The following is a 72,089-nucleotide window of genomic DNA, read 5'->3' as shown; positions in this document are numbered from 1 at the left end:
TTACTCTGTATGAGACAGGGAAGAAATGACTAGGCTGGAATTTCTTACAAAGAAAGAAACAAGCAATTAGTAGGTGCCACCATGTGCCAGAACAGGCAACGAATGTCTCCCTAGTATTAGTGGAAACTTATGAGTCTGGGAGGTCCTACTGATTTCCACTTTCTAATGGGGAAACTGAGGCAGTTGCTTTGTCCAAGCTCAGACTTCAGTTGAGTGACTTGGAAATTCAGGAATGCTGATGATAGAACTCGAAGAAAGATGAGTCTGTGACTTATGTGAACCAATGCTAAATAAAATGAGCAGAACCAGGAAATCACTCTACACAGCAACAGTGAGACTGAGGATCAATTCTGATGGACGTGGCTCTCCCCAACAATGAGATCTCAACCAGTTCCAATTCTTCAACAATGGAGAGAGAACCAGCTACGCCCAGAGAATACTGGGAAAGGTGTGGACCACAACATAGCATTTCCACTCTTACTTGTTTGCCTGCATTTGTTTTCCTTCTTGGATTTTTTTACCTTCTTTCTAGATCTGATTTGTCTTTTGCAGCAAGACAACTATAAAAATATGTATACATATATGGGATTTAACATATACTTTAAGATATTTAACACGTATCGGATGCCTGCATCTAAAGGAGAGGGTGGGGGAAGAAGGGGACAGGTTGGAACAGAAGCTTTTGCAAGGATTCATGTTGAAAAATTACCCATGCATACGTTTTGTAAATAAAAAGCTGCAATAGTAAAATATTTACATATATATATGTATATATACATATATGTGTGTGTATATTTTACTATCAAAATGAGTCTGTGGATCACTGCATCTGAGGCAAAAAGTTCGATATTGAATCAGGGTTGCAGATGTTACTCGATTTAGCCAAGGTTGTATTCAGTTAAACTTGCTATTTCCCCATATTTGAAAATGGAGGATAAATAGCGCCATTTTTCAGGTTTGTGAGTATCAAATAACATAAACATTCTGCTTTTCCGACCTTAAAGCACCACATAAATTATTATTGTTACAGTTAATATGATCGCTGTTTTGTCCTGACTGGATAATATGTGAAAAGTCTTCGGTGCCACATTCTAGTAGTGGCAGTGAATAGCCTTCCCAGAAAAGGGTAACTGGGAAAATGGGATTAGTCTGGGCTACATAAGAAGCCAAAAAGACTGGAATGCTTAGAAAAGATCTAAGTGAGGGGAGGAGTGACACATGGCTTTTAGTTAGAAGTCTTACGAGGAGGAGAGATTCAAGCTAATCTACTTGGGCCCCAGAGCTGAATTAAGACCAATGTCTTGGAACTAGTACATTCATCCTCAATGTGAGGGAAAAATTTCTCTTTTGGAGACTTTTCAGAAGTGGAAAAAGACTTGCTTGGATGATAAAAGTGGGTTTGCTTGAAGTTTAACTTTTTTATAAAGAAAAGGCTTAAATGACCTCTTGTTAAAGAAGGCTTAAGTAAAAAGATATTTCTGTTAAGGACCTGGAGTGAGGAAGACCTGGGTTCAAATGTGACCAAACACTAGCTGTGTGACCCTGGTCATGTTTCTGCCTCTGTTTCCTCATCTGTAAAAGAAGCTGGAGAAGGAAAGGGAAACAAATGGTATTTCTTCCAAAGAGTCAGACATGACTAAACAGAAATTCCTTAAGCACTTAGCTCTGGAAAGAACAGATACTACCTGGCCTAAGTATTTATAGACATGCAAAGATCTAAAAAAGTAGTATGTGTTACAAACATTCTCATCAAGTCTGAAAACCATGATCTGAACACAGGTCTGCCAACTCTTGACCAGCCATGTTTCTACAAAACTATGCTCCCTGTCACTAAGATTCTGTGTTCTGGTGAACAAAGGAGGCTCACTTTATCCCTCAATGCTTGGAAGGAAAATGGGCTTTCTATTAAGTCTGTAGAAGTCATTTGAGATACTTACACATCTCCCAATCCAATTATAGGAGACAGCCATTGACGAAAAGAGAATGTTATGTAAGAGCCAAGAGTAAACCATCTTTTCTCAGCAGGATGAGATGAGATGGAGATAACCAGACTTTTCATGTCCAGTGTCTGAATCCAGGAAGAATGTCTGGAGTTTTCAGCCAAGTTTCTTTGCTGTCTATTTCTTCTGCTGTTGTAAGGCTTTCAATGTTTTCAACTTGGACACAGTGTAGCTTATGACCTCTCCACTTAACAAATGCTTGAATCTGTCTTCTCCTGAATTCCTGAGGAGGCACAGAGGAGAAGTCTGGCTGAGAATTTGCAGATAGAAATGTTTAATTCTGTCCAATCGAGTCACAGTAAAGCGAATGCTTTATCTTAAGAACATCCAGAGTTAGAAAATGGCTTCCCCCTCATTCTAGCCTGTCTCCAAGGCTGGTTGTCATTATTCAGTTGGCTATGACTGCGTGCTTTGCAGCCTTATGAGTTATGGAAATATTACCTAAAGGATTAATGTTCAGATGTACTAAAAGTCCAAAAGCTAAGTCCAAATAGCTGATGTTGCAATTTCCATTCTTGTCCACATGTTTTATCGCCCATCCATCCTTCTGCTCACTGATTGAAAGGAGAAATAGACAGGTTAACTCTACCTTAGAGGCCATTGGTGGCAATCTGTCAGTTCAATGCTCTGGCATAAAGGCATAAAAAAAGCCTTTGGAGAGCCCCAAATATTCATCAAAATAAGTTATAAAGTCATGATGTGACCAAGGAAGCAATTATTAAATAATTCAGATGAGTGGTTCAGCTGTTTCATGGGCTGAGTGACCTCATCTGGGGTTTTATTAGCAGCTCTTGTGTAGCTCCTTTTACAGTTAAGGAAACTGAGGCAAATGGGGTTGTCATTTGCCCAGGAAGTGTCGGGAATTGATTTTAAAGCTTGGGTCTTCCTGATTCTGGGCTCAGTGGTCCTAGCAGCTGTCATCTGGCTACACAGTTCAAATGAACTAAACTTATCAGCATATAAGGTGATGGTGTTACACTTTTGCACTCCAAAGTTTGATAGAGGAAAACTCCAATTGCTTTGTCTTAGCCTTGTTTGGATATGTTTGTCATGCAAATAGGAACCTTTAGATAAAACCAGATTCCCTTGAATGCTTAAGTTGTTCCAATGTAGCCATGAGCTCTCTGGATATATAGATCATGTTTAAACACTGTCCCCTTGGCCACTATCAATCTGATTTCTCAATCCCAAGGGTTTGAGGTCCATGAGGGCTCTCCCTCTCCTAAAATCTTGCTTCTAATTACATGATCCTTACTCTTCTCACTTAGACTTTTCTATGTTAGAAAGTTGAGAATTCACTTATCATACTATAATGGAAATGTAGAGTATTATTAAGCTTAAGCATGCTTAAATATAATTTTTTTTTTCCTGGGGAAAGAGGTGTTGACCAGAATTCTGGGAGGAAATCTGTCTTAGTCAAGGCATTATAAAGATCAAGGCTGTCAGTAGCTTAAAGTTGCTTTTATTTTTCTAGAGTTAATATTAAGTGCCACTATTTCTGGAAAGATTTTGCTTTTTTTTTTTTTTTTTAATCTTTTAGTGTTAGGGCTTTTCCTCATATCTCTTGCTACTTTAGGTTGAATTGTAAAGAAGCCTTTTTCTCGTTCCAAGCAAAATGTATTTGTCTTGATCTTCTATCCTGCATTTCTTGGAGTTACAAGGTACCTTAGATCTTAACTAACCTACATTTAATCTCTGGCATCCTAATAGTGGCTAACTACTCCATCCTTAATGGATTATTGGATGATGGAATATAAAGCATCCTTCCTTTGCTTTAATCCTAAAAATAATTTCAACAAATGTTTTCCCCCCCCCCACTTGATTTATGCCAAAATGACTGATTCCCCACCTTAAATTATTTACATACTCAGACATAATATAAAAAGGGGCTATGTGAAATTCAATAAAAGCTCTTTGCTGCCACTGGAGAAAATGACTGTCTCTTAAGGATAAAGAATTTCATGGAAATAGTGACTATTGGATGAAGAAGCTATTAAAAAAAAAAAAAAAAAAAAAAAAGTTAAAGCTTTAACTCAAGGAGTAGGATCCAAAATACTGGAGACTTTAATCACTGGCTGATCAAGACTAGGAGAGGATATTTCCCTCACTAGTCTTGCTTTCAGTTAGAGTTGGCCCAGAAAATAATTGAAAAGGCCAAGAGTTCATTTAAATGTATTCCAGTAAAATAAAATATAAATGACTGGATAAGAATCCGAAGAGATTATGCTAACACTTAAAAGACTTTTTTTTTTTTTTTTTTTTTTTTAAATGAGATGGAGTTTCCTGTAATTTCTACAGGTCCCACCTCAACGGCTTCAGAATATGTGGTCTTCAGAAATTGTTTTGGCAGAACTTGTCAGTCTTACTCCCAATTTGGAGATTCAGCATAGAAAAGTGAGCTCTATATTATAAAAATAAAGGTAGGTGGGACTTGGAGATCCATTATGTCCTTAGTCTGATTACTTTGGACACATGTGGCTAATTATAGATCTAGTCAGAGCAACTGGAGAAGAGAGCCAATCTTGAGTTCTGGAACCTGTAGGTTCCATCTACATTCCATCCAGATCTCCATATCAGTACGAGGAGTCTTTTTGAGCAGAAGGATCACTAGGCTGCCAAAAAAAAAAAAAAAAAAAGGACAAAATGGAGCAAGTCAGATCTTCCACATCAATTGATAGCAGTAGCCTCTATTTCTGGGTAAAATAGGAAGGTGCTGGTTTAAAAAAAAAAAAAAAAATCAGTCACAGATGAGAGGATCTGGCACAGGAGATAGTTAATAAATATTCCTCCCTTTGTGGGAGTTGAGCTGAGATTGAGAACTGAATCCTGACAAATTCTCTTTTGAATCTACACATGACCATGCGCCTTGTTCTCCCATTATACCCCGTCCTCGGCTATGAGTAATGGTTTCAGTTTACTTTATTAATCTTTCTTTATGAAAGACCTCAGAACTAAATTACATCTCCGATGTATTGCATCCAAGGAAGAAGTGAAGATGGAAGGCTCACTTTTTCCAGGCCTTATCCCACACGGAAGCTAGATAGAATCTGGACCCTTGTTCTCTGCTTTTTATGGAAGGAAATGAGATCAGGGGCTCTTGGCACAGCTGATTAAAACGAAACCTACCCCTTGTCATGTGAGCTTGGACAATCATTCTAACCTCTCTGTTTCTATTCCTTCCAAAAAGAGGAGCAATTGGATGATGTCTAGGAGTTTTTTTTTTTAACCAAATAATTGAAAAATTGCCATCTGTGGGGAACGGCTCTTAGGCAGAAGATGCTTTTGTTTCAGAGTTGAATTAGTGAGGCTGATTGGGACAGCATCTGCTCATACAGGTTGTTAAAGCAAAGCGAGGGAGAGAGAGAAAAGCCTAGAGGACTTGTGTCTCAAAGTAATATCAGAACCCTCTATTATAATCCATAAAATGGAAACATTGCTATTATGGACAAGTTCAATCACTGGATCATGGATTACTGGTCCTCATATGTCTTGTTCAGTGTCTGACACAAAATAGGGGCTTAAAAATGCTTTCTGATTGACAAAATCACATACCTCCAGCTTTGCTTAACCTTTGAAATTTAGAAAAACATTTTTAAAATGTATCCCTCAATCTCTGCAAATCTGAGAAGACAAAATAGATGCTTTCTCCCTCACAGATCAGGAAATAAGCTCTAAACTTTAAAAACAACTTTAGACACAAATAACTGGTAGGTAGCTGAGCTGAGATGCTGGGCGTTGAGATCTTGGCTAGACGTGAAGGTTGAGAGGGAGAAAATAAGAAATTTACACTTGATTAAGACTACTTAAACAGTAAAATTATAATACAATACAATGAAATGGAATATCCATTTTGATTTGGAAAATGGAAGGATTTCCTGGCTGTTATAGGGAGAATCACATGTTTTTAGGTTTATTGTATGATATCCTTAAGGGTGTAGACAATTAGTTTAAAAAGAAAATTGTAACTGATATAAGACCTAGCAGGTAATCATTTAATAAGCATTTTAAAAGGTGCCACTTGAACCAGACTTGGAAGGATTAAGACATGCAGACGTTCAAAGTCCTTCTCAACTGACCTCTTTGATTTTTAACTGATCTTTTTCATGTCTGGAGTCAGTACCTTGTGCCCTAACTTATTTTTAGAGAGTGTCGAACACCTGATATGCCTTTTTTTAAGGAGGTAGTAACTCAAGCTGAGCCTTGAAAGAATATAAGGATTCTGAGAATGTAGACAACGGACAGTGGAAGACTTATGAAAATGCAAAGAAATCTTATGAAAAATTCTCTAGCCTATTAACCCTTCCTCTTGGAGGAGGGACAATTATTCCTTGTGATGTGCTATGTAGCAGATCACTTATAAATGTCAGAAAAGCCAATCCATATCGACAAAGGAACTGTTACTGATAATTATAAGTAGTCAGACATTTATAAGTTCCTATGACTTGTAGCTTTCCATCAGCCTTTGGGCTGACATCCTGAGTGATTGGCTGAGGATCACTTAGCCGGTTTGGGGCAGTGGGCAAGATTTGAACTCTGGTCTTCCTGACTTGGTCAGCTCTATGCTGTTATTTCATAATTATTTAATAGTATGGAGAGGTATCTGAGTGTTTGTAGGGTAACTTTTGAAAGTGGTAGGGCAGGTAAAGTGATGCTAAAGTCTGAGGGGAAAGTGGAATAAAAAGTAGAATAAATAAAATAGAATAGAAAATAGAAGTCACCAAGCTCTTCAAGTGTCTGCTTTGTATTCCTAGCACTTAACAGAGCAAAGTCATGATCATTGTGATGGAAAATGCTAACCATATTAGGAGGGAGCTATGGAATCTGCAGATTGAAGCAGACTCTTTACTTTTTTTTTTTTTTTTTCTTTCTGCTCTTGGCTTTCCCCTTTTCTGACTTTTTTTTCCATGTGACTAATGTAAATATTTAATGTGATTTTTATATGTGTAACCTTTATCTGCTTGCTATCTTGAGGAGGAAGGGGGAAAATTTAACTCAAAACCATGCAAAGATGAATGTTAAACTCTTTACATGTAACTGAAGTTTGGGACATCAGCCAATTGGAACTTGTCTAAATGAATGATTCTAAAATATCAGAAAATGGGGAACTACACTGGAGTTTAGCCTGGAGAAGAAAAAAGCATATAAGTGTCCCCTGGAACAGATGAGATTTATCTTTCCTCTAAAGAGGACAAGGACTCAGTATCACCTTTGGAAATCCTGGGCAAGAAAATTTTCTTCAGACCCATCATCTGACTTATTACTGTGGACTAAGTCGACAGAGCTGATCTTGAAGGCAGGAAGACTTGGTTAAACTAGAATTACTTAGTTCTTTGGAACTCTGCATGTGGCAGAAACAAGAGTCAACTAAGTGACAGAGCATAGAGCCTGGATCCAGGAAGACCCAAATTCAAATTTGGCAGCAGATACTTCCTAGCTGTAAATGACCTTGGGCAAGTCACTTTACCGTTGTTTCCGGTAAAAATGAGCTGGAGAAAGAAACCAGTCTAGCTTTCTTTGCCAAGAAAATTCCAAATGGGATCACAAGTTGTATGACTGAAATGCCTGAATAAAAGAATTGTGCTAAGCTCTGAGAGAGACTTGAAAAATTAGAAAAATTAAAAATTGACAAAGGTTTCCTTAGTTTCCTTTGGGATGTTTTCAAGCAGAAACTAGTTAGTAACCCATCAGGGTTCACTGCTCGTAATGAACAAGGACTTTTGTGGGGAAAATATAGGTCAAAACCATTCTGATGCTTTCTTGATAGATGGCTTCTAGGACTCTGTTTTGATATTTAGGCTTTCATTAACAATGCTTTGAATTGAACATCTTGCATCATAAACTTCATATAAAACTCCCAGGGCTCGGGATCTGCATGTTGAGCATGTCTAGAAATGAACATTTTAGAATTTCTTTTCTAAAGATTAGAAAAAATCTTAGCACTCCCATAGTCTAAAATGCTGAATTAATAAAACTTGTCAAACACTGCTATCAGTGGATTTGGGTCTCTTCCAGCTCGATCAATGGCACCAGATGACCATGGACGTGGTGTTCTATATTAAGGCACATTCTCCTTCCACCCCACCTAATGTTGAAGATGGGTGTGTGCCAGGCCATGTCTTTGAGAGCATGTGTGCATATCTAAGGAGTGAAAAGTATTTTCTTTCTCCACCCTGCTGCCATGAACAGCTGCATGGCAGGAAAGACTAATACTTGGGGCATCTTTTTTTTTTTTTTCCTTTCTTCTCAATAAGGCATATAGATAATGTGTTCAAAAGTATTCCGTACCCCTGAATGCCTTCCCTGTAGAGGGAACTGGAATTTCAAAATTCACCTCAAATGCTTCCTATTCCAAAAAATCAATTCCTCCTATTCTGGAATAATATCTATTATGAATTGATACTCTTCTTTCCTTGCTATTAGTACTTCCCATTCCCTTGAAGTCTTTTGTATATTGTTTATCCTTATACGTGTTGTACAATTTTTCTCACTTAATTGAAAGCTTCCTGAGTGTAGTCACTATTAAACCTTGAAAATGGTTTAAAAATTAACACTTAAAAATAATACATTTAAAAACATTTACAAAGTCTTACTTTGAATAATTACCAAAATAGTCACTAACTATCCCAAAACCTTCATCTAGTCAAGGGCTATCTTCTCTAAAATGTTTTTTTTTTTTTTTTTTTTTTTTTTTTTTTTCCCAACAGTCATGACAATAGTATAAGGGTAAGATGTAACTAGCATTAGTCTTGCTTGGGCCCTCTATGGCCCAAGAACAAGAGTTAAAATAGGAAGAGAAGATAGCATCTTTAGTGGTATGTTTCAGTGGTATCCTAGGGATGTCCTATGAGTCCTGGGTTCAAACTCTAGCTCATACTACTGTTGGAAAAGTCACTTAATCTCAGCTTCTTTTTCCCCTCTATAAAATGAGGAAATTTGTTTGTCCAATTTCTAAAGAGCTTTTATTATGGTTTGTAAAGCTCAGCCCATTATACAAATGAAATCACTTAAGACATTGAGAGACTGGTTGACTAAATGCTTGACTTATCCCTGATTTGGGGGGATTGCTTCCCGTCAGGCAGATTGCAGCCCTTTCAAACCCATCCTTGGTGACTCTTGTCTGTATCTTCTTGAACCCTGGGCTCTGTACAGACCTTCTCTGGCCAAAGTTCTGGAGCCCTTGCTTGCTTTCTATTAACTTAAGGGAACCAATGGAGCACTCTGGCTGAACTATTTTTTTATTGTTGCCCTTTGAAAGAATCTCTAATTCATGTTCTTCGTAAGTTCCTCCAAGCTTACATCCTGATCACCATCTTTCAATTGCTCTTTAGAGTCTTTTTGCTTCTTGCAGTATAGTTATGTTGCAAAATCAGTCGGGTAATTACAAGGATAATTATTACAATTTTAAAACTAATCTTATTTATAGTCTACCACACCAGGCTCTGTCCTAAGTACTTTACAAATGTTTTCATTTGATTATTATAAATCTTGAGGGAGATGCTGTGATCATTATTTCAGTTGAAAACTGAAGCAGACAGAAATGGTGACTGGACCAAAGTCACAAGCTAGTAAGTGTTTACAGTTGGATTTGTCCCCTCAATGAGGAAGGATCAGAAGTCAGGTCCTTCACATGCCTGACCATTTGTCAGGTCGTAGCCGGGATTTCTCTAAGGTGACTGGATAAACTGACACAATGCTTGTGGTTGAATACAACTGGGCAAGATCAGTGAAGATATGGAGAATGACTTAGTCTCAGTCCCTTCTGTCCAGTCCAGCTTCTTTACCTCTCAGATGAGTTAACTGAGACCCAGAGAAGGGAAGAAACTTGACCTGGCACGTCAGGGTCCCCAGCTGAATCACGAATCCCCTCGAGTGTCTGCTTCCATCTGACCTTCAGGGAACACTTGTTCACTCCATGTAGCCAGTATGTCACCCCTGGGCTGCAGTAACCAAAAGCAGTCATGATCTTATTAACTCAAGCTAACTTAGCAGGGTCACAGCCCTGCTTGACCATAGCAAGAGTTGGGTTTGACTCTGAGCACTCCGGATTTTGAAGGTCTTTGAGTGTACTGTGCAACCAGACAGACCATTTGAAGGAGGAATTGGGTGGTGTTTGACCCTAGGAATCTAATACTCAGAATTCACAGCTCTGTCCATTGGAAGAGGCCTCCTGTTTAAGAAGAGCTGAAAGTTTTCTCTCTGGTCACCCCTTGTTCCCAAGGCAGAATCTGAAGCTACTGGATGGCCCCTGAAGTCCCTCCTCATTTACTCAAGTAAATGTCATCAGATTCTTGGTTTAACATGGAAAATAAACTGCAAGCTTTGAATACTGAGGACTCCTGCCTTTTTGAGATTGTTTCCTCCATTTTAATATCCATGGTGAAAGGAAAAGAATTCAGCTTTCAGAAAGTGTATCTCCCTTCCCCAGAAAAGAAAGGTCTGGGACTTGGTGGATAGAGCATGGCCTTGGAGTTGGGAGAACCAGAGTTAAAACCTGGCCTAGTTAGAAGTATTAAGTGTCTGGGACGCTATGCAAATCCCATGGCCCCAATTGCCTCCCAGAAAACAAAGGAAAATCTGAGTCACTGCTCAGGAGCAGCTTGTGCCCACCCATCTCCATCATAGACTTATGTAAGGTAGCCCCATTGGACCAAGAGGAGGAGGAGGAATCCCACCATCTAATTTTCTCATCTTGTCAGAGTGGATGTGGACAGATGCAGTCCAGGAAGCCAGCAGGGTCTGCCCTGACATCATACCCCCCAAACACTTATTTTATCATCTCCCTTAATGAAGAAGGAAGTTGCCCTGCCCTGGCCCTCTAATTATCTGTGGCTGGGAACCTCAGATAATGTCAGAATCAAAGGAAGCTGCTGAATGGAAGGCAGACCTTGGAGGATGGAACTGGGGGCAGTATTTAGTGAGAGGAGAAAAAAGCTAACTGAGAAATGAGGTGCTGCTGCTGCTGAAGAAACAAGTGATTATGAGAAGTTTCAGGAGACCCTAGAAATATCTTTCCTGGAAGACTTCTGTGCAGGATAAAAACTAAATAAGTGGAGAACAGAAAAATCCAGGTCAGATGAGAACTTGTTTTTTTCTGCCTTCTGGATAACTGAGGGATAGACTTGGAGAACTGCCAACCTGCAAGGAAGTTTAAACCCCCCCTCTTCTTATAGGCAAGGATGCTTTTAAGTGAGGGAACTTGGACCGAGGGGAGGGAAATGACCCTGCATTAGCCTGAGCAGAGGTCCTGGGTGTGAATTCCAGTCCATGAATAACTTTGAGAAGCAGAATAGACTAGGGGAGAGAACCAGTCTTTTCACAGCTATATAAAATAGAGCTATTCTTGCTGCATCTACTTATCGGAGTAAGTGCTTAATTAAATGCTCATTAAATTAGTTATCCATTCACCATGAAGCCAGTTGCCCTTAAGAGGAATCAGATAAAGCTTTGAGTGTTTAATATTTTCATATAAACAAGGAACTAGAATTGGATCTAGAGACACTGAATGAAAATAGATTTGGAGCAACTGGGAACTAGCTTTGTTAGAATATTGTGCTGAAAATGGAGATTTGTTTCAACAAGATTGAAGAACAATTTGAGTGTAAGAAGTGTCTAAATGAGATTCCATCAAGAAAGTCATATCCAAATGAATCTCACTGCCTACTAATATCCACCAGTTATCTCAGTCTTGGTGTTAAGCAATCATTGGGCAGGATAATGCCCACTTGACAAACTCTTGAACTGTCTTGACAAAGATCTGGTATTTGCTTATCAAAGTGCCATATTTATTGCATATCTTCTGGGGCAGTAGAAAACTGGGCAGTCCACAATCCTCCTTGGTTCTACCTCCAGGCTACCTAGAGTTGTGGCCCTCAAGGCTCGGCTCTCTCCATAGCCATCCAAGTTGCTAGTCTGTGATGCAGAATTACAAGGCCAGTTGGGAACCCCAACATAACCACTATTATAGCATCAATGCTTTTTTAACTGTTTAAAATGTAAACCTATGCTGCTAGTTTGGATTTAACTCTTCTGCGAGTCACTAAAGTTCTCGAATTTTGTGCCCCTACATCCAATTTCCCCCATATACCTCTTTACTGTACTTTTTCCCCCATAGTGGGATATTTAATTACACAGCTTGAATTCTGCAGTCTCAGATCAGCTATAATGACCAAAGTCACCCGATGGTCCCACAACCTGTTCATTACACCATGTGGTATTAATGTTTCATGGCATGAACAGGGGAAAGTGGAATGGGCTGCCTTGGGAGATGGGACACCTCTGTCTAATTCCCAGTGATAACCATCTCTAAACAAATGTTGGTTAAAGACTCATTGGTGGATTAAAAGATGGATCATGTCTACAAAAGACAGCTCCATTTGTTTGGTATCAGGAGGAAAGGATCGATGGGATTTGTTCTGGAATTCTTACATCAAGCCTAAAAATGGACCCATTCCAGAGTACGCAAAATGGGAATGGTTTCTCCAAATCGATATTCTAAAGTTTCTTTTGATCTAACATTTTATAGCTCACCTTCTAATATAATGTGTGTTCCCTGTTCTAACATGGGTGTTAATGCCAACATTGTAAGTTGTAAAGTTCTGACTTATTATTCCAAGGACCCTCCCAACATTAGAATGTTAAATTTCTAATATTATAAGGCAGGTTTTCTGTGCAGCAGGAAGTCTCTAGACTCCCATTTGGGAATTGCCTAGTATAGGTATTAGGTTGGCAAGGACCAGTCCCATCCATTTGTCAGTATGAGTTTAGAATGTGTCAGCCAAAACTGTCATGGCTGGTATTTCATACTCCCATCCCAGAAACACCCCGTGACATAGTGAATTATTGATGAAGCTGCCTGAAAGGAATTTGGCCTTAGGTGGAAGTTTGCCTTTAACTGTATTAGCTTGAGGGCATTATGCTTTAATAATTGGAAAGTTCTGTCAATATGTCTGGAGGGAGGGAAACCATCCCTTTTAAAGACCCCTTTTGATGTCACTTGAAAGCTGGAGTGCAATTAATCATTAATAACGTTTAATATACTTTTACCTTTTAGAGACTTGGGTAATCTAACCAAGGTGCTGAAGGTGAAAATTGGCTAATGGTCTATTTAGATATTAGATGGAACCACCTTCAGAACATCCTTTTCTTGCTCTCAAATAACGATCACAGATCACGTTTATTCCTTGCTGATTATTTAGATTGGTGAAGTTGTGCTTCAACCTCAGTCTCTGGAAACTTAGAACCATGATACAGAGAAAATAGTGACTTTGCCATGTTTCTATGGGGTAGAACAATTTCTCTACTCCGGAGGGGTCGGCATGATCAGCTCTTAGAGATGTCCTTGAGGGTCAGTCAAAAAGCCCTTCACTGAGGGGGTCGTTAAATGTATAGGGACAGCGGAGGGGCATATGATAGCTACTGTTTATGTACATCCTGTTAAAGCTTATAAAGCAATTTATATGCTGTCAAATAACTATTTTTGTATGTATCAAGGACTTGCATCTTTGGAATTGTACCCTGAAACCTAGATGCCCTAGACAATTATATAAAACATTTTCCTATATCAACTTAAACACATACCCCAAATCTTTTTTGAGGGGTGAGCTAGCTTGAGGTTATGGATACATTGATGAAGGGTCTTGTAGAAGCTGTATTTCTAGGATACTGACTTAGAAGGGAGGGTCTATGACCCCAGACTTGTAGGGAGAAGAACATGAATGAGTCCATTCTGGTTACTTCCTTTTAACTAATGATTCTTCTTAATTAGATGCTAAACTCAGTGACTTATTTCCTGCTGCTTGTTAGAGATATTAATACCAGGGGCAAAGGTTCAGTTTCCTTGCCCTGGTTATAATCTCCCCCCCACCTTATATTTTATTTTAAATTAAGTCTTCTTTATTGAAGATCTGTTTTGAGCACTTGCAAAAGTAATAGATGATCGAGGTTAGATTTGTACTCAAGCCTTTGACCCCAGGTCCAGGCCTTCATTTATGTAGATAGTTACCAACTTCAGTGACTGTGGGGACAATTCACTTAATCTGTCTGTATCAGTTTTCTCACCTGCAAAATGGGAATACCATTTATCTGAAAGTTACTTTGAAGATAAAATGAGAATATGTAGAATACTTACTTATTACTATTTGTTACTATTGCCTCTAACAAAGGAAATAGTTAAGAAACTAGTGAATAGAGCAATGACATATGTCATCAGCCAGAGCAATTTGTATTTATAGTTGTACCTGTTCTGCCTTCTAATTACCCCGAGGGAATGGAAGATGACGTATTTCCTTATGTTTCCTTCATGGCCAAAATTTTTCATTAACTTGACTTAAAATTCAGTAGTTTTACCTTTAAGTGGGTATCATGATAATAGCTGTAGATAATTTTTGCTGGTTGTTTGCTTCTATCCTTCCTATGTTGATACAAGTCTTTGTGCTTTCCTGAATTTCTCATTCATCATCTTAATATACAAATATTCATCTTTCTTTTCTACTATGACTTGCTTTACCTTCCCCCTCCCCTCATCTCTATAAATGAGAACAGATTAAAATGATTTTTGTCCTGGGCATTGAGGAAGCAAATTTGAAAGGTTGGGATACTGACTCGTGGTCTAGCAATCTGGCATGCCGCAACTCTGCAGCAAAATAAAGAACAACTAATTTGTGGTCCTAGAGTAATGGAATAATGCAAGGGTTTTACTTTGGAGTAGGTGAGTGATTTCAACAAGAGAAGGATCCTTACTTATGTTCTAAAAAATCTTGTAATATTCCATAAGAGACATGGGAAGCAGAGTTCTGTCGATTAGTGTTGCAAGTTCATATCATCAAAAGTCACGAGTAATTGTTAGCTGTATTTTAGAGAGAAATAGTCAACTTGGAAATCAAGGGATTTGCTCTCTACTTCTAGACTGTAACCTTCCACTTGCCATGAACTATGATCATGAATTTCTTAATAGAAAATGTAATTGGATTTGCCTTGCTACATCTTGTCCCTATTACTTACTCCCCTTTGTCACAAGGAACCCCCCATCTCTTGTCCATTCTCCTCTGGTTTTTAATCGCCAAACAGCATCTTTCTTAAAACCTATTTATTTTATAACTTATCCCTAGCTGCCAACTTCAGGCGTGTCCTCCATGGACAAGACCTTACTGTCCAGTTGTTGGAAGGTCTAATGTTGATGCCTTGGGTTTCATTACTTCCTAGGGAATGGATCAAAGAGCCATCTGAGCCTTGAAGAGAAGCATGCTTCTCAGACCACATCAGAGCTTATGTTCTGGCCCTAAAGTTGCCCTGCTCTCAGATATCAGGAAAGTGGAAGGGGGGGGGGGGAGGGAGAACTAGAGATAAAAAAATACTAGGAGAAACAGGACTACTTGTGTCCATTTATTTGTTTCTTTTGGTCTAGGTAATGACAAGTAGTTAACTCCTTTTGGCTTTAAATACTATGTGGTTAAAGGGAAAATCCTTTAAGATTTGAGTATAGTCTTTTTTTTTCCCTTTAAAATGTGCTGATATTTGAATGTGGAGAGAAAGGGAGGAGACTGTCCTCCAGAGGTGGGAAGGAGAGAATTGTAGAATAATCTCATTTCCTTTGTCCTTGAGGAGAACATGACATCTAAGAAGTGCAACTAGTAAGTGTTAAGTGGCTCATTTCAAAGTGGGACACCATGGATTCATCCTAGATAACAGGAGATAGGAGATAGAGATTATGGGTGGCTGGATTTAAAAGGGGCCATCTTTATTTGAGTAGCTTGTCTTTGGGGTATACTTCCATGGCTTCCTGTTGCCTATCCAATGATAATTAAAGTCCTTTGTCTAGTGTTCAGAGACATCTAGTTATGTTCTTTCCAAAGTGTACTTGGTCTCTAGTACATTGACCCAAATAAGCTGTGCTGCACTCTTGCCTTTAAGCTCCAATTTTCTGACACTTTTCCCCTCTTGCTCTCTATCCCCTTCTATTATGTAACCTGTCTTCCCAAATGTCCCTGAATTCTTTCACTTTCCTAGCAATATTCCCTTGTGCTTACACACCACATCCAGCCATTCCCCAAACGATGGCTTACTACTTTTGTTTTTCTGAGCTGTTTGAAAAATTGTTGCATTGTACGTATGGGATTTCGCTATGTTCAGCCTCTTCGGGTCATTTGCTCAGTAGTGATGTTAATAAGCCAAATGGTTTTGATGAGGGTACCGATATATAGGTTAGGCAGGAATTGGGGGGGGGGTCCATTCTCTAAGGTGAGGGTTCAGGGGGAAGGAATTCTCTAAACTATGGTAAAAAAAGCTTCATTGTTAAAGAAACACCAAAAAGGATTCTCTTGGCAGGCATATCATTCTCAAGGGAAGTGATTCTGCAAAAAGTCCTTTTCTAAAGACCCATTTTATGCATGAGTCTAAGGGAAGTCTCCAGTAAATATGGAATCTTGCCTGAAGTTGTGACTTCCCCCAAGAAAGCTTATCTTCCTCCAAGAGAGGATGCGAGACCATTTGGGTTTGTAGATCAGACATTTTTTGATGATTTCACATAATTTTGCAGGGCTCACTCAGATCATGTGGAGTTTAACTCATCAGTTTGGGCAATTTAATGGTGTTTTTAGTCTAGTATAGGATAGTGTTCCTGATTTTTTTTTTTTTTTTTTTTTTTTTTTTTTTAAACCAAGACAAAGGTTTGTTCAGAATACTATCTACCATATCCTTGAGGAATTGATTGTTTGCCTCCAGAAGGAGGGTACTCTCAGGCCATTAGTTTTTGGTTGGTCTAATTGTTCCAATGATTGCTATAGATCTAGCAATGATTAGTTATATTCATTGCTTTAATTATGAGATTTGAAGGAGGGAAAAGAGGAGGGAGACCTTTCAATAACAAAGAAAGTTACTGAATTCATTTACACATCTTATCTACTGTCTCTGCTTAGATAGAATCTAAATATTGAAAGTGACTTTTTTGTTAATAGGAAATACCATTACTTTTGTTCAATACTGTTGACATGTCAGATACTTGAGTTAAAAAGCATTGACTAGAGAGACTAACTTTGTATGATCAAGTTACTTCTTTCTTGAGTATCCTGTGGTGGGCCCCATATTTGGAACTGACTTTGTGTTTTCCCCTCTCCCACAGAAACAGCTCAGAAGACGGCAACTCTTAAGATACCTCTCTCCAGCACAGAAGCCCTGTAAACTTCATGATTTCAGGACTTGGAGGCTTAAATTGATGATGAGAAAAGAGCTCTTACCTTTGGCTTCATTGGTCTACCCCCCAAAACAGAAGTCATTTACTTTTATTTAAAGCCTGATTCAAATACTGGGCTTAGGGGACAAGGAAGAAAGGAAATAAACATTTAATACATACATTTGTCAGGAACACTGGGCTAAGTACTTCTCAATTATCTTATTTGATCTTCATAACCCTGAGAAATGGCAGGTGTTCAACACTTCTCAGTTTCTTCAACTTAAAAGTAAGAACAAGTGACATGTCCATTCAATTCGAATCCACTACTAGTGTACATCTGGGCAAGGGCTTTGTTTCATCTGCAGCATCAGGGGAGGCTGGTAGATACCATCTGATGATACGTTCAACATTCTTTAGCAACAATGGTTGCTTCCAAAAACTAGAACCTCTGCTTTTCAGGTTTTTCCACTGTTTTCTTAATTAAAAGATCTATTTTAATGTGAGCTCCTGAGAGTCTCCATTGCTTGAATCATCTATCCTCTCATCCCTAGGAGGGCTCCCATGAGTCAATCCTCTACCAGGAAGCGTAGAGGGTCTTTCTTGGGGTCTGGGTCTCAGTCTCCAAGGACGGGACTGATTAATCTTCTCGAACAAGCTATTTACTTATAATGATCTTGGGAAGCAGGTGATGCTGGCCAAGAGCAGATGGAAAGACTGTCCAACTTTATTTTTGACAATTCCAGTAAAACTTGGCTCTTTGAGGAAGATGGCAGTCTATTCAAACCAGCATCTGAGTTGGGCCACCATTTTGGGGTGGAAACAACTGACCGTAGTTCTCCAGACACGGACTCGTCTGCACTAGTTCTGAATCTACACGTCTGTTAGTAGAGCTTCAGATCAGAACTTATGGTAACCACAACAGCTAACTAAAGGAGCTTGCTGTTTTCCAATCTTTTAACATGAACTTTTTGTCTTGTGTTCTCCAGCCTATGCTTAAGCAATTGTGACTTGGTTTCCTGTAGTTACAGGCCTTGGAATATTATTATATCTGACATAAGTGAAAGAAACTATAGTAATGTGGATCCTAATCTGTGAATGTTCTGTTGTCTCTAAATCGTAATTGTTCTCTTGGGGGCAGTTTTCTTGTGGAGCTTGAGGGAGGCAGCTTTCACTTTAGTTTCAGTTCAATAATCCCACATCGCAGTCAGGAGTTAAAGTCCAGATCCTTTATTGTGTCCTTCAAAGTCTTGAATCTTTTCCTGTCAGAATGTCTCCAGCCAGCTTCAGTCTTTAGCTCCCTCTGAATCCAAGCCTCCAGCCAGCATGAAGGTAGATGTGGGAATGAAATCTTGACTCTGAATCTCCTAGAGTGTGAGAATCAGATTCTGCCTCCAAGTGTGGGATTGTGGGTTTTCCAGAATTCAACCCTAGAAGTGAATCTCCCAGAAGTCCATGAGCAGGCTTTTCCTTTACACTTGTGAATCTGCTGGACTTGCGAATCCACTGAACCCTTGCTCTGAATCTCCTCTAGCTTCCAAAGTTCTCCTGGGAAGTCCTCTCCAGACTGACTTCTTCACTCATTGGCTCCTTATATTCTCCCAGAGAATGGGCTTGCAGGAACTCCTTACAGAACCAATGAGCAAACTCCTTTAAAGGTGGAGAATCCTTTAAAGGTTTGAACTCCTCTAAAGGTGCAAACTCTGAACCAGAGAGTTGCCAAGCACCAGACAACCGACTCGGCACCCCGCAACGATCTTAACATCGGTTTTTAGGCTGGCTATCCAACTGGCTGGCGGGCTAGCTCCCTAGCTGAATCTGAAGCCTTGGGGATTCGGCAAGATCCTAGGAGATCTGGGATTCCCAGAGACTGAGTATTGTATTTCTTAGTCTGTCTTAAATTCCACTTGTGGAAACTCAGGGAGGGCAGAGGTTCTTGGGCACTAACTTTAAAGCTTCCAGCCAGAGAAAAACCCAAGTATTCTGCTGTAGTTTGCATTTCCATTAATTTAGCCTTCTAATCCTCTAACCCCGAGGGCAAATGGTACCTTAACAATCAAATTAGAGAAAGATAATCAAATAACAGACATCACCTTAATAAAAGTCTTTTATACAAGACATTGATATAAAAAGACAAGTTTCTTCAATTCATTTCACAGAAGTCACTCAACAAAACCACCACAGGTCTTTGTAACATGAGCAGAAATGTGTCTGCGTCCTTCCAATACAAGTTATACATCAATTTTTACAGAGGTCTTGGTCTTCATCTCAGTAGAAACAAATAATGATTATAATTACAAAAGTGTAATATCTCTATCTCAATCACTGATAGGTTTTTTGTGTCACATATTAATGAGCCAAATGAGAATCAAAGGCAGTCCACAGTCAGGATGTGAGGAAGGTAAAGTTATTTCCCAGGTCAATTTTCATCCTTCTTCCTATTTTAAGTATAACCATTGGGATGATGCACAAAACACAAGCAGCTACTAATTTCTGATTTACACCTCAATGGAAGTAGAGAGGCACAAGAAATTCCACTTCTCCCAAGGTTGGGGAGCATCAGAGCTGCAATGCACACTATCCAGGAAAACAGTCAAACGAGGTCCTGATGAGGCAGTCCTGTTTTCATTATCCTTGGGGGTGTCCCTTGGGAATCCATTCCTCCATGCCCAGCTCTGCATAGTTGTTTCTATGGCCACACTGCAGTGGGCATCAGAAGTGGGGCTTGAACCCAGATCTTCCTGGCTCCAAGGTTGGCTTTCAACTTTCTCGAATGGATAAATGAATTCCTGTTTGACAGAGCATCTGCTCTAAAAACTTTTTTCCTCCACTTCCTTTCGTTGTTCTTTGGCAGATGGGAGAAGGGTAGCAATAATCTCTTTCCAGACTAAAGCCTTTGTCTTTGCTCAGAAACTTGGAGATGGAATTTGTCTATTACATCATAGTAGCAATGATGAGGTAATAGGGAACCTCAAAATGATGAGGAAACTTGAACCAAATCATGAGATAAATACCTAATAATGAGGTATATACCTCAACAGGATTAAGTGAGGTCTAGTGGCAGGATTCGGGGTACAGGGAGTCACATGGAGCTCCCCTGCAACTCCCTTAGCATTCGGCGCAAGAATACAAAGTTAAATCGGGTCTAGTGGCGGCGAGTCCCCTGTAAATGAATTTACAGGCCGAAAACCTCGATGGGTAAAAGTTGTTTATTGCAAGGTTTGGAAGCAAGGTTAAGGTCTGGTTGGTAAAAGGCATTAGATAGAAGAAGATAAATGCTGAAAGCGGAATCTCTGATGCAAGTATCTTGGCTGGCATCTTTCAAATCTCTGAACCAAAGATGGTTCTAGCTTTGCTCTTTTTATCTGCTTGAAGAAGTAATGGGCTCAGGTTAATTCCTAGAAGGCCAGATTTTTGGCGGGCTTTATCCAAGCCAGCTCAGATCCAGTGGGGGGCTGGGTACAAGCCCAGACTAGTTTGATCTACAACTTCCTTTGGGACAAGATCTGGTCAAACAAGGAACATCAAGGAAGGCAAGCTGGACAGCTTTTTGCTATGCTCCTAGCTTCTTCTCTTGTTATTTCAAATTGTAAACATGTAAAGCTCGGGCAGCCTGATATTTAGAATGAGATTCTTGTGCTTCTTGAAATAAAGGAGTACTGGCTAACTAGTTAAAAGGCTATCTGCCTTTGAATTTCCATCAAAAATAGGACCTGGAAGTCCACTTTGTGAGTGGACATGCAAGATATAAATCTTGCCTGGATGCTTTCACATTTGCTCTTGAAGTTCCTTAAAGAGCTGACAAATATTAGAAGCTGCAAATTTTAGTTGGGTTGTGGCAATTCTTTGTAGCACACCTACTGAATAGGCTGAATCAATAATTATAATTCTCATGGATAATAAGTAATAGCTAGCATGATAATTTGCTAGTATGCAAATTCATTCTGCTGAGTGGACTGAAAGAGTTCTGACTACTCTCTTTATGGTTAAATCATGAGTATATAGCTCAAATTTTTCTTTGGAGGCATCTATAAAGATAGCTGGTCCTTTAAGAGGAAGCTCAGAAACCTTTTCTTCAAGAATCCATTACCAATTATGTAGTAGCCGGGTTATCTTTAAAGGAGACCCATGTGCAAAATTTGGAGCCATGGCCAATAAAATTTGCCACTCTTGAATGGTCTCACAGCATACATTAACTTGTGTGTTAGTATAGAATATGTATATTTTGTCAGGTCTTATCCCAGATAATTGTACTGCTTGCTTAATGGCCTTTAATAAAATTCTAGCCACAAGCACTGGGTAAGGAGTAAGGCTTTGTTCTGGTTGTGCTGGGAGGTTCACCCACTCTATCACACTGTCTCCTTGATGGACTGCTGTGGAGTCCTCTTTTGTAGCAAAAACTGATATTTCCAAGGGTTTTTGAGTGACTCTTTCAATCACATTGGATAAAGCCAGTTCAACTTCTCTCAAAGCCTCTTGCTCTCTTTTTATAAGCTGGCCTGTTGAGTTTAAAGCAGTGTCTCTCCTTAAAATATCATATAGAGGTTGTAGTTTGTGAAGTTCTGTTGTCTCTAAATTGCAATTGTTCTCTGGGAGGAGATCTCTTGGCGAGCTTCTTGGGAAGAAGCCTTAGTTTTAGTTCCCCAAAATGCAGCGGGGAATTAAGTGCAGATCTATATTGTGTCCTTCAAAGTCTTGGAATTTTTTCCTGACGGAATGTCTCCAGTCAGCTTCAGTCACTACCTTCGTGCAGACTGGAGGCTTTGGATTCAGAGGGAGCTAGACGTGGAATGAAATCTTGACTCTGAATCTCCTAGAATGTGGGATTGTGGGTGTCCCAGATCCGGAGCAGGCTTTTCCTTTAGATTTGTGAATCTGTTGGACTTGTGAATCCACTGAATCCTGGCCCTAAATCTCCTCGAGCTTCCCTGAACTTTTCCTGGGAATTTCTCTCTTAATCCATCCAGACTCTCTCTCCCCACTGAATCTTGGCTCTTTATATCCTCCCAGAGAATGGGCTTGTGGGTACTCCTTACAGAACCAATGAGGGGAAACTCCTCTAAAGGTGCAAACTCTGAATGGGAACTGCCAAGCACTAGACAACCAACTCAAGCACTGGTCAATAATCGTGACATAGGGTTTTGGGCTGGCCATCCAACTGGCTGGTGGGTTAGCTCCCTAGCTGAACTGGAAGCCTTGGGGATTCGGCAAGATCCTAGGAGATCTGAGATTCCCAGAGACTGAGTGTTGTATTTCTTAGTCTTAGTCTTAAATTCCACTTGTGGAAACTCAGGGAGGGCAGAGGTTCTTGGGCACTAACTTTAAAGCTTCCAGCCAGAGAAAAACCCAAGTATTCTGCTGTAGTTTGCATTTCAATTAATTTAGCCTTCTAATCCTCTAACCCCGAGGGCAAATGGTACCTTAACAATCAAATTAGAGAAAGATAATCAAATAACAGACATCACCTTAATAAAAGTCTTTTATACAAGACATTGATATAAAAAGACAAGTTTCTTCAATTCATTTCACAGAAGTCACTCAACAAAACCACCACAGGTCTTTGTAACATGAGCAGAAATGTGTCTGCATCCTTCCAATACAAGTTATACATCAATTTTTACAGATAGGTCTTGATTTTTATCTCAATAGAAACAAAGATTGAGAGAGAGATATTACACTTTTTAAATTATATTCAATCACTGATAGGTTTTGTGTCACATATTAATGAGCCAAATGAGAATAGAAGGCAGTCCACAGTCAGGATGTAAGGAAGGTAGTTATTTCCCAGGTTGATTTTCATCCTTCTTCATATTTTAAGTATAACCATTGGGATGAGACTCAAAACATAAGCAGCTACTAATTTCTGATTTCTACCTCAATGGAAGTAGAGAGGCACAAGAAATTCCACTTCTCCCAAGGTGGGGAGCATCACACTATCTAGGAAAACAGTCCATAAACTAGGTCCTGATGAGGCAGTCCTGTTCTCATTATCCTTGGGGGTGTCCCTTGGGAATCCATCCCTCCATGCCCAGCTCTGCATAGTTGTTGCTATGGCCACACTGCAGTGGGCATCAGAAGTGGGGCTTGAACCCAGATCTTCCTGGCTCCAAGGTTGGCTTTCAACTTTCTCAAATGGATAAATGGATGGGGACCCATGAATTCCTGTTTGACAGAGCATCTGCTCTAAAAAGACACTTTCTGTTAAGTGTTCCTTTATCCTTTTTTTCCTCCACTTCCTTTCGTTGTTCTTTGGCAGATGGGAGAAGGGTAGCAATAATCTCCTTCCAGACTAAAGCCTTTCTTTGTCTTTGCTCAGAAACTTGGAGACGGAATTTGTCTATTACGTCATAGTGGCAGGACCGAACATCTCTGTGACCAACAATATCCACACAGCATTGAGGCTTCACTGCCCCGGCAGCATCAAGGACAACATACTTTTTGGGAGTAGTGCATAAAACGTTGAACTTTAGAGCAAATTCGTAGGGATTATACAGGGTCAACACCTGCTTGTGTCTTGACAGGTCATCTGCATAAAATATCAGCTCTGTAGGAAATAAAAAAAGGGAAGACTTCCTTCCACTAATTCCACTAATTTCTCACTTGCTCTTGAAGTTCCTTAAAGAGCTTATAAATATTAGAGGCTGCAATTTTTATTTGGGCTGTGGCAATTCTTTGTACCACACCTACTCAATAGTCTGAATCAATAATTAAATTTGTCTCCCGAGGTAATAAGTATGATTGCAAATAATTCATTCTGCTGAGTGGACTGAAAGAGTTCTGACTACTCTCTTTATGGTTAAATCATGAGTTTACAGCACAAATATTTTCTTTGGAGGCATCTATAAAGATAGTTGGTCCTTTAAGAGGAACTTTAGAAACCTTTTCAAGAATCCATCGCCAATTATGTAGTAGCTGGGTTATCTCTAATGGAGACCCATGTGCAAAATTTGGAGCCATGGCCAATAAAATTTGCCAATCTGGAATGGTCTCACAGTATGCATTAACTTGCATGTTAGTATAGAATATGTATATTTTGTCAGGTCTTATCCCAGATAATTGTACTGCTTGCTTAATGGCCTTTAATAAAATTCTAGCCACAAGCACTGGGTAAGGAGTAAGGCTTTGTTCTGGTTGTGCTGGGAGGTTCACCCACTTTATCACACTGTCTCCTTGATGAAGGACTGCTGTGGGGGCCTCTTTTATAGCAAAAACTGATATTTGTAAGGGTTTTTGAGGGACTCTTTCAATCACATTGGATAAAGCCAGTTCAACTTCTCTCAAAGCCTCTTGCTCTCTTTTTATAAGCTGGCCTGTTGAGTTTAAAGCACTGTCTCCCCTTAAAATGTCATATGGAGGTTGTAGTTTGTGAGGTTCTGTTGTCTCTAAATTGTGACAATTCTCTGGGAGATTTCTTGGGAGGCAGCCTTAGTTTTAGTTCCAGTTCAATAATCCCCAAATGCAGCGAGGAGTTAGTCCAGATCTATATTGTGTCCTTCAAAGTCTTGAATCTTTTCCTGTCAGAATGTCTCCAGCTTAAAGCTCCCTCTGAATCCCAAGCCTCCGCCAGCATGAAGGTGGACTTGGGAATGAAACCTTGACTCTGAATCTAGAGTGTGGGAATCGGACTCTGCCTCTGAGAATGTGGGATTGTGGGTTTCCCAGAATTCAATCCTAGTCTGGAAGTCCATGAGCAGGCTTTTCCTTTAGACTTGCGAATGCTCTGAATCTTCTAGAGCTTCCTGAAGTTCTCCTAGGAAGTCTTGACTTAATCCAGACTGACTTCCCCCTTCAATGTTGGCTCCTTATATCCTCCCAGAGAATGGGCTTGTGGACACTCCATGGACTTTTGGGAACTCCTGAGAGAACCAATGAGGAAACTCCTTTAAAGTACTCAGACGAAGCTTTATTGTACATATTTGTTTTGAGTTTTTTCAAAGAGGAATGAAAGGTAGATGGGAATAAATAGTTAAATTTAGACTTTAAAAATAAGTCTCTAGAATTTATTAAATATAGTACTAATATGGAATATGGTCCATTCTGAATTTTAGTTCCCTTTATTCTAGTTAGCCTGTTGGCTCCTTCTCTCGGGCACTGGGTACCCTTCATACTTTGTGCCATTTCTTGTGTCCATTATTAAGTCACAGACTTGAGCTGAGATGGACCATGAAAGTCACTTAGCCTCCTTACTTTATCAGGTTTTAACAAAGGCAGTGGAACAGTGTTTGGTTTCTATTGTCTAGCTCCACCCAATATTTCCCTCTTGCCTAAAATTAATTTGGTTGAGTTTTTCAGGAAGAAATTGGGACATAAGTGAATCTTATAGTTGTCTGAAATATAGTTAGGGACTACAGAGTATTTTCCAGGAGTAAAATTCTGTGATGGCTAGCACTGTGACTTGCACAGACCTCTCTTCACCTTCCTGCTAGATGGAGCAGGAACCAAGGGTGCTTTTTCACATCTTTTCAGTGAACTGGGAAATTGTCTTTGGATACAATACCTTGCATGCACAGGAGAGCCTTTAGAAATATCCAAGTTGAAATTAACTTTAATTTCTTAGCCCTTAATCTGCCCATTGTGTAGATGTGATTGCTAGGAGATACTCCTTTCATCCATATCTAGGGGACTCGCCCTTTATGTACTTATTATCTTAGTAACTTTCCATGTCATTATACAGAGCTTGCATAAAGTCAACCTGTGTAGGGGGGAAAAAATCACTCACTGACCATTTATGTGCCAGGCAAAGGAAAAATAAGATAAAAGCATTAGTCTGTGTCCACAAGCACTGGTTTAAGGAGTAAGGCTTTGTTCTGGTTGTGCTGGGAGGTTCACCCACTCTATCACCCTGTCTCCTTGATGAAGGACTGCTGTGGGGGCCTCTTTTGTAGCAAAAACAGATATTTCCAAGGGTTTTTGAGGGACTCTTTCAATTACATTGGATAAAGCCAGTTCAACTTTCTCAAAGCCTCTTGTGCTTTTTTTGTAAGCTGGCGTAGTGAATTTAAAGCACTGTCTCCCCTTAAAATGTCATATGGAGGTTGTAGTTTGTGAGGTTCTGTTGTCTCTAAATTGTGATTGTTCTCTGGGAGATTTCTTGGGAGGCAGCCTTAGTTTTAGTTCCAGTTCAATAATCCCCAAATGCAGCGAAGAGTTAAGTCCAGATCTATATTGTGTCCTTCAAAGTCTTGAATCTTTTCCTGTCAGAATGTCTCCAGCTTAAAGCGCCCTCTGAATCCAAAGTCTCAGCCAGCATGAAGGTAGACTTGGGAATGAAATGTGTGCATATTAATTCCCATATTATAGTGTTTCCCATAGTATATAGTTATATATGTATGGTATAGTATTATGGCATTTCCCACATTATATTTCCATACATGGATTTGAATATATTTATCAGAATTCACTTGGAATTAAATATTTTGTTGAAATATTTGCAATCTTAGTACTCTTACATTAATTTTTTTCTGGAAAACCCAGACATCAAAAAATCATGTGGAAAGAAATTCTTTTTTTTTTTTTTTTTTCCTCTCTTGCTTCTTCCTCTTTGGCCAAGTAGAACGTGTCAACTAGCTTATTACGTAGTCTTTCTGAGATGGAGACATGGACGTATGAACCAGAGAGCACACTAAAGGCTCGAACTTTCAAGTCTTGATGACATTGCAAGCACCAGAGCTTGGGTTATAACCAAAAACATCCAGCTCTCTGATTGCGGCTAGATGTTGGGCTCTGAGTGGCAGAATGCTGTGGCTTCCAAAGGCAAGCCCCTTGGTTGGAAGTGTCAAGGTATTGACTTCAGTAGTCGAGTATCTGTCAGCTGGTGATGGCAAACACAAGCACCCACTATGCACAGTCTTCTGGCTTTTGTTTTTTTAGCCACATCAAAATGACAAAGATGTGATTGTACTAAATGCGATTTTTAGAGTAATCACTAGTTAGACTAAGGTTCAGGCACTGAATGTTGGGGTTCAGCCATGTGAAGAGTTTAAAGGCCATTCTCTTTGGTAAAAGGTTACTAGACAAAATAACAAATCAAAGAAATTCAATAGACACCTGAAGTGCTTAACATGAAATAGATTTGGGAGAGCATATAGTTAGCAAGGAAAGGTGTTTTTAACAGTTAATGGATGGAATACTGGAATTATGTTAATGGAAAAGCCAAGTTCCTACTAGAGGTGGGGAGCATGCCCTTAGCTGGCAAGCTAAATCCATAGAGGAGCTTGGTACCCCCAAATTTTGCTCTGAGGAAAGCAACCATAGGCCATAAGTGGAGGCTGGGAGAGGAAATGCCACATGGCAAAAGTGCTTTCGTGGATTAGAACCCCCAGGAAGAGTTCAGCAAAGACATGGGCCACAGATTTTCTAGGGGAAAGTTAACCTTAATTTTGACATAACTTGGATTTCTTGACTGGACACAGCAAGGTTGGAACCATAAGGTTAAAACGGATCCTTTCACCATTGACAATGCCCAAGCACTGGAGAGACAAGGTCAAGAAAGGCCATCTTGGCCATGATGGAGAGTAGTGGGGCTAGCGTAAGGAACAATCAAGACATGGATGGTTTACAAGCAATGATGTGGCGGACCTCCATATGTTACTCTTGTCAAAGCATAATGGATTATAGATTGGAAATGGTCAATAGGGGAAGCAGACCTGGGAAAAGGTTGCCTGTTTATACCAGAGTAGAGGTGAGATGTGAAGGGGATGAGTGAGATATTTATTTCCCACTTCCTCAGTTCCTGAACAATATTTTTCACATACAGTATAACCTTAATCAATACTTGGTACATTGGATGTCAAAGAACTTGGCAACTAATTCATTTCTCTCTTGTGTCCATAGCTAATTCTAAACTTTAGTATTTAACTGGGCTATACTATGACCAGGAATTGATATTGGAAAGACTATAAACAATAGTGCTAAGTTTATATATATACTATAAGTATATATATATACATAGTATATATATATATATATATAGTGAATCTTTTTCCCACCCCCCCCCCTCCATTTCGGAGTTTTAATGACTCCTTTACGCTTCAGTGCCCTTTGGAACAAGAAAGGTAAAAAGGGCTGGTTGGAGCGCCAGCCTGCCAGGATCATGACCAACCCCACCCCGAAATCACCACAGCAACAGAGTTCAAGACAGAAAGCCAAAGCCCACCACTAGTCCCCCTCCCCACATCCAGCTGCTGGCAGCTCTCCAGCTAGGTCATTTCCATCTGGATTTGGACAACCTCAGATCTGGGGGCCAAGCCTGGAGAGCTTTGCAGCCCGCCCAGAAAAGTGCCCTCTGGAAGGAAGAGCCCAGAGAGAGGAGCTTGCTGAGAAGGCCAGTTCACGGGCAGAGGAGACTGGGCCCATCGGGTAGGATGGCTCTAGAGGGACGCCACGGCCCCCCCCCCCCCCGGGGCTGGCCCATAAGCAGAGCCGGCTTGAGGTGCTGGGGAGGGGCCACAAGCGGCCACACTTGTCTGTGGCCCCATGGGGGCCCCGGCGGGTAGTGGAGGGGGGTCGGAGGGCCATCTGGTAAAGAGGGAACCAGCCTTCGGGACCCTGGTCACTCCATCCTGAGCAGTGTCTGGGGGGATTGTTCACAAGGTCTATGTGAAACGAAGAGGAGAGCCCTGAAGCCTTGCAGTCCCATGGCGGGGCAGCCTCGGGCCATGTGGGGAGGACACAAGGACCATCTGGGGCCTCTTTGCTTTCAGTCTCTGGTTCTGGAACCAAGTTTTAACCTGTTCATAGCTAAGTGCCAACAGCTGGACCAAGTGGCGTCCCCTCTGTGGGGTGATACATCTGGACACAGCAAAGATGCTCCGGAGCAAGTTCAGCCGTTCCAGCGTGAACGTCGTCTGGGCCTTGTGCTTCTTGGCCCTGCTCCGGTCCGCCTTGTTCTCCCAGACCATGGGGCTGCCCGAGTGCTGAACAAATGCATTCAGGGGCCGGGGAGAAGGGGCAAAGGCTGGAGAGGCCCAGAGTTGGGTCAGCACCCCATCTGCCCAGACTCTCCAGCAGAGTGGCTGCGGTGGAGTCCGTTGGCAGGGGCGCAGCCCAGGGCTCAGACTGCCGTCAGTGGGAGGACCTGCAGCCAGCTCGGTGCCCAAGGCGGGGAAGGATCCATGGCTTCGGTCTGCAGTGGCCCACGGCACCACATATACCAAATCTGAGATGTTGTTAATCAGTTAAATTTGGATCCGCTTTGGGTCTTGAAGAGGTTACATAGGAAAGACAAGGGGAGTAAATAGAAGTGGGATGGCCCAGAAAGGCTTCCTTAAAGATACTAGGCTAAGGGGGGAAGTAGTCGTTGGGAAACAAAATTCTATAAAACTTCTTCTCTATGACAAGAGAAACCTCCTGTTTTTATGCCCATCGGAATTTTTTTTTTCTATAAACCACGGATCAGAATACTTGTGGTGGTTGTACAAATTTGTATAATTATGGTTATATACCAAACTTTCAGATCCAGGAAGTCAGGAGTACGCCAGCTAAACTTCAAATCTGCAAACAGTGCTTAATAACTGCGTTAAGACGCCCAACAGAGCGGTGGCAGTCCTGAAGAGCTGCTGCAGGTTGACTTGGCTGGGGCTGATGTTGTCCACTTGTATTTGGTGGAGAAAGCCCCCCTCAGCCACACTTAGACATGTCGTAATCACCATTCCTGGAAGCCTCTTCAGGGACTTCTATGTGATCTATGCAGTTGTCCGAATGTTCCCTGGAATGAGATCACAGGAAAAGCTCCGAGCATGGAGCACCTTGGCAGGAAATGAGTGGCTACAATTTCAGAACCTGTTTCCTATCCTGTTTTCCCAGGGCCCATCAAGGCAGGGAAGTGATGGCCCCAGGCTGAGTCCAGTATCAATGCCTGAGTGGGTGGGGTGAGCTCCTTGCCCAAGGTGGGGGGTCCTGGTGCCGTGCTGACCTGGTTCTGTGCCTCCCCATTCACCAGTCCAACATCCCGGGTCTTTCTCAAAGCCAGATGTGCACAGATGGAAAGAAGGAAAAGATTCTGCTTTCTGCTACCAGGAGAAAGGAGCCTGAGGAGAACAGGGCTGGACTGCAAAGGACGGAAAGTGTTTGTTCCGTGGTCCTAGGGGAAGAGTGCATACAAAAGTAATGGATTATTTTTCTATAAAAAAAGTTGACTTTTAGAAAGACCTGGAAAGAGCTACAAGAAGATGCTGAAAGTAGAACCAGAAACGCACTGATCATTGCACAATCTTGCTGTTACTGTGTACGACTAGGAGACTCCGTAGTTCTTAGCAGTTCAGTGACCCAAGGCAATCTGCATCCAGAGAGAACTGTGAAAACTGAACATGCCATTCGCTTTTTTCCTTTTCTTCTATATTTTCCCCTCTTGGTTTTCCCCTTTTGGTCTGATTTTTGATAGGACTTATGAAGAAATGTTTATAAAATGAATGCACATGTATAACCAAAAACTTAAAGTAAAATGGAGAGTTGAAATAGGTCACCCCTCTGGTCCCTCACTAGAATCCTATGGCCTTGGGCATTTCCCTTGGGTGCCATCTTAAATTCTGTAGACATCCTGCCCATAACCTTACCCCATTCTCAAGTGCCACTTCTAGAAGGATCTTCCCATCTTAATTAAGTACATTTAAAAAGTTTCAATAGAAGTTTCACAGGGACAAGATCATTGCCAACTATTTGAGAGTAGAGTAACAAGTAAAGTAGTTACAATATCAGGCCTTGAACTAGAGCTTCTCCTTCTTCTCTTTTTTTTTTTTTTTTTTTTTTTTTTTTTTTTTTTTTTTTTTTTTTTTTTTTTTTTGCTAAGTTCCTGGAGGGAATGAGTTTTCTTTTCTTTTCTCTCAAGAAATGCCCATTTTTCATCCATAACGGTGGGTTCACTGCATCAGGACCTGTCAACCAGAGCATCCTCGGCAGCCACACTCAATGATCTGCCCCACTTCTAATTTGCTTTTTGGAACCCTACATATACAGTTGGTTCCAAAATTGGTATCCCGAGTCTGGATGCAAAAACAGGGTGAGAAGCCACATGATATAGTTCTTATCTCGCCTCATGCACTTCTTTTTAGAATGAAAATTCTAAACTAAAACTAAACTTAGTTCTCAAAACATAGATTCCGATGGAATTGCCTTCTAAAATTCATGAAACTTGCGTTAAAAGCCCATTGTTGGAAGAGAAGCTAAATTGAGTCCTGCCTCAAACATATGAGGTACGACTAAAAGTCACTTGGACTTCCTGGGGAGATTCTGAGAAGATGGCTTAGCGTAGAAAATTCAAACTGCTTCAGATTTCCCTTATAAACCAGACACAACTTCACATCAGGTGAACAAACAAGATTTGGGGCAGATGAGTGGTCAAAGTAAATACTCAGAACAAGAGAGAACCTACAAAGAAAGAAGCAAACACAAGTTGGACATTCTGAATAATTTTCTTGAGATGGAAATTGTTACATATTTTGAATTCTTATGTTCTGTGAACATGAGTGTTTCCTTTTTATTTTGTATTTAAGTTTTAAATACATTTTGAAAAGGCTTCCCAGAACACTGGAGGGTTAAGTTGCAGAATAGTTGCCAATGTGACTGTTAGACTTTACAATTGTGTAACTCCTAACTGGACAAATATGTCCTTCTACAATGCTGACCAATGGGCAAACAGTTTCTGAAGATCTCTAAGGAGGAACCCTCTTTACACAGTAGTCTATATTTCTTGGGGTTCACTCTTTACTAGAAGTCTCTCTGTTCCTGCCAATTGTGACTTGAGCCCTAAGTGGGCAAAACCAATCCCAGAAGGACTTGCCAATTTGGGCCAGTCTCTTCCTTTCTTCTGTTTGTTACGGATTTTGTCACTGATTTATGTTGGGCTCACACTGACAATGGCCAGTAAGTCTTTCATCTCGGTCTGGAAGTGAGTCCCTGGGCTTATAGGACTGACCAGGGCACTGGATGCTTTCTCTATCAGCTCCCAGGCCCTCTTATCTGACACGGGGATTTTTGTGTCCCTAATCATTACCAACATGAAAGCAGGAATGTAACTTATCTCTGGCCATGACCTAGATGAACTTGTCCTGCGAGATGGCAGCCTTTCAAAGCACAATTCTTAATGCTTTAAAATCTTTCCAAGAAAAATCTGACAGTCGCCACTCAACTGGATGTTTGTGGCTCTCTCCAGTGGATTCCCTGAGTGCTTGGGGTGGTGGAAGGAAAACAAAGGGAGTCTTCTCACTCGGCCATTCCCTAATCTCCCCAGGCTTCCATTTCTATTAAGTTGATGACTTCCATGAGTGCTTCCATGGGTATGATTTTTCTGATGAAGTTGGGGGCAAGAGAATCCTGACCTAGAAATGAGGGCTCCATTTTGGGCTCAACGGCTTACTAGCCAAGTCTGTCACTTCCCCTTCTACCTGAGCCTCACCTTGTGGAGCAGGGACAATGGTACTTCCTATCCCCTGGGAGAACTTTGGGATAAACGGTTGTGATAAAGGCTGATTAGAAATGAGCACAGTGGCCTGAAGCTGGGCTTGGTCTAAAATAGGCTTTAAAGTCTTGTTGCTTCTGAGAGTGCCCTAGATAAAGGGAACAATCTCAAAACACTTGAGTTCTTTGTAATTAAGCAAAGAAGGATGTTAGTGTTACTTAGGGAGGAAAAAAATTTATTTCCTTAATTCTAAAACTAATAGAATCAATGTTTCCTTTGGCCAATGGGACTCCTCTGCCTTTCCAGAATGATTGATGTCCTTGTCTCCACTTAATCTGGCATCATTCCTGGAGTTCCTTCTGACATTGTGTGGATGTCAATGGAGCAACAGAAACACTTGGGGAATTCTTTAAAAAAACAACCAAAATAATCTGCCAGACAAATTTCTTGTTGGTGCATACATTCTTTAATTTTCTTTTAAATGTATGGAATAAACATAAATATAATAAACATAACATAGTACGATAAATATATATATATATATATATATATATATATATATATATATATATATATATATATATATAATATATATAAATATAAATCTACTGTGCATAACTGATTTTTTCAAACATACAACATAATTGTCATATTTTCCCTTGCCCCAGAGATGTTGTGACAAGTGTGTGTGCATATATACATCCATGTACACATATGTATGCACATGTGTATATATCTATATAAAATTTGATACATCTTTGTTTTTTCTTTGGAAGAAGAATCTTATGTCTTTTATAGTTATTTTGTCCATTATGAATACCCAAATTATTTGCTCAAAGTTCTTAATACAATATTGTTATTGTATACAATGTTCTCCAGGTTCTGCTCATTTTACTGTTATTTTGCTTAAATCTTAACCTGTTTTTCTAAAGTCATTGAGTCTGTCATTTTTCATAGCCTAGTCATATTCATCTCGATTATATATCACAACTTCTTCAGTTATTCCCCAATTGATGGAAATCCCTCAAACTTCCAGTTTTCTGCTACTACAAAGATCTGCTATAAACATTGTAGAACATATAACTTTTTCTTTCTCTCCCCATCCCCCAATCATATTTGGAAAGAGACCAAATTGCTGGGTTAAAGGATATAGGTAGTTTAGTAACTCTTTGGGCATAATTCCAGATTACTTTCTAAATAGTTGGATCATTTTACAATTCCACAAATGATGAATTAGTGTCCCAATTTTCCCCAGATCCTCTCTAACCTTTGTCATTTTCCCTTTCTATCCTTTTGGCCAATTTGGTAGCTGTAAAATGATATCTGAGGGTTGTTCTAATCTATTTTTCTAATCAATAATGATTTAGAGAATTTTTATGACTAAAAATTGTTTTGATTTCTTCATTGGCAAATAGCCTGTTCATATCCTTTCCCCATTTATCAATTGGGGAATGACTTCTTATACACTTGACAAAGTTCTAATTACTATTTGTAAATTTCCCTCCATCTTATTTTTACTTTTCCCTTTATACTCTTTATTCTGTCATCCCTCCAAAATTCTCTTATCTTTTCCCCTAATCTTATTCTATATATCCTTTTAAAAGTCACCTCCAAAAAATCATAAAACTTCTAAACCTTTTCTAAAATATACTTTATTTATTTCTTTTTCAACTTGGATGAAAGTAAAATCCCAACATTTCCAGTCTTCCACTTATTTCCTCTATTTTGCACCTCCTTTTTATGGAATAATTAATTCCTCATTTTCCTATAGTTTTTTTATATTTTGGAATCACTCCATCATACAACTTGGCCACAACTTTTCAGATTACTTTAGTAATGATATCAGTTAAAACTTCTGACAATATTTTCATATCATAAATAATAAACCTTTTCAGTTCCTCAATCAGTATTTAATAATAATTTCCTTATTTTTCTTATGGATTTTCTATTCTATTTGTTTTTGAACTGAAGAACTTTTAGGTATTTGTAACAAACATTCTTTTTCCCCCATTCACTACTATATTCAACTTTGTTGGATAAATTATTCTTAGATGCAACCTCAGCTCCTTTGCTTTTTTGAAATGTAGAGTAAAAGCAGCTATATGTAATGAAATCTTGAATGTTTTCCCCCAGCATTTATTTTTTTTTTTATTCTGGGCTTGCAATATTTCCTCTTTAACCTGGGAATTTTGAAACTTGGCCCTGACATTCCTTTAAGTTTTCTTCCTGCAATCTTTCAGGTGGTGATCAGTGGAGTCTTTTACTTTCTATTTCTTATTCTAGAATTCTTCAGGGCAATTTTCCCTAATGATGCATATATATTTCAAGATATTTAAGAAAATAGCTTTTTATTTTCCAAAGAGCAAAGACGGCTCAACTTTCACCTTTGCAAAATCTTGTGCTTCAGATTTTTCTCTCCCTGCCCAAATCACCCTTTTCTTAGTCAGCAAGCATTCCAATATATGTTAAATGCAATTTTTCTAAATGTATTTCCATATGTCATGCTGTACAAGAAAAATCAGACCAAAAGGGGAAAAAACGAGCAAACCACCACCAAAAAAAGGCAAAAATGCTTTTTGTCTACATTCAATTTCTGTAGTTCTTTCTCTGGATATGCATGGCTCTTTGTCACATCTATTGGAATTGCTTCGAATGACTTCTTGAAAAGAGAAGTTTCAAGATATTTTTGTTCGGTTGTCTTTAGTTGTCTGCCAAGAAAACCCCAAATGGGCCACAAAGATACTGGAGTTCTTCACGATCTGCCCAAGATCACACAGCTAGGAAGTGTTGGAAGGCACATTTGAACCTAGGGCTATGAATATTCCTGACTTCAAGTCTGGTGCTCTATTCACTGTGCCAGTGAGATTCCCTGGTATTCCAAAGTGTAGTGCTTTTTTTTTTTTTATTTTATTGCCACAAAGAATTGAGTTCCAGCACTGACCCTTGAGGGATGAAGAAGAAATCTTTGGCCAAATGGGACTTTTTTTCTGGGGGAGGGTACCTGTGGGATGGGCAAGAAATTCCTATTCATAGCTTTTCAGCTCTGGAAAACTTAAAGTAACCACATTCTTAACATGATCTCTTGGCTCACAATGCATAGAAGTAATATCTTGTTTTTGAACAGCTGAGAACTAATTTTCATTTGATTTGTTTAATATCCTTCTCAATTTCTCTTCTATTAAAACCTCATCATAGAGGACCATTTCCCCCAAGCTCCTTCATCTTATGAAAGATCACCTTCTGGAAAAGAATCACTTGCCAATTTGTGTTATACACAAGGTAAACACATAACCTTGAAATTATTGGGCCACTTGGCTTGATTTCCATACTCTCTAAATGTCATCTGTAAGCCTTATTTTCCATATAAATCATTGTAAAATATACCTTCCTGCTTCCTATGACCACTAGTCCTTAATTACTTTGGGATCCAAAAGAACAAAGAAGATGGATTTCAGTTCACCTGGTTTGGGTGAATGATCAGTCATTTGATTGAGGTTGACTGGAAGGGGGTCTCCAGGTAGCTTGTGAGTAATCATCACCCATTTCTTTAAGAACCACCAAACACAGCTAACATCTATTTTCAGGCCCCAATAGCTTGTCGGGCCCCTTTCTTTTACCTCCCACCGTGTATATAGTGCAGAATGCTTTACTCAACTTACAAAGGATATTTCTTGTAATGGATATTGCTGTGAATGGAATCGGAAGCACTAAATTCTAATCTGGACTTAGACATCTAAGCTGTGTTGTGATGAGTAAGTCTCTTAACCTGTCTTCTCAGTTCCCTCAACTGTAAAATGGGTATCCTTAAGATTTTGGAAAGATTACGTGAGAGAAGGTGCTTAGCACTGTGTATCACAGTATTAATTTGTTAATGGCCCCAAAGACCAGAGCTCTTTTCAAATAAAAAGTACAATATTTCTTTCCAAACTCACTTCTTCTGAAGCTTTCCTCTTTGGGGAGATTAGACATTAAAAACATTGCAATTAAAAGGGGTCTAATCTACCAGATTGAAGCAACAATTTCTTGCTTTCTATCTAGGACCGCAGTTCCCTATGGCTCCTTTGCCATGTAGAGGAGAAGGATGGGGGAAAGGATTTATTGGCATGTGGTAATTGAACCCATTCAAGGAATTGATTCTCAGCCAACTTGGCTTATAGCAAATTTAGCTAATGCAGCATCTGTATTATGGTACAGAAGGAGACAAAGAATCTAGGATCCTTTAATCATTAAACATTAATTTACATGTTCTAGGCATTGGGTAGGGACACAAGAAACAATGAGATGGTCTCATCTCCCCTTTTCACCTAGTTCAGTTCCTTGGGAGCAAAGTGGCTATGTTGTATATGTAAAATAAAATAAAAAAAATAAACCTTCTACTGCAGAGGGTTGGAACTCTGTAGAAGTATACTTGAAATAAGGATACTTACAAGGTGTTAACTCAGTGTTTGAGATGATGGTTCTCTAGTTGACATACTTAGTGATGTTACGATTCTCTAGTTCACACATACTCAATATGCTGTAATTACAATAAGGCATTTATGTCTGAGGGGACTGGAAATGAGACATTCCATCTTTGACCCTCATCTTGGTGGCTCTCCTGCCTCCTGTACTAAGATCAAGACTGGGCCAGAATAAGACTCTAAACTCTATTCCTGATCATTCTGAAGGACCTCCAGAAAGTTAACCTGGACATTACATTCCAGTAAGTTTTCTAAGAGGGCATTTGGACTGCTGGTTGGCTCCCATGTGCCCCAAACCTCTGGGCCTATACCTTAGAATTTCACCATTAATCTCTGGTGCCATAATTCACTCTGGCCTATGAGGCGCCCCTTGGAAGCTTGGTTGGAGGATCCATGATTGCCATGAAAGTCCTCATTTGAGTTTTCAAAGAGAATCAGAGTTCATTCACCTTTGGCTCCATGGCTTGTGACAAGCTGCTCTAAAGCTTTGGTTCCCCTAAATATCCTTTTTAGCATCATTCTCTGGGTTGGTTTAGAGTGAACTGATCACTTGCCAAGTACATTATCATGTTTTATATTAATGGTTTGTAAGACATGGTGCACAATCCTGAACATCAGGGAGGTGAGACTATGCTAAGCTTTCAGTTTTTGTGGATGATAAACTAAAATTATGGTCATGTGCAGAATTTAGGTTCTATTGAGGAAGCAAAGATGATTTTGTAGACTTTGAACAATACAATCAACAACCTTGAAGACCTTATATATTTCTGGACTACTTAGATAACTGCCACCTTGGTTTACAGGATGATAAAGGCAATTAGCCTATTTTTATGTGGGGAATAGTTTTTGCACCAATGAAAGCTAAAGAAATAGAATAAGGCTTTATAAAGATATCAGCATGTTTCACTATCTTTCCATAGGAAAAGGGAACAATAAGGAAGTGAACTAGTCTTCAGTAAGGGAAGGGTGAGAGGCTGTTCCCCAGACAGCCCCCTCTTCTATTTGTTGCTTTTTGGATTTCTACTTGGGCTTTAAAATCCAGTATAAATGCTCTTGCCATCATAAAGGCTTCTATAACGCTTCTCCTAGTGAGTTAGTAATGAGATTTTTTTCCACTAAACCCTCCTGTGGCCTAGAGTTTATGGATACTCCAATAAGGCAGTGCCATCTTGCTCATAGCACTGTAATTATAAAACAAAACAACAAACTTCAGGTTGAGAGAGGTGGGACAATTTTTCTACGTTCATAACAAATGGCAAGCAGGATCTGAACTTGTTTCCTTGACTTATGAAAAAATATGTATCAATGAGACTTGTAAACAAGTGGCTTCCATATTTGATGTTTAGGTAACTTCCAACTGCATGAACTATCAATATCTTTAAATAATAACCACAGGACCTCTTATATTCATTTTGTGGGTCTACAGTCTTTGGCTATGTTCCACAAGAGTAGACGCTCTTATCTGAATTTTAAATCTTTCAGGGTCTAGCCCAATGGTCTACACAAAATAAGTGACAAATGTTGAATTTTCCAATGTGTACTAGGAGAAGGAAGGAGTCTAAATTTCCTTGACTCATTTTGGAAGGTGATTGGAAGGGGGAGAAAGTGAATTTTGATAGAGAAAGTCAAAAGGGAAGAGACCAATGAGATATATGGCTCTTATTCTTTACTATTTTCAAGCTTAGTGGCTTAATGTTTTATTTGTTATAATTCTACCTTAGCTAGTCAACACATCGATATACTATAGGAACAAATTTCCTTTTAGGCACTATAGATCATGCCTGGGATAGTATTTTTATAGCTTTGGTCTCAAGGATTGGATGTCCTTCCCATTTCTTCTTAGAGAAGAATATGACCTGGTGACTCTAAAACTGCAGTCTCTTGGGCTATTCTAAGCCCACATTCCTTGGGTTTTTCCTAAATTTTCTAAAACTCGGTTCAAAGTACTTTTCACATAAGTCTCATGAGGATGTGATTTGAGTCTTTCATAATATACATAACGAGCTAAGCAGGAACAATACTTTGGGAGGCCCATTCCATGTAGGAGACTATCAGTACGTCAGATGCATTTGAGTAGGGAGAGAATTAGCGGTACTGAGACATTGTCTAGTCAAACCAATTGTATGAATGGTCTTAGATTAGTTGAGATCTGACCCAAGTACCTCTTCTATTCTGGCATGTGGAAACACTAGATGGCTGTTGCCCTCATCGTTATTTTTATAACATTGGTAGAGGCTAAGATAGTGATATTTCATGGGTATCTTAGATTGAGAGAGAATGTGATCCAGTCTACTTTGAGTAAAATAAATCAAGGGGCTTTCTTTCCAATTCTACTCGGCTACCTTTTACTACATTCTTATTTCTGTGCTTTTTTTACTCTTTGGAGTAATTAATAAAAGAAGTGAACAGTTGAACAACCAATGGAGGAGTAGATATTTTAGAGCAGCAGAATCCTAGTTGGTCTTAGATCTAAAGTCATGAAGACATATCTTGATCAGTTTTTAGACTCCTAGAATAAAGATGGATGCAAATTTGTAACCGCAGGGCTTCTTGACTTGTCTGAAATACCTAATACAGTTTCTCAATCAAGATCCATTTCTTCGGCTCAAACCATTATGCTTTTCTCAAGTTCCTCAGTTTCTAATCCCTGGTAAAGTCTACCTTGGCTTTTCAACATCCCAGTTGGGTTTGGGAATAGCTAATAATTATCACTTGCCAAATTGAAGGATCTCTAAACCCTGGATTCCTAGTGTTGTGTTTCTGGGCTTATTGTAGTATCCATAGTATAGATTGTATAATTGATTCACATTGGGAAAAACATACCTTTAAGATTAAGCAGCATATCGGATGCAGCCCCTTCCACCTCGGGGGTACCAAATGCTCCTTCTGGGCACAGAAAGGCAGTTTGCTGACATGTAGCCCTCGTTTACCATTCTGTTAACTGGCAATAGATAGTGATGTTATTGTGGTTCCATATTTGGTACAGTGGAAGACTTGCAACCTCAAGGCTCAATCTTCTTTAATAAAATTCAACAACTTCCAGTCCAAAGGCAGTCCACAAAGTAGTAATAACAAAATAAAACTCCCCCAGGCAAAGAAATTCATAAGAGTTCACAGTAAGTTTCCTTGCAATATCGGGCACTCTGCCAAAGTTCTTAAACTTTTCTTTTAGTCCTTTGTCCAAATGATCCAAACATTGTTACCCAAGAGCAAGAAATATTATGTTTTCTCAAGAAGTCAGGTGCAATTCATGGTATAGATCCCCACATCACATAGGCTATGGTCTCAAAACAAACATATGTCAAGATTGCTGTCTTAAATTAAAGAAAGGCTAAGTGTTGTTTTCCTATTCACCAAGGAAAGATTCATAGTAATGACTGAACTTTTCCTTTATTAGAGAACAAGGAATATTGTTCTATTGGGATATCTTTGCACAGCTGGGAGAAGAGAAGAATTAATATAAACAAACAGAAGTTGATAGCCAATGACTCAAGTCACATTACACTTCTAGCTTGTTCACTTGAGTATGGTTAAGGCCATCAATTATTGTCGGGCAAAGAGAAAAGGGTCCATCGAAAGCATAAGAGGGAAGAAGGGGATTAGTAGGAAAGCCAGGTCCAAAGTTAAAGGATCGGTTGGACAGTCTGAAAAAGTGACGATCTCCATTTAGTCTTGACGTCCTTCTTGTCCATGTAGGTTTTTACATGTAACTTTGAGCAGAGAGATGTTTGGGGACTGGAGAGAGAGCTGGACCTCCTGGACTCGGGGCAAATCCGGCCTTAATCACTTCCTAGTTGTGATTCTGGTCAAGTCTCTGCATCAGTTTCATTATTTGTAAAATCCCTCTCAGGGTTGTTGGGACAAATTGAGATAATGTTTGTAAAATACTTTGTAAACTTTAAAAGGGCCATTTAAATATTATCATTATTATTTTAAAAAGACCTTTGAATTCCCACACATGGAATTCATTTTATCCTTTCTTTCCAAACATGCTTTTTTGTAATAGTTTATACATTCTTGCTGCCATGGTATCTACTTCAGCCTGCATTACCTGGGCTTTGTAAAAGTCTTATTGGAATGGCTCTGGCAGTTCTGGAGCATAAAGAATACAGTTCTGCTCCTCTGTACCAGACGGCCTTTCCACTATTCCATGTACTAGTAGCAGGTATTTCCTTCTATGATTAGACTTTATTCAGGAGGACCTTTCTCTGCTTACCACACACAATGTATACTGACAGACCTATAGCCCAGCCTCTTTTTATTAGTATTGAGTGGGGGGAGGGGAATGCTGAGAAGAATTGTTCCCAGTCTACAGATCTTTGACTAATTGAGATGTTAACTTGGGTGTGTAATTATCTCTAAAGAGAAAAAAAAAAATGGCGTGTGTGTGTGTGTTTGCAAAATAGATTTTATTGAAATGTTTTTCTCCATCGCCAGAATTTCAACCAGCATTCCTCCCTCATCCTCTCCCACACAAATTTCAGATTAAAAAAAGTTATAAAAAGAGTGACAGGGGAAAAGTCAGCAAAACTTAGTAACACATCACACACACACACCCCTCCTATATCTGCATTGGCAGGATAAGTCTTCTTATATCTCTTCACTGAGAATGTGTTTTTCTGTATAATTTTGTGACATTCACTATTATTGTTTTGAAGTGGGTCTTAGTCCTCTTAAAACTTGCCGCAAAAAGGGAGAGGGCAAGTAGGTGCAGGGATACTGGCTTCAACACTTGCTTTGTGCTCAACTAGTCACTTGAGAAAAAGACAAGAAGAAAAAGAGGAAGAGAAATTGAAGAAAACCTCATAAGTCAATGTGCAAATTGTTTTCACCATGAACTCCTTGGCAGCATCACTGCAAATCAGTGGCAGGCTCTAGAATCTGAGTACACATTTTTCTTCTTGTGTTTTCAAGCTGGCATTGGAAACTGTCACCAGGTGTTCCTCAGCTTTACCAAAGAATTACAGGAAAGCAAAAACAGGAACAGCATCTGGGACAGGGCTCTGGTTCCACTCTTCCAACAAAAGGAAATCAAGGAAATTAAGGGAAGATTATCTTGAACCTCAAAGAATTGTTCATTAGAACTCTATTCATTTGCAGTACCTATTTCTGGGTGTCTTGAAGTAGACATGGGGACACCATCAACCAAAGTGGAGCCTGAAAGTGGGTCTTCCTGATCTTTCCATTGACTTCTTGCTTTGAACTCTTTGTGCTCTTCCTGCTCCTCTTTCCCTTCTACAGGTTTTCCACTTCCTTCAAGCACCTTTGTGTAGTTGTCTTCTAACTTACTCTGCAGGATGTGAAGATGGAAGTCACCCGTGTCCATTTCTTGGTTCTGGAGGATGACATAGTCATTGTTGTATCATTGCTATCCTCATCATGGCAGTGGTTGTCACTTTGATCACTGCTGCTGTCAAAGTTCATTGTTTTTATTAGAATTGTCAACTTCACTGTCAGCACTGCTGTTGTCACTGTTATAAATCTGGTGGGTCCTGACCTCCCAACTGCCTATCAGGGCATATTCCAAATGTCCTGAGACAAACTGGGGTGTCATAGGAAGCAAGATGAATTCTTCCTCAGAACTCTGTTCACTTCCACTGTTCTCTGAATCCCTTGTAACTGCCATGGCAGCATCTATGGACAACATGGAGCCTGAGGAGAAGTCTTGATTGTCTTCAGATAGGTTTCCTGATTCCTTTTCTTTCTGAAGTTTTTTCCTTTCTCCCTCTTTCACAACTTTGTCACTTCTTTTTACAGTTTGTCTTTTGAAATAGTGAAACATTTCTGCCAGGTTGAGAAAGTACCTTTTCCTAGAGGTAATGACTTTGATGTCCTCCCAAGAGGTTTCTCAGCCAGGAACGGAGTGGCAGTGGAAATCTCTTCTTTGAGCTGGAATCCGGCTTTTTTTTTTTTTTTTTTTTTTTTTAAAGAGGGACAGACCTATCTATGGCATTCCTTCTTGTTCTTGATCTTGAAATAAATGAAACCTGAGGGTATGAATTTGCAAGAGTGTGAGATACAGCAAAAAGCATTTCTACCTTCAAGCTCATCCACTGACTTGATACTGCTTTTTCAGCAGATTTTCATCGAGTTTCTCAGGGAGCTTCAGGCATTGGGTTGTTCAGCATTTTGACGACTTGTTCTTTAACTCTACTTTTCCTTCCATAGTCACAATGGGTAGCTGAAACATTTTCACAGTTACTGACAGATGACCTAAGGGTTAATGTAAATGATAGTTAAATAAAAATTTCTCAGCCTTGGTGTTGAGGACCATGCTTAACAGGGTTCTGGGTGGAACTCAGAAAGTCTGTAAAAAGGTTAAAGGGGATTGTACCATAAGGGTGGTTCGGTTCTCCAAAGCTCCCAGCCCTGATAGCTGTGAATCGCAGCACACTAGAGAAACTAAAGGAATGTTTTATTACAATCTTTATCCTACTTCTTGAGTAGAGCTGACAGGTTCAGGGGAAAGACTGACAACCTAGAGAAATTGGAGATTTATGACCTCCAGACAGATAACAAGTCTACTGACGCAGATGTTGTGAAAGATTGTTTTTCTTTAAGCAATAACTTTTCTATGCTTAATAAATATGTGTATATATATTCTGAATAGGGAATGAAATAAATCTGAGATAAGAGGTTAGATTTCAGAGAATTATTGCCTCTCTGTCCCCTTGCATCATTATTGTCCTTTCACATGCATGATCTTGGATCCCCAGTAGCCACTAGCAGGTAGCTCCTATAACACCTTAATCTTCTGGTTGGGTCTTCCAAATATAGTTTTTAAAAATTCCAGTGGGAGCATCCGTTTCCTAACTCGATGACTTTGTCATAAGTTGTTTGATATATAGTAGTGAGAATTTCTTTCATTTATAACTTGGATGGTTATTGAGGTGTCATTTAACTTGTATTCTCTGATCTTTAATAATATTTGGTAGATTTTCCATATGCTTCAGATGAGGGTCCAGATAATGGACCAATGAAGCATTTATTTTATGTATGCAAATATTAACTATAATATGACTTCAAGGGTTCAAGGAAGTTGAACATTATCATGCTTTTTAGTGTTCTCCAGTAGAAGTATTTTGAACAGTTATGAGTTCTTAGATCTAAAAAATCAGTGGTCAAGAGATAGGTTAGCCCTTGTATCAACTCTGATACACTCATTTGACTAATAGAGACTTTAGTCATTCTCCTGGGAAGTTCTGTATGGCTCACCAGCTGTACTGTGTGGATTATGTAATTATCTTAGACTGGCTCTCTAGCCAACCACTAAAACTGGGGCTGGAATTAAGTGCAACTATGCTATTAAGTGCAACTAAATGTGCATTTAAATGCACATTTTTAGGCAGGATGAAAAAATGTAAAACAATCACAACAGGTCATTTTGTAGCCTTTGTTGAATAGGGTGCTTGTCTTAATATATATCTTAATAAATTTAGAGTGTCTAAAGAGACGCAGCACCTGTTCCTTAACCATCATGTATACATCAGGAAGGGATCCTTTCTTACTAAAATTTGTAAAGAGGAATTCAATGATGGGGATGTTAGAAAAAACTAAGACTTTTTTTGTCACTTCATTTTCTAGGTAAAAGCAAAGATACTTCAAACTAGGAACTAGTTTATGTAGCATTATTTTTCTTTAAACAAAGGAACCATCCTACATTAACTTAGTATTTTATTTTTACCAGTTACATGCAAAATATTTTAACATTTGTTTTTAAAACTTTTGAGTTACAACTTCACTTTCTCTCCTGCTCCTCACCCCTCTCTCCTTGAGAGAGCACAACATTTCCACAAAAGTCTTGTGAAAGAAAATAGATCTTCCCTTCCCAAAAATGCTCTGGAAAATAAAATAAGAAAAATGCTTCAGTCTTTACTCAGACATAAATTATTTTTCTGGGTATAGGTAGCATTTTTCATTTTTCATTGTAAGTCCTTTAGGAGTAGCCTTTGGAAGATGGTGTTGAGAATAACACAATCATTACAGTTCATTCTATAGCACATATCATTTTGAATAAGCTCATGGAGGACTTTCCAGCTTTTCCTGAAAGCATTCTTCTCATTTCTTTTAGAAATTCTTAGAGTAGTATTCTATCATAATCACATACCACACTTTATTCAGTTCCCAATTAATGGGCATTGTAATGTTCTGATTGTCTCTCAGTTGTAATCCTTCTCTGGGAGGAGGTTTCTTTTCTGTATAATCTTTTCTTCTGTGTGCAGGTTTCTTGAGAGGCTTCTGGAGCCTCTAGCCAGAGTAAAGGTAGAATCTCAAATCCTCTTCCTGAATCCTGGCTCTGAATCTCCTCCAGCTCTTGTGCTTCCCCAATCCAGACTCTCTCCTTCCAGACTGCTGTCTAAACTCAATCTCCCAGTTTAGACTGTTCTTCAGACTCAATGTTGCCTTCTTTTATCCTAGAAGAGAATGGGCTTGTGAGAATTCCCAGGCGCTTGTGGGAACTCCTACAGCCAATGAACTTGCTCCATTTAAAGGTGGAAACTCCTTCAAATGTGTAAACTTTTCTAGAAGTCTAAAGGTGTAAACTCAGGTTGTCTAAACAATTCTCTAGCTCAGAATTCACACCTTTAGTTCAAACCTTTAAAAGGAGTTATCACCTTGTAATCCTAACATCTCCCCCTTTCTTTTGATTTAGAACATAGGGTGGTCATGGCCTTGAAACATAAAGCCATCAATATGGGAAATATTACACATCATTACATAAACATATAGTAACATAACACATGCTAGAAATGATGTAACAAATAACATGATCAAATAATCATAAATTGAGAATTTATACATGTCCATTAGTTCATGTGCCAAAAATCCAATAATTCCTGCAAGTTTTGAAGTATTCCAATAATCTCATCTTATGTTAGGAAATCCAATGATTCCTGCTGGTTTTAAAGTTCTTTTACAGTCTTCTTATTAGCCATGCCCTTTCAGTGTCAGATGTTTCTTAGATTTTCTCCTTTGTTTTGAGGTCTTTCTCTTTTTTTGTCTCTCTCTGATGGACAAGGTGAATACGACTCGTTGGCACCCATCTGTTTCCTTTTCCATCTGAAGAAATACAAGCAAACCATCTCCCCCAAGCAGTTAACCTATTTGGTCCCTTCTATTCACCACTTTCTGGGTCTCTCCACATCACCTGGCGATTATCTAAGGACAGTGGAGCTGCTTGCACTGGACACTGCCCTTCTGGTGGGTTATAAAACCTGTTTGCCGGAGCCAGTGCACCTTTGTCAAAAATTAGAAAATTAATGGTATAGAGAACTGAATTTAGAAGTTCTCTAGGGTTACCTGTGGCTCCCCCTTTCTTTTGCTTTTGGAGGAGTGTCTTAATGTCTGTTTCTTCTCTCTACTACTGCCTGACCTTGCAGATTAAAAGGTATGCCAGTGGTGTGTGAAATCTTATACTGTACACAAAAGTGTGCAAAATGTTTAGAAGTATATGCAGGTCCATTATCTGTTTATTTCTTGTGGCACACCCATAATTGCAAATGCTTGGATAAGGAATTCAGTGACCACTCTGGCTGTCTCTTTTGCTGTTGGCGCTGCAAAAGTGAATCCTGAAAAGGTATCTACCACAACATGGATAAAAGACAGACTACCAAAAGATTTATAATGGGTCACATCAATTTGCCAGATTTCATTGGGTCTCAAACCACAATGATTCTTCCCTGGAGGGAGTGTAGGAGCGTGGAAAGGAAGACAAGCTGGACAACTTTTTACTATGCTCCTAGCTTCCTATCTTGTTAATCCAAATTGTAAACGTGTAAAGCTCGGGCAGCCTGATGATATTTAGAATGAGATTCTTGTGCTTCCTGAAATAAAGGAGTACTGGCTAACATGGTTAGAAGGCTATCTGCCTTTGAATTTCCATCAAAAATAGGACATGGAAGTCCACTATATGGGAGTGGACATGAAGATATAAATCTTGCCTGGATGCTTTCACACTTGCTCTTGAAGTTCCTTAAAGAGCTGATAAATATTAGAGGCTGCAAATTTTATTTGGGCTGTGGCAATTCTTTGTACTACACCTACTGAATAGGCTGAATCAGCAATTATATTTACGTCTCCTGGGTAATAAGTAAGAGCTAGCATGATAGCAAATAATTCATTCTGCTGAGTGGACCTAAAAGGAGTTCTGACTGTTCTCTTTATGGTTAAATCATGAGAGTATACAGCACAAATATTTTCTTTGGAGGTGTCTGTAAAGATTGTTGGTCCTTTAAGAGGAACCTTAGAAACCTTTTCTTCAAAAATCCATTGCCAATTATGTAGTAGCCGGGTTATCTCTAATGGAGATCCATGTGCAAAATTTGGATCTGTGGCCAATAAAATTTGCCATTCTGGGATGGTCTCACAGCATACATTAATTTGTGCATTAGTATAGAATAGAATTTTTTCAGGACTTATTCCAGATAATTGTACTACTCTTTTAATAGCCTTTAATAAAATTCTGGCCACAAGCACTGGGTAAGGTGTAAGGCTTTGTTCTGTCTGTGCTGGGAGGTTCACCCACTCTATCACACTGTCTCCTTGCTGGACTGCTGTGGGTGCCTCTTTTGTAGCAAAAATGATATTTCCGGTTTTTGAGTGACTCTTTCAACCACATTGGATAAAGCCAGCTCAACTTCTCTCAAAGCCTCTTGTGCTTCTTTTGTAACTGGAGTGGTGAATTTAAAGCACTGTCTTCCCTTAAAATGTCATAGAGGTTGCAGTTGACTGGTAGTTAAGCCTAACACTGGACACATCCATTGGACATCTATTAATTTTTGGAAATCATTTAAGGTGTCCAACTTCTCTGTTCTTAAAGCTTTTGTACTGTGAATGTCTTAGGATATACTTCATATCCTAAATATTGAAAAGGAACATGTCTTTGAATTTTATTCTGTAGCTATATGTAGTTTGTAGTAATTTAGTGTTTCCATGGTCTTCTGTATACATGCTTCTAACATTTGTTCCTCAGGTGCACATCTGAAAATATCATCCATATAAGGTAACAATATTACTTTTGGAAATGCTTTTCTTACTGGAGCAAGAGCAGCAGCAACATACATTTGGCACATAGTAAGGCTGTTTTTCATTCCCTATTGCAAAATTGTCCATTCATATTTTTTATAAGGCTCAGCCAAATCAACACTAGGCACTGAAAAAGCAAATCTTTTCATATCTTCCTAAGATGCCCTTTCTCTCCCTCCCCACTACACCCCAGTTTTTCTTTTTTCTTTTTTTGTATTTTTCTTTTTTTGTGTTTAGTCTTTATATTGCATTTTAAAATTTTATTAATTTTATAATTATAACATTTTTTTAATAGTACACATGCATAGGTAATTTTTTTACATTATCCCTTGTACTCCCTTCTGTTCCGAATTTTCCCCTCCTTCCCTCCACCCTCTCCCCTAGAGGGCAAGGCATTCCCATACATATTAAATATGTTATAGTATATCCTAGATACAATATATATGTGCATAACTGAATTTTGTTGTTGCAAAGGAAGAATTGGATTTGAAAGATAAAAGTAACCTGGGGAGAAAAACAAAAAATGCTAACAGTTTACACTCATTTCCCAGTGTTCCTTCTCTGGGTGTAGCTGATTCTGTCCATCATTGATCAATTTACACCCCAATTTTTCAGAAATCCTGCTGGATGTTTTCTTTGTTTGCCTCCCCAAGCTGTTGCTTGATTTTGGAAGATTTCATTTTCTAGCTGTACAATAGTCTGTTCAATTTCATAATTTTTACCGATGAGGGAGACCCAAGTTGATTCCACTTCTTGTAATTTAGATCCAGCAGTGAGTTGCATGTTCTTCCTCTGCCAGTTTAAATCCCGAATATGTTTTCTTAATTTCTGCAGTTCCTTCTGGGCTTGTTCAATCATATAAACTAGATTTTCATTGTATACTTTCCAGGCATTGCAACTGTGTTGTGACATCAACTCAGTTTTCAATGCAAACTGCCTGATGCTCCAGTTGGGCCATGGAATTGTTTACACATTCCTGCCATGCAGTGATATCATTCTTCTGCCCAGAGGAGGGAGCTGGAAGTTCATATTGTTTCATATTAAGCAATTCAATTGGTTGTCGGGCAGCCAATCTTTCAAATTCATTTCTCATAATGTCAGTCTCAAAGGCTGAGTAATCCAGGGCCGGGAGGTAGCTCAGATAGTTCTTGGTAGGCCGGTACCTATGTGTTTCTTCCTCTACCAAGGCAGCAGCAGCCTCCTGCATGCCAGGCGCTTCATAACCCTGATGGAAGTAAGGCAGGGTGTCCACCACCGCCTCCCTGGCGACCAGACCGGTACCCACCATCCTGTGGTCCCTGTTCGGGCGCCAAAATGTGAAGTCTGGGCTAGCTCCTCTGAAGGGCTCAGAATCAGCCCTAGTCGGGATAAGCAAAAGTCCTTGCCCCACGTTGGGTGCCAAATGTTCCGATCGTCTGTTGTAATCCTTCTCTGGGAGGAGGTTTCTTTTCTGTATAATCTTTTCTTCTGTGTGCAGGTTTCTTGGGAGGGTTCTGGAGCCTCCAGCCAGAGCAAAGGTAGAATCTCAAATCCTGGTTCTGAATCTCCTCCAGCTCTTGTGCTTCCCCAATCCAGACTCTCTCCTTCCATACTGCTGTCTAAACTCAATCTCCCAGTGTAGACTGCTCTTCAGACTCAATGTTACTTTCTTTTTATCCTTGCAGAGAATGGGCTTGTGAGAATTCCCAGGCCTTGTGGGAACTCCTACAGCCAATGAACTTGCTCCCTTTAGAGGTGAAAACTCCTTCAAATGTATAAACTTTTTTTCAGAAGTCTAAAGGTGTAAACTCCTTTTAAAAGTTTGAACTAAAGGTGTGAATTCTGAGCTAGAGAATTGTTTAGACAACCTGAGTTATCACCTCGTAATCCTAACAGGGCATCCCCTCAATGTCCAATTCTTTGCTCTGAGAAAAGAGCTGCTATTAACATTTTTTGTACATGTAATTCCTTCCCTTCTTAAACCTTTTAGGCTACATACCCCAAAGTGGTATTGTTGGGTCAAAGAGTATGTATGATTTTATAATCCTGTGGCCATGGATCATAGCTTTTGATTATTTACTAATTGGGGAATGGCTCACTTTTTTTTTTTATAAGTTTGACTTGGTTCTTATATATCTAAGAAATGACTTTCATCAGAAACTTCAATATTCTTTTCCCAATTAACATTGCTAACTATTCCCACTGTTCTAATCATTTTCCTTTCATCCTGTAATTTCAAGTGTTTTGTTACTGACCATCCCTTCCCCAATAACCTTCTCTATCACCCTCCCCCCTTCTCATATCCTATTCCCCTCCTATTTTCCTGCAGGGTAAGAGTTCTATATCCATATTTGTGTGTATGTTATTTCCTCTTTGAGCCAATTCTAATGAGTAAGGTTCACTTACTTCCTCTCCCTTCCCCCATTTCCCTTCCACTGTAAAAGCTGCAGCACACATCAGATTAGAATAGCCTTAAAATGGCCTTATGGGAAAGCAGGATATAATACCTAGTAGTCTACCTACTAAAAAAAAAAAAGACTTTATTCAATTAATATTTGCCAAAAAACTTTGACCATCACAACTTTTGCTAGAAAATTAAATTCATGGCAAGATACAAAAGTACTAGCCAATTGTAGGTACAAACATATTTTTATTCATAAACATAAAACAATATTCATAAATATAGAACACAAGAAAATAATTGTATAACAAAATTTGTCCAACAATATATGCTTGTTGCCTGTGTGTACATATGCTTCCTGAAAGTAAGAAGCTCTAGGTAATTGTAAGTCTTGCCCTTTTACAAGGAATAGTTATTATTTGTAATCATATCCAGTGTTGTCTCACAATTACAATATGCTTGCCACGTGACTCCCCATGCCACCTGATGGCATTCCATAACAGTAGTTTGTGCAGAAGTCGACAGTCCTTTCTCCCCAGGATTTAGCTCGCATTCGTTGGTTGGGTGCATCATCAGCACATTCCTGTACACTCTGTACCCTTCTTATGCCAGATGCTGGGACACGGAATCCTACTGACATTTTGCCAGTTCTTGCAGTTGCAAATGCTGAGTATCACTTATCAAAAGGAACAGCCATGTCAATAACTGGGCGTTGGGCTCTTGGGATCTAAAATTACAAAGATTTGTCCAAATGTCTGCTCTAGTCAAGAAATTTCTCTTGTGCCCCAAACTTAGTTTTGGTAATCTCACTACTTAGTAGTCTAGTTAAAATGAATCATACCTTTCAGGGACAATGTAAGGAGATGGGGGCATTTTGCTCTGTGCTCCCCACCACAGAATACAGCATTTCCCCCTGAGACAAATCCTTGTACCTTTTAAAGGGACTTGGGGATTTTGACTTTGAACAAAATGCCAATTGGCAAGTTTGTCTACCAGCTGCTGCTCCTAACACTGAAGAGTTGTTTTAGCAATGGTTTTGCACCTGCAGGAACTGATGGGAAACAATTGAGCCACAGGACTACATTCTCATTGGTTGCCCTCTAATCTGATTTAATTTTTGCCATTTCATGAGGCTCAACATGAGGGTCAATCAATTTCACAAAATTGTACCCTTAATATCAATTCCCTCGTCATTTAGATATTCAGCAAGGGCTTCTGCAGATCATATTTGATTTGATTTCTTAATGTCCCTAAAAAAGGAAAGTTGTTTTGAACCTTTTGAACCCACTGGAACCAAAAGGAAAAAGTCTTTTAGGGATCAAAGAGGTGTTGAAGGCAATGACTTCAAGATTGAGATAGTTCTATGATAAGTCAATAGACCCTAGAAAGTTATTTATTACTCCCACAATGACAAAATGGCATCAGGGCCATAGTGAGCCATCTTTTCAACTTCCTAAGGTTTTTTTTCCAGACACAGGAATTTAAAAACTGTTTAGATGCCAGATACAGTTTGAGGCTTGTGACCAGGGAAGGGATGAGTGAGTTAAAGCAATTGGAAAAGCTCAGGAAACCCTCAGAAGGTCATAGTTCTCACGGGCATCTGTCACCATAGGCATCAAGGCAGTCTTCCCACAATGACCTATTTGCCTGAGCCCCCAGTATCGGTCGCTTTTTCCAACTTAACACTGTTAATGTTCACAGTGGATAAGGATATGGAAGGTAGTTCTCGAAGTAAGTGATTTAATTTTAACAATTTTTTTTTGGGGGGGGTAGAAGACTTCTCTCTACCACCTTGGTTAGACCATAACTCTATAAACAAAGTATCTCAAAGTTTTCAGTAAAATTTTAAAATTACAAGTTCACATTATCTCAATTATCAGCATTTTTGGGTGTGGATGTCTGGAACTTCTGAGATTTGTTATAGGTTCAAAAACTTTGGCAGCAGAATCTAGATATCTTCCTCTAATTCAATACATACCAGAATGATTTTTGGTTAATGCATAATAGTTTGTAAATTTTGATCCTTGGATTTGGGGTTATTTTGTGCTTGACTTCCAGGTTCCCCCTTACAATCTTATTTCCTACTATTATTCCTTTTTCTCAATTTTCAAAAACATTTTCATTTAAAATCTTGACTTCCAAATTCTCTCTTCTTCCCTTCCCTTTCCCTGTGATAGTAAGCAATGACATAGTTTATACATGTGTAATTAGGTAAATTTTTCCCTATTAGTCATTTTGTACAAGATGAATCGAATAAAAGAAAAAAATGAAAGTGGAAAAATAGCATGTTTCAGTCTATTCAATATAAGTTCTTTCTTTGGAAGTAGATAGTATGATTCATTATGAGTCTTTTGGGACTGTCTTGGATCAATGTATTTCTGAGAATAGCTAACTCCACAGTTATTCATTAAACAATGTCACTTACTATGTAGAGCATTCTCCTTCTGTTCACTTCACTATGCCTCAGTTCATGGTTCTTTCCAGGTTTTTCTGAAATTAACTTGTCATTTCTTACAGTTCCATTAATCATATTCCACAGCTTGATTAGTCATTCCCCAATTAATGAGCTTTCTTCTGATTTCCAGTTCTTAGTCACCACAAAAAACTGCTATAAATATTTTTGTAGAAATAGACCCATTTAACTTTTTGGGATGCTTTTTGGAATATAGATCTGTTATTGTCCCTTAATCATGACTACTTATGATTTACTCCTGGCAGTGCAGTGTTGTTAGTGCAATGAGGGATATTTAGTCTTGATGAATAGAATTTCTTCAGACTAAAAAGCTAAAAGGTGTTGAGTACAATCCAAATGACATGACCTTATGGCTTCTCTTCAAAAGGAATGATAGGAGCAGCTAGGTGGTGTAGTGGATAGAGCGTGAGCTCTGAAGTCAGGAGGACCTGAATTCAAATCTGGTCAGATTTCTGGCTGTATGACCTGGGCAAGTCACTTAACCCCAATTGCCTCAGGGAAAAAAATGATGGCATAATCTCCTTATTGTCCCCCTCCAAATTTCAAATAAGGCCAAAGCAACCCTTATAGGCCTACCAAACAAACATGGTAAGGCTTCTAGAGAAGAAAGTTTTTACATAATTCTGAGAGCCATCTTGAATTGAATAAGATGGCCATGATCAGAAAACGACTTTACTAAACTCTTGTGTTGGTCAGCTGCACGTAGTTGACTGTATATTGATTCAAGTTAATAAGTAAATACTTCATAAGAGAAGTCTGTTCCAACAGGTTTGTTACTTCAAAGTCTTTAATAGAAGTCTGCTTAACCTTTTGTAAGTTTTTTTTTTTCCCCCAAACCTTGAGCTCGATTTTTGATGTTCAAAGGATCACAAAAACCTCTTTGAAATGCTACAATTAAACAGGGATGGTTTGAGGATGAACAGGATAGGCTTGAGAACCCTAACAAGATTAAGAACTCTTTGAATGAAGCTCTGTCTTTGAGATATTATCCATACTAGAGTCTTAAGACTCGATTCTGGAGTTCTCTTGAAAGCGATCATATCCCCTCAGTAGTTGCTCTCCCTATTGATTCAATGGATTTCCTGAAGATGAGAGTAGGATTCTGGGAAAGAAACCCTGGAAAACAACGTTGATGTTATTTTTGCCCTGGCTATTTCAAGTCCATCTGCTTAAGGTCTTCCAAGCTTTAAGTGGCTGGTAGTAAGGGTTAACTGGGACTAACCAGCAAGCTATTGCAATAGTCTAGGCAGGAGGTCTAAGGGGCTGACAGCAGGGTGGTATTAGCTGTTAGAGAACTGGACACATGTTAAGGTAAAATGGTGTTAAGAAGGCCTAAATAAATATAGGTGGGCGAGAGGGTGATGATGGTAGAAATAGCATGCAAGTAGCAATGGGCATTTCTTACTGATAAGGTGCAAGGTGCATTAATCACAATTTTTTTAAAGCAAATCCTTAGCAACATTGAGCTGGTTTTGATAAACCACAGCAGGAACATCCTGGGCTAGGTACTCAGATGGGTTTTGTCCAACTGTGTGCCATATATACTTTCAAATTCTTCTTAGCCAGGATAGATCCCAGATGAATTTAGTCTAGACTTGAAAGGATGGCTGCCAAATGAAGGTTATTGCTTTGTCAAGGTTAGATGCTAGCTAGTACAGAGCACAGCTATCAAGAGCAAAATTCTGGGATTTGCAGTTTTCTTGGTTGTCCACAAGACAACTCATTTAAACTGCTTTCTCTTTCTCTCCAAGTCCTTTCTACCAGAGGAGATAGATGGTCTAGTGTGCATAGTAGGGAATGTTTTTTGTTTCCATGACTCTCCAACTGCTCTCAAGTTTCTAGAAAGCCCTGCGTGCAGTGATAGGGACACTTTCGTAGCGTGAGAGTGCTCCAAACATTTCCAAGAAGTTCATCAGATCAATAAACATTTTGTTTTTTAGTCCTTCCCAATTCTTGGCCTTCATAGATTGGTCAAAATAGGATTAAAAACTTCATATTTTTGAAATCCCATTTACTGGAATTCTTGTTAAGAACGTATTTGCATCTGGTACCAGCTAACTGCAGTTCTTCTAAAGTAGTGTCTGAGATGAACAGACTTTGTCTTAAATAACGTGACTAAGTCCCACCTCATAGCTGGAGATACCCAAGCTTCGAGCTGATAGGTTGGGGTCATCCAAAGGAATAGAGGTTGACTGAGGGAAATATGTTATCACAGAAGCTTATTAGAATGTTGTATAATGAATCCTACTTTAACTAATTTTTTTGGTCTTGGAGATCACGTCTATTACATGATCTATATGGCCAATCAGCTTTCCATTTATCTCCCTCCCAAATTCAATTAAGATGTAAGATCCCTTTCAGTCAGCTTTGAAAAGGGTCATCCTTGTGCAATTGGTTTTTCCAGATAGGAATCTGGATCTTAGATGTAGTGGTTGTAGGTAGTCTTGGGTGTGCTTTAGCATTTGACTCGGCCCTTCTCTGGCTGACTGGCTAGGGTGGTCTGATCTTTTGGGAGAAGAAACATTCATTACTCTTAATGCTAAATTCAAGCCAGAAGTAGCACACTAGGCTACAAAGGAAGCACAAAACCTATTGTGAGGGAAACACAGAAGGGAAGACGGGTTTCACCTTTCCCACTTCGGTTAGCTTTAATGGGCAACAATTGCCAGTAATACTTTGGGCAAAGGAAATGAAATTCTTTAATTTAAATGAACATTTAGTTGCTTTTGCTTCTAACTGCCATCGCTCCAACTCAACTTTTCTACTCCCTCTTGTAAATTCAATATTCACTACATATTCTTAGACTCTATCTTACATTTGGGTCTTATTCCAGCTTGACTATATCTTAAGTGAAAGCCTCTCACTACTTAGTGAGTCACTAGGTCACGTTTCATTGACCAAATTTACCCTATGAAATAGTCCTCATTAATCATAAGTATAATTGAGCCAAGGTACAATGTCTTATTATCCTCAAGCTTTCAAAATGGTTTTCAAACTGATTTTTGCATTTGTGAACTTTCTTTTCTAGGGGCTTGTTTTTCTAGTATAACACTTTTATCTTCTCTGCCCCCTGAAACCATCAAACTGTTCATGTCTAAGTGGCTAATCTTTCTCTATTTATCAGGTGATCTGACTCTATCTTCATACACATAACTAGCTTTTTTCTTTAAAAGTATTTTCAGATGAAATCTGAATAATTGTGGACTGAACTTAGAACATAAATGTGTAAAGTATCTTTTCCTTTAAGTAACAAAATGTTCATCTCTAGTGACAACACATTCCATCTTTCTTAAATACTTTTCTGTCTTTTTTTCACTAAAATTGACTAATGAATGAAGAAATAGCTAAGATAATTCCATTGCGAAGGGTTTGCTCTCATTTATGGCAAATAGAATGACCGAAGCAAAAACGTCATTATCAAATATATCCCTTGGAGTTATCTCCAGGTGAATTGAGAGATTTCTTATCATGAAGCCTTCTCCAGATTGGCTTTGCTCTAGGCTGTTTCCTTAGGAAATAGGAAAAAGAAGGAATAGGATCTTTGAAGATAGATAAGCTGATTCCCTCCTATAAAAAGGAGGCAAAACTTCTCAGTGCCTATTTGGACTCTTTACCAAGAGAAGAACTGACATACAAATAATGATTAATGGGCTCAAGAAAAGTTGAGACTATAGAACATAACTTCGCAGATTGAATTCAAGTTATTGAGTTAAGGTGAACTCTATCCTTGGAAATTGAAAGAATTGGAAGATAGACGGAACCACTGTTGGTGGTGATTGAATGGCCATATAAAATGGGGAAAGTGCCACAAGACTGGATGAGAAGCAAATATTGTCTTGAATTGCCAATAAAATGGGGGAAGGTAAGAATCTGCTGATTAGGGTCTCAAAAGTTTAACTTTTTTGTAAAGAAGTTGTATATGGTGTTATTAAAGGAATGATTGCTGAATTTTTTTTCTAGCAGCCTGGAATGGCTTGAGATAGCCATCCCTGAAATATCTACTTCATTCTATGGAAGCAGGTTCTCAGCATGATAGAAAGAGGGGAGATATTGGTATGATATTACTGATGAGGATGGAGACGGTCAGTCAAAAAGTATCTATTTAAGTGTTTATATGTCAGATAATGTACTCGGCACTGAAATAGAAGAGTCAAAACATGGTCAGTGCCCTCAAGTAGTACAGGAAAACCATGCAAATAATCATAGTAGTGAGATCTGTAAAGAACTTGGCAAATTTCTGGATGTGATTTTTTGTTACTTACAGTTGATGGAAACTTAACTCAGCAGGAAGATTCTGGTGATGGGAGGAATCCAGGAAGTCCTAATGCAGAAGATAGCATCTGAAAGAAGCCAGGAAAACTGGTCAGGATGAGAGAGAACAAGAAGGAAGAGAAATCGGAGAACAAGGCAGAGCCACTGGTAACTCTGGGAAAGGAAGCGGGACAAGAGCCAGTGCCCACAGAGTTGGTTATCTGTGTTTTAGTATACAGCCCCACCTGCCCTATTGTAGTTGGTCCTGTGAAATAAAAATGTAATGTTTCATATTCAGGTTAGTGTTCTCTCTTCATATTTCGTGCTATTCAATGCTTAAGCTGTTTCTGAAACTTCATCTAAAAAAAATTGGTTGTAATGATTCAAGAAGACAATCTAATATCTATTTTCACATCTTATTTAATTTTTTTTACCAGCTTGCTCCCCTACACTTAGAAGACTAAAGTCCAAATGATTTTTGTCATCTGAAGGTATTTATCTTCTGAAAATAGCCAAAAAACTCCATAAAATCAAATGTCCTAATTAAAATAAAGTCTCAATGAGAAGTCAATTCCCAAAGTGAGCAAGGCAATTTTCCTTATTAACAGGATAATGTTATCTCCTAAAGGGAGAGAGCATTCATTTGTATAGGAAAGGAGGCCACATCCTGCACAAACTGAATTGGTTCTGTTTGAATCAATGGCCTACATACAGGGTCATTGCAAGTTTGTTAATCATTGAGGAAATATTTTTAAAGGATTTTCAATATCAGTGCTCAGGGTAGAATTCTTTAAGAGCATTCCTTAGTTCAACTGAGGGAGCAAGAACTTGGAGCAGAAGGGAGTTATCTGGATCAGTCTGGAAACTTGATGGAAAGGTGATGTGATGATACTGTTCCTATTCCTGCAGAAAGCTGGAGACCAGACTGAAGGTAGTTGGGAAGAAATAAGACTGTAACTTCTATGACTCTGACAGATTTACCATGTGATGTGGATATAGATATTATCCTGGTTTGATCATCGCAGGGTCAACCAGATTGTAGACGATGAACTTAAAACACTTATTAAATCCAGTCAAGTCACTGAAAGGATTCATTAGAGATTTGATCTTTACAATGATGTAAACATTGATACATCTTTTTTACTTTTTAAAAACTGTAGTCTGCTACTTCTTGGAAGCAGCATGGTGTAGTAGAAGGGGAAGGGGTAATGAAGGGAAATCACTTCACACAAATATCATTTTATAGATGGTTAGATATATTGCCTCATCCCTGAAGATAACTGATAAGGCGTAACATGATGGCAATAACTCCAAATCAACAATTTTAGAATTTTCCTAATAGACAAATAGTCTTAGCTGTAGTTTCCATTCCAAAGCTTCCCCCATTTTATTTTAGGGGAAAATGAAGAAAATTCTTAAAATTGAGATAGAAGAGGTTTTAAAAGTGACTTAACCATATTGTAATTCAGTTTGTCTAGGCTCATTAAAGTTATTTTCCAATCTACACAAATCATTTCTCTCTTGTGAGCCAGGAAAAGATGTCAGTTTTTATTGACAGATCCCTCAGAAGTTTGATAAAGATAAAGAGTCTTTAAAGTAGTGGGAAACTGCTTTTCTCTTAAAGTTCCAAAACTCTTCAGTTAACACTCAGTACAAATAGAAACCTTTAGTTTCTTTTTAGTTTTTTCTTTAGTTTCCTTTATAAAATTGCTTTTACTATCAAATCTCAAATTTCTAAATTACTTTATATACACAGAAATCATTTCTGTTGGTCACGTAAAAAATCTATAAAGTTATCAAATATGAAGCAATTATATCCAATAAAGTAGTTAACATTCATAGAGCATTTTTATGATAAGCACTTCACAATAATAACTTATTTCTCTTGACAAATCAACAAACTAGGCAGAGAAAACAATTTGCCATAAATTACATAAGTTAATACATATCCATCGTTGAAACAGAATGGTGGTCTTAAATGCAGTGTCTGACTAGCTTTCTGGATGCTGTAGAGGGGACCGAATTTTCCCAGGCAGTTCCTGGACAGAACCTGCTGAAAGCTGGGGTGATTGGAGAATATCTCTTGATGGTAGTTTCAGGTGCCAGGGACTCGGGGATCATGGAGCCTGAGACATCTCCATCCTCATTCCCCCAAGCTGAGTTGGGGGGTATTTAAGCAAAATTATGTGGGGGTCCCCATTGTTTTACTTCCCTATCTCCACAGGTAAGACAGAATTTCTCTACAGTTCTAAGACAAGAGTTAGCAAACAGACTTGGAGCTATACCAATCTTGCTCATAAGCCCCACAACTGAGATGTTTCAGGAATTTTTTTCTTTTGCAATTTTAATCTAGCCCACAGGACAAACATGAGACAGAATCTGCACAGAGATTCAGACAAACGAGTGCTACAGGAAAACTTTTTGGCAAAATTTTATAGCTTTTTGGCAAAGATGAAACAATCCTCTTCCATGTCATTCTGTCTTCTCTGGTGTCCCAGAGATGGTGAAAAGGTGGCAAAGGTTCCCTGAGAACTTTGCCCAAAGTTGCAAGAATTTCCAAGTCTGGGCGTCCCTAGTTGAGGAAAACTCATGAAGACCCAGACAAAGCCTTCTCCCAGTGGCTTGGGGTGCCCTGCTATAGAATTGTGGGAGGAAAAAAATGGAGACTTACCTTGACAAGGAGGGAATCAAGCTGGGGAGGTCAGACTTTCCCCATACTGAGCCGCTAAATGTTGAGGTTGGGAAGGGGGGACCCCAAACTTCTGGGGGACTAAAGTCTCAAGTATTTTCAGACTTGAGCCCATCTTAGTCAAGGGGCAAAGTTTTATTTCAATAGTGATAAAAACATTACAGAGCAGGCTTAATTCTAAGGGAATTCAGCAGAGAAGCAGAAGCAAGGGGATATATTTATCTAACTTTCAATCATAGATGTGATCATTCTATGGCTCCTAGGGAGGAAGGAGTGGTCTCCAGAGTTGGGTTCTCTTTATCAGATTATTCTTGACCCAGTCAACAATGACTTGACGAATAGTCTTGTTCCTTATTGTCTCAGGAGTTTGATCTGCGGGAGCTTCCTGAGGCCAGAAGCTAAGCAGGGGTCAGAATTTGGTGTGGGGGTTTCCTGAGGCAGATTCCAAAGCTACAAGATTTAGGACTACTGACATTGTTAGAACAGAAGCCCCGCCCAGGTCAGGGGATCCCAAAATCATATGTTGTTTCCCCTCAAGCAGTTTGTACCCCAAATTTGTTTGAGACAAATGGACGAAGGTCTCATCTTCTGAGGCTGCTTTATTCTGATAAAGGGTGAAGAGCTGTCCCTGCCCACTCCTCAAGTCATTGCTGACTGGGAATCTGGTCAAGAGAACCCAATTCTGGAGACCACTCCTTCCTCCCTAGGAGCCATAGAATGATCATATCTATAATTGAAAGCTAAGCTAGATAAACCTCCTGGTTTCTGCTTTTCTGCTGAATTCCCTTAGAATTCAAAGCCTGCTCTGCTTTACTTACAACAAAGCTTTACTCCTTGATGAGGAGATGGATTCCAGCCTGTAAATTCTTTTTTTTTTTTTTTTAATTTTTCTTATTTTATCTTTTATTAAAGCTTTTTTATTTACAAAATATAAATTCATTTGAGGCACCTCATGACACCGGTCTGGGACCCCAAACTCTTGGGGTTCCCCTTCCCAACCTCAATAAATCCACTAGACATTTTCTCAACCTATTTACCTTCATAAATTGAACAAATATTCAACACTTGTTTTCCCAAGCCTAATACACAAGATGAAATGGTTTCTATCTTCAAAAGAATATAAAGAAGGGTAAATAATGTCCAAGGAATCAAGATGGGATTCCTGTAAGATGTGAGTCCTGAATTGAGCCATGTCAATAGAGCTCAAAATGAACAACGCATTCTATTCTAGATGTGAATAGGGAAAGGGATAGCCAAATCAAGTGTGGAAGATAAATATGGAAGCCCATGCATGGGAAGCAGTCAAAAAGTTTGTGAGATAATGTTTTGCTTTTGTTTTGTTTTTCAATATTCTTTCCATTCCTTCCAATCCTGTAGTTACTATAGTTAGCTCTTCTCAGCAATACAGTGATCCAAGACAATTCCAAAAGACTTATGATAGAAAATATCTACATCCAGAGAAACTATGAAAATCGAATGCATATAAAAGCATGCTATTTTCACTTAAAGACATGAGAAACAAACAAAAAAATTTAGTTCATCTTTCACATGACTAATGATGAAATGTTTACCAAGATTGTACATGTATAACATGTATTAGATTGCTTGCTGTCTTGGGGAAGAGGGAAGGGAGGGTGGGAGAACTTGGAACTCATAATCTTACAAAAATGAATATCAAACTCTTTTTACATATGGTCAAAAATGTTAAGGGGGGGGGAAGTCTTCATATAAGAGGGACTTGAATTAAGCTTTGAAATGAGGAGAGAAGAAATGAAATGAGGAAAAGACTGAAATCCAGACATGGAAGTCTATGTAAACACAAATTTGGGAAATGGGAACAACAATTAAGTCAGATGCAGGATCATAGAGTAAGTGACTGAATCTAGAAACCAGACTGAGAAGATCACATACAGGAGTGAGCATCTTACAAGATTTTTTTTTCTTTTTTGGCCAATTCCAATGTTACTTCTGATCTGGGGATTTAGCTGCTTCTGTATCTAGTTTGGGTACAAAGTATAGAAGGGATGTATTAGTCAGGGAAGATGCATTTTGGGATGAGAAGTGATAACTCCCTGAATGTGTATATCAGAAATGTTGTAGAATAAAATTTTATAAGATTTGCAACTGGTTTGAGTTATTAACTTTTTTTTACTCTTTAGGGCCACCATTGTTCCCTGTTTTCAATCACATTTCAAGATGTGAATCCTTTTGAAAGGATGATAGTACCTTCAGGAAAAAAAAAATTAGGCATCTAGAGTAGAGGTGCATTTGAAAGAAAGATGAGTTTTGGACATGTTAAGTTTGAGATGGCTTTGGGACTTCTGCTTCAAAATGACAGCTGCAAATAAACATTGTGAGTCCCACACAACCTGATATAATACCTGGCTATAAGCACTGCATACTTAATGCCTGAGTCTTAAGTTTTAGAAAGTATCTATTTCATGCTTGGTAGTTTTATTTTTTTTCTAATTCCCATTGTTGGGAAAGTTTAAAATTATCTTCGCTTTGGAAAACTGCTCCATATCCCTTTAAAAGCCTGTTCCTATGAAAATCATTGACAATCTTGACAGTGCACTGCTCTGTCATGCACATCTACTTGCAAATCATCACACTTTTTGCTATCAAGGAAAGATCTGAGTGTAATATTCTCTTCTCTAAAATATAAAGTTCTTTGGGAGCAGGTTTCTGCCTCCAGAAGCCTTAGTTTCAGTTCAGTGTAAACACCCCAAATGCAGCCAGATGTTAAAGTTAAAATTCTTTGTCTCCTTCAAACCATTGCCTGGTTAATTTTCTTAGAGGCCCATCTCTCTCCTTGGTTGTAAGAACTCTTGCCATTAGTCCTTTGTCTCCTCCAGGTTCAGCCTCTAGCTCCCTCCGAATCCAATGTCTCCAGCCAGCACAAAAGTGGAACTTGGAATGAATCTGACTCCACCTCCAAGAGTGTGCTTGTGGGCTTCTGTCTTGTGAGTCGCCCCCAAGTCCATCCTGGTTGAGCTTTTATTTATATATATAACCCTTGCATCTCATTATATATATATATATATATATATATATATATATATATATATATATATATATATATATATATATATATATATATATATATATATATATATTCTCTCTTAAAGGTGTGTACTCTAATAAGTACTAAGTTCATTAGTGAACTAGAGAACCGTTAAGTACCATGCTAAACTAGATAATTATTGTCTCTATCAATTCCAGTGACTTAGCACCTTGTGAGAATTCTAACATCTGAGATGCAAGGGTCCATCCTTTTTTGCTGAAGACCTATCTGGATTGTTTTAAAATTACCTATAAAACCCATCCTCACCTTGAAGCCATTGCTGATTTACAGTAATCTGTCCTCTACCATGTTATTATCTGGACATGCCTATAATTAATTCCTTTTTGTTTTTGTTTTTTTTTCTTGAGTTTTGTCTCATTAATTAAGGTGAAATCCCAAATGAATGATTCTCCTGGCTGGCTTGCCATTTATTGAAAGGAAGTTTTTTGTTGTTGTTGTTTTTGTTTTTTTTCCTCTTCTGTTTTGAAAGTTTTCTCACATCTCATTCTAACTGTGGAAAGGCCTTCTACATTTCTTCAAGTTGCCATGACAGCCTCAAAGATTGATAAGAGGCTGGGAACTAAGAACTAATTCAGACCTTTGAAAAAAACAGGGGGAAAAGTTAGGGAGCTAAGAACTATTACAACATAGCTTTTTTTTAAAGCTTTTTATTTACAAAACATGTGTGGGTAATTTTTCAACATTGACCCTTACAAAAATCTTCTGTTCCAAATTTTCCCTTACCCATACTCCTCATCCCCTACCCCAGATGGAAGGCCGTCTAATACATGTTAAATAACATCATTTTTAAAAAGTGGTTTATGGATAATAATGTACTCTTTTGAAGTGCTAATAGTAGATGGGCCTTGGATGAATTGAGATATAAAGATTACCATTAGTGATTATAAATCTGGATTTGATTTGGTTTGAAATTTGTTCTGAAAGCAATCAGAATGTGGTCTGTGTGTTTTCCAATCGGGATAATTATGGTAAATCAGAACCTAATATAAGCTGTTGGCTATTTGAAATTAAGAAATCTATTAGCTATATGACCCTAAGCAACTTAGCTCATGTCTGTTTACCTCAGTTTATTCATCTGTAAGAAGATAATAGCACCCCACCAGTTGTCGAGGATCCCATGACTGTAAAATGCTTAATACAGTGCTTGGAATAGGGAAAGTACCATATTAATGTTAACCATTATTATTTTTATTTAGATATAATTGCTTCATACTTCATAACTCTAGGTGGGATTTCAGATGTGAATAGTATACAGTAAAAATGGTAATGAGATGATTTTTCCATATCAATTAATTTGGAAATGCATTCAATTGAATCAAATTCACCTGATAATGGCTTTAGTTTCAACTTTCAAATACATAATATTGTTTATAGTATTATATTTCTAAATTTTCTAAACTATTGTATCAGATATGCTGTCAGAAAAGCAACTTTTCCCCTTACAATCTACATATTATTGTATTATGAATTGCACTGTTAAGAGAATGTAGAAAAAATGTTTGAAAATAATTTTTAATCCACCCTTCTGGCCACATTTTGTAAAAATTAAGTACTGCAACTCGTACTATAAACCTTCAGATTTGCCTTTATTTATGAGGAGGTTTCAGTTACAATTATATAGCTGTCACTTGTGAAAATTGCTGAATCATTCGGTTTTGTCATAATATTAAAACTTATTATCTGCAATGACAAGAGCATATCCCGGACCCCAAATCCTAACCATCCCAGGACCTGTCCATGTTCCATCTTTTCTCTTCCATAGAACTTTTTTTTACCCCTTTTATACTGATCTTTCTCTTTATACTTATCTTTCTGTAAGTGTGTAGACCATTGTTTTTCATAAGTGTGCCAAAATCGAATTGTGGGAGTTAAATCATCCGCAAATTTCATATAATTATATGTGAACATTGATTTTATCCAATGCACTCTGAGTAAGGTGCCCTTTTGGACTTCTCCACAACACTCTCTTTTCTTGTTTAACAAGGATGTTTTAAGGGACCTATTGGCACGTTCAACAATGGCTTGACCATTAGGATTGTATAGAATACCTGTCGCGTGAGAAATGTTAAATTCAGAGCAGAAAGATTGAAAACCTTTAGAAGTATAAGAAGAACCATTATCTGTTTTTATTTGTTGGGGGACCCCAATTATTGCAAAACAATGATACAAATGTGCCAGAACATGTTTTAAGGCTTCTCCAGATTGAAGAGTTGCTAATAAGAATTTTGAATGAGTATCAATATATACGTTGGAAAACTCAGTACATCCATATAACATCCATTTGCCAAATATCATTGGGTCAATCACCTCTTGGATTGTGAGTTGGATCAGATTTATGTGGGGCAAAGGGAATACACTTCAAACATTTCTGCTGCTTGTTGTTTGGAGATACCATAGTCTCCTTAAAGATCTAGCTGACAAATGAAGATTATTATGTGCTATTTGAGCAGCCTCTACTTTACTGAGTATACTACAGTTGTAGAGTGCAGCATCGGCCATCCTGTTACCTTCAAATATTGGACCTTCGCCTATATACATTATGCATGTACATTCACATACAGATGGTAATTTCAAAACAAGTAATGTTTGTTACATTTGGTAAAGTAATTGAGCAACAGTAGATTGGGAAAATTAATTATAGTCAATATGCATGCCTTATGATAAAAAATTTGCCTAATTCTATCTGTGATTAAATTAAAAGGAGTTGTTACATGTTACAAATAAAATGGCATAAAGATTCCCAAAAGCTGTTTCTAACAGATGAGTGGGAGAAATTTGAGGGATCAAAGCTGGCTGTAGAGCTCCCATAAGCTGCATAATGTTACTCATAGCTCTTAGGTCTGTCAACATCCTCCATGTGCCATTTTTCTTTTTTATTACAAATATAGGCAAATTATAAGGGCTAAAGGAAGATTCTATATGCCCTTTAATCATTCTTTGATTATTCCTTTAATGCAACTAGCTTTGTTGAGGTCAGGGGCCATTGTTCCACCCAAATAAGTTTTGAGTCCAACCATGTTATTTTTGGTACCACTAGCTTAACAATGACCCCTAATAGTTTGTAGGGTGATTCCCATTTCAAACATCCCAGCCCCATAATGAAGCCTGATGATCCTGAAATCACCAGGGATTGGAACCTCCCCTGTTGATCATCTACTTCTCACTTTTTTTTAAGTGCTTGCATTCACCCCCCACTGCAGCCAAGCACCTCCCTGTGCTGTTTTTTCTTGTCTATTGTTTTCCATTTCCTCAATATAACCACTGCCCTGTCTCTCCAAGCACTTAATACAAAGATGAACTAGAGGGAATCATCCTATATTCTGCAGATTATAAAAACCTTCTATCCTCACTAAAATCTTCTGCTATTGCATTTCCCTCTGGCTTGAGAATGGGAAGTGAAAGCATCTGTCCCATATCTATCCCTCTCCAGCTTCACTAAAACGCGAGGCTATAGGGCTTCCTAACAAGGATATGGTTGGTCCCTGTTTGGGCGCCAGTCATTAACACCGGCCTCTTACCTCAAAGGGGTTCAACTGGCTCTTACCTTCACCAGGTCTTTGGACTGTAGGCTCTGATTATCTGAAAGCTACCTTTCTTGAGGTTCCACCACAAGTATGTTAATGTAATGTTGAGGCCAAATGTTGTGGATCTCTTAGAATCAGCAGGAGTCAGGATAAGCAAAAATCTTTATTCTTGGTCTTTTGTGGTTGAGGTCAGGGGATTAGATCTAGCAATCTCCCCACCTCCTTCCTCTCTCTCTACCACCAAGAGAATAAATAGATCTCCTATTCCATACCCACCAATAGAGCCAGGACAGAATAGTTAAGTAGGGTCATCCCCCAAATGTGGCAATAGAGAATTGTCCAATTGGTAATTAGCCTCACATGCTAGATTACCTTGCATCTACTCAGTTCTAGCCCTCCCTGACTTCTCAGGAAGATGAGAACTCCAAAAAGGAAGTGATCATGCCCCCCTGACTTCTCAGGAATAGAGATGAAAACCCCTAAAAGGAGGTGATCACACACACACACACACACCCCTTGACATCTCAGGAGGGGAGATTAAAAGCACCAAAAGGATGTGGGGATTGCTAGTGGTTTTCTGGGCTGAAGGATCTTATTAGAGACAAGTATGTACAAGTCCATCAGCATGGGAGGTATTACATAAACACATAGCAATAACACAGAGGTTATTAGTGATGATTCTCCCCAGAGTCAGTGCAGGTTCGATGAGGTATAACAAACATGAATTGTACATGCAAGTAGTAACATAACAAACAATATGAATCAACAACAGTCACTCAAGTATGCAGCAGTAGTTCTTTTATTCCCTCTAACGTTCCCTCCAGAGTTCTTCCTTCCCTTCTGGAGTTGCCCCAGGAGTTCCCTTCCCCCCCCTTCTGCAACCCCATTTTTATAGTCCTTAGGCCACATAACTGAGTGCAAGAATTTGAGCATGATCAGCAAGAGTGAGATGGCTTTTCTTCATTAATGAAGTTTACTCAATACCTTCAATGCCCTGTTTATCAGGCTCAGGCAGAATAAGCCTCCAAGTGCCTCTTATACTTTGCCCTTGAGATCTGCCCCTGATTCTAACACCACAGTGGTGGTCACTCAGGGGACTAAGACTGAGGGTGGGCTTTTGTCCCTGGCCTAGAATCATCAGTTCACATGCTGAATTGTGGCCAAGAGCTGAGCAGAAGCTGCTTTAATCTGAGTCACTGTCATCTGGCTTTGCAGGTTCCAGGTCACCTTCTTGGCCTCCAAGGCTTTCTCAGCAATGAGCTCAGCAATGGCTCTCTGTGTTCTCAAGTTTTGCCAATTTTTAGCTACATCTCTAAGTCCCAATCTGGCTTTCTGGGAGCAAGGTTAGCCAAATCCACTTCCTCAATAATGGGCTCAGGCTTTGCAGCTTCCAGCTGGGCTTTGACTTTCTCTTCCACTGAGGCTGGTTTGGCCTGAGGCACCTTCCTCTTATTTAGTTCTTCATCCTCAGTAACATCATTTTTCAGTTTAAGTTCCCTGTGTTTTTCACCTCCTTCTTTCAAACGTTTACTTTTTGGTTCCTCTTCTTTATTCTTGCACCCAGTCTTTTCTCTAAGCGCCTTAAGCCACTCTTTCCACCTCTTCCTCCAGGCATATGGGACAGGCGCTGCCATGTTTTTTTTTTTTTTTTTTTTTTGTTTTGTTTTGTTTTGTTTTTTGTTTTTGTTTTGGTTTTTTTTTTTGTTTGTTTGTTTGTTTTTTAAAAGCCAAAAAGGGGATCCAGCTTTATTTCGGTTTGACACCCCTCCCCCCTTGGTGGTCTCTACAAAAGCCTTGCCCTAAACCCGCCGCCGAGTCCAGGCTTACATGAGGCTGGCGGGTACTGGACGGTCTCTGGAGGCCATCCCAGGCTGCAGCCATCACCAGGAGCTAAAGTCCCCAAAGCCCCGGCCACAGGGCTTTTTGATGGCTACAGAGGCGCTGGTTGAGGGCTGCTCCTCCGCGGCTCGTTTCCTGGCTTCCGGGGAGATGTATTTGCCCACTCCCTCACGGTAAGCCCGAGGCCCCGAGCTCTCCGGTTTGGAGGCGGCCGCCTTGGCTTTCACCTTGGGCGCCTCCTCCTCCAGCCTGGTCTTCTCCCGCTCTTCTGCAACCTGAGCATCTGCTTCTTCATAAGGATCCACAAAGACTGTGGTGGATTCGATTCGAATCTCCTCCTTGGGCCGGTCAGTTTTGGGGTCACTCTCCACATTCTCCAAGGCTGCGAGAGTGTCGAAGCCCCCGACGAGTCTCCCGAAGACGGTGTGCTTCTTGTCCAGGTACGCACAGGACCGGAACGTGATGAAAAACTGGGACGTGTTGCGGTTGGGCCCGGAGTTGGCCATGCTGAGGACGCCCCGGCCCGCGTGGGACAGGTTGGGCCGGAACTCGTCTCTGAAGGGCTTCCCCCAGCAGGACTGGCCCCCGGTCCCTGTGCCGGTTGGGTCGCCTCCCTGGATCATAAAGTTCCGGATTGACCTGTGGAAGAGCGTCCCGTCGTAGTAGTGACTTTTGCAGAGTTTGATGAAGTTTTCGCACGTCTTTGGAGTCAGGTCGCAGTGCAGCTCCAGGTTGAGGTCGCCCTTGTTGGTGTGCAGGCGGACATAGCCCTTCTTCTTCACGAACCGGTAGCGGACCACGTCCTCATCCAGGGCGGCTGCTTCGTGGGTGGTCTCGGGCGCCAGGGCTGTGGATGTGAAGGAGGCAGCGACCGTCCCGGTGGAATAATGAGCCGCGTTCAGCCCGTCCACCTTCTTCTTCTCCGGGGCCTTGGTGGTGGCGGCCAGGACCGCGTCCCCCTTGAAGTCTCTGTAGAGTTCCTGCAGCGTCTCCCGGGTCTCGGCGCTCGCGTTCTTCAGGTGATACGCCGGGTCCCGCCGGGCTTTCTCCTCATCTGGGTCCGGGACTCTCAGCTTGTTCTTGACGTGATAGAAATCGGCCACGTTGAACTTGTCCAGGTTCGTGGGATCCTGAAGCGTCAGGATGTCTTGGCGGGAAAACGGCTGGTCCGTCAGCAGGTCTCTGAAGTTCTTCGCTTTGATGTTCAGCCGCTGCACGGCCTCGTGGGCGTACACGTTGCCCGTGGACTTGATGGCCACGATGTGGGAGTTGTTGGTGAAGACGGTGAACAGCACCGGACAGTGGTACTTGCCTGCGCTGTTCTTCGCGAAGTTCAGTTTGATCAGAGACTCAACGTCCAGCTTCTCCCCGTTGCTGGGGTGGGTCCCGTATTTCTTTATCCAAGGCACGATGTTCAGTAAGTCGAAGACGACTCCGTCGGGGGTGCACACCGGGTACTCGAAGGGCTGCAGCGACAGGCTGCAGTGGTCAAAGGGCAGGCGGCGGAAGGGGGCCCGCCGGTCATCGGGCTTCCTGCCCCCGTAGAAGTGCGTGTGCTCGGCACAGGTTACGTACATCTTATCCTTCTGGTGCTGCCGCTTCCCCATGGCGGCCCGAGCGCAGGATCCAACAGGAGCTAAAGTCCAGACCCCGTACTGTGTCCTTCAGAGTCCTGAATCTTTTCCTTGTCCAGCTAGAGCTCCCTCCGAATCCAAGCTCCAGCCCGCAGGGAGGTAGAAGTGGGAATGAATCAGACTCTGCCTCCAAGAGTGTGGGGTTGTGGGCTTCCCAGAAGCCGATCCTAGGATAGGAAGTCCCTGCGCAGGCTTTCCCTTTACACTTGTGAATCTGCCGGACTTGGGAATCCACTGAATCCTGGCTCTGAATCTTCTCGAGCTTCCCCAAGTTCTCCTTGGAAGTCTTCTCTAGACTGACTTTCTCACTGAATCTTGGCTCCTTATATACTCCCAGAGAATGGGAACTCCTTACAGAACCAATGAGCAAACCCTTTTAAAGGTGGAAACTCCTTTGCTCTCAAGGTGGAAACTCCTTTGCTCTCAAGGTGTGAACTCCTAGCTAGAGAATTAAGTACCAGACAACCGACTTAACACCTAGTAATAATCCTCACACCTGCAAACTTCATGGCAACACCATAAGAGGAGAGAGAACTTAGTCCTAAACTGTCTTTAGTGAAATTTGCTGTTTGAGATGAAATTCATGGGTATAATTGGGTATTATTCTAAGTTATGATTTCAGGTATGATTGCTTGCATATAACCCACCATTCTAAAGGGAGTGCAGTCCCTGGGCTAATACAGATGGGAAATCTATAACAGAGACTGACAGGATGACTTTGAAAGTAGGATCTTTTGGACTTTTTTCTCATTGTGATTTTTTGGGAGGGGAATATTTCCTTCCTGGTTAAATTCTGAGTGACTTTTGCACCCCTTAAATGGAAGTGGGACTTTGTACAATTGACTGTTCTAGGAACTTGACTATAACTTCTATCTAAATTCGGAAGACTTGTCTTCTAGTCATATTTGCCAACAGGAAAACAAAGAATCAGATGGAAGAGGAGGAGACTTTTCCAGGAGCAATTTGTACTTTCTCAACTAAAGAGAAGGATTGGGGGAAAAGCTCTCCATGGTTTAGAATGGTGAAGATAAGGGTGCCTTCTTCCAGTCTGGAGCTTTGAGAGAGTCTCATTCTGGATCAAAGGAGGCACAGGCACTATTTGTAAAGCTTGTAGCAGTGCCTGACGTATAACAGGTGTTTTATAAATACCTGTCCCCTTAATACAATGAATTGTATGTACTAAATTTTCTATAGAAAAGAACATTGCTACTCTAGGAATCCCAATTTTAGTTTCCTTCCAAAAACAGTGGGTTCCTGAGATTTTAATGGCACTATACAGGAAAGGATGAATCTCCATATTCATGTTTTTAGCTTTAAATGTCCTTAGTGTTTTGATGAAAATAGAAGCTTCTGATACTACATTTCTATAGCCCCCAAAGATTCCTAATGATTTTTCTTGAAATAATACAACCTTTTAAAAATGGAATATAGCCTTTTCACTGGCAAATCTGGAGTATTCTCTCTCCTCACTGACTTGGCATCCATGGCTTCCTTTGACTTAGCTCAAGCACCATTTCTTCCAGAAAGATTTCTGTTTTTGTTTTTTTGGGCTTTTTTTTTTGTTTGTTTGTCTAATGGCTTTCCTTCTGAAGCTACATTCCAGATTCTGTATCTATCTGTAATCTATCTATTCATTTAAGGAAGAGGAGTCTGAATATGAATAGCATATTTTTTGTGCCTCAGTTTTCCTTTATTTTTCCTGGAACATGACCAAAATGAGTTCTGAATTCTCAAACAGGATTAGCTTTTACAGAGACCAAGTGGGAGGCAATTGAAATGTTATCAAATACTGTGGGTCACTATAAATAGCTTGTCTTCTCAGTATTCAGAGATGTGTATTTGTAGAGAGCAAACCTGGAATAATGGAACTGTTCCGAGAGTTGTCTCCAACTATAATTATCTTGTCCTTTGAGTGTTATATAGTTGAGCTGAAGGGTTTTTTTTTCCCCTCCTCTTCCTAAAGGTGACAAATCCAAGTGTTGCAAGTAGTCTTTGGATGCTTTGATCAGATGACCTAACTTTCCCCCACTTCCCATACTTCCATAGAGGCCCATGCAGGGTCTTGGGGAATTGGTCAGGTGAAGGGAAGGGTAAAAAGATAAGGGTCTTGATTGGGTCTTGAAAACTCCAAGGTGTCTTGTTAAATAGATAATGGGAAGAATGCACCTTCGT

At 39.5% G+C, this 72,089-nt stretch overlaps 3 pseudogenes; all 3 read right to left on the bottom strand.

Annotated features, from left to right (window-relative positions):
- Window positions 1–19,548: 19,548 nt before the first annotated feature.
- Window positions 19,549–22,317, bottom strand: LOC141540555 (motile sperm domain-containing protein 1-like; annotated as a pseudogene).
- Window positions 22,318–48,354: 26,037 nt separating this feature from the next.
- LOC141540506 (pre-mRNA-splicing factor SPF27 pseudogene) lies at window positions 48,355–49,330 on the bottom strand (annotated as a pseudogene).
- An 18,994-nt stretch (window positions 49,331–68,324) lies between these two features.
- LOC141540505 (RING-type E3 ubiquitin-protein ligase PPIL2 pseudogene) lies at window positions 68,325–69,890 on the bottom strand (annotated as a pseudogene).
- Window positions 69,891–72,089: the final 2,199 nt, after the last annotated feature.

Source organism: Sminthopsis crassicaudata, chromosome 4 (genome assembly GCF_048593235.1).
Source record: "Sminthopsis crassicaudata isolate SCR6 chromosome 4, ASM4859323v1, whole genome shotgun sequence".
Lineage (NCBI taxonomy): Eukaryota > Metazoa > Chordata > Mammalia > Dasyuromorphia > Dasyuridae > Sminthopsis > Sminthopsis crassicaudata.
This window is presented reverse-complemented; position numbering and strand designations above follow the sequence as displayed.